The 72,089-nt window shown below is 41.6% G+C and overlaps 3 protein-coding genes across 4 annotated transcripts; 1 reads left to right on the top strand and 2 right to left on the bottom strand.

Moving 5' to 3' along the window:
• The first annotated feature begins 34,900 nt into the window (after positions 1–34,900).
• Positions 34,901–38,372, top strand: LOC147868937 (uncharacterized). Its single transcript, XM_087324927.1, has 2 exons — positions 34,901–36,051; positions 37,486–38,372. Exons 1-2 carry the CDS (start codon positions 34,945–34,947, stop codon positions 37,999–38,001), a joined length of 1,623 nt encoding a protein of 540 aa, XP_087181053.1. The 5' UTR covers positions 34,901–34,944; the 3' UTR covers positions 38,002–38,372.
• A 2,994-nt stretch (positions 38,373–41,366) lies between these two features.
• On the bottom strand, positions 41,367–45,797 carry MBAC1 (Mitochondrial substrate carrier family protein). 2 transcript variants are annotated; one of them, XM_087324907.1, is made up of 8 exons: positions 45,659–45,797; positions 45,041–45,130; positions 44,398–44,499; positions 42,826–42,927; positions 42,606–42,713; positions 42,293–42,529; positions 42,050–42,148; positions 41,367–41,910 (listed from the first exon to the last, which is right to left on the bottom strand). In XM_087324907.1, the coding sequence occupies exons 1-8, from the start codon at positions 45,743–45,745 to the stop codon at positions 41,764–41,766; spliced, it is 972 nt and encodes a 323-aa protein (XP_087181033.1). In that variant the 5' UTR covers positions 45,746–45,797; the 3' UTR covers positions 41,367–41,763. The 2 variants fall into 2 exon arrangements, with proteins under 2 accessions (XP_087181033.1, XP_087181042.1); XM_087324916.1 differs by lacking the exons at positions 45,041–45,130; positions 45,659–45,797 and adding an exon at positions 44,829–44,933.
• A 6,728-nt stretch (positions 45,798–52,525) lies between these two features.
• LOC147868935 (uncharacterized) lies at positions 52,526–54,479 on the bottom strand. The gene has a single exon (XM_087324893.1). The coding sequence runs from the start codon at positions 54,331–54,333 to the stop codon at positions 52,735–52,737; it is 1,599 nt and encodes a 532-aa protein (XP_087181019.1). The 5' UTR covers positions 54,334–54,479; the 3' UTR covers positions 52,526–52,734.
• Between the last annotated feature and the right edge of the window lie 17,610 nt (positions 54,480–72,089).

Here is a 72,089-nt window from a genome sequence, read left to right as displayed (position 1 = left end):
TTCGGCGGATGCCGATATTACGTGCTCTTCATCGACGACTTCTCTAGGCACACTTGGATCTACCCGATGCGGCAAAAGAGCGAAGTGTTCGGACACTTCCAAAATTTCAAGAATGAAGTCGAGAAAGCCATGGGCCGACATGTACGATGCCTTTGATCGGATGACGGCAAGGAGTACTTCTCGGACGATTTCATGGCGTATCTCCGAAAGGAAGGAATTCAGCAAGAATTCACTTGCCAACACACTCCGCAACAAAACGGAGTAGCCGAGCGCAAAAATCGGCACATCCTCGAAGTAGCGCGGTCCATGATGAACGAGAAGCATATGCCCAAGTCATATTGGACCAAAGCTGCAAATACAGTCGTCTACCTAATGAACCGGTGCACAACATCCGGTGTGCACGAGGTCACTCCGTTCGAAAAATACTTCGGAAAGAAGCCGGACTTATCACACATTCGGATATTCGGCGCGATAGCGTATGTGCACATCCCCGACGAGAAGCGTCAAAAGCTTGACCCGAAGTCGGAGAAATGTATCCTCGTAGGATACTCATTGGAGCAAAAGGGGTACAAGTGCTACAACCCCTCAACACGAAAATCTCGAGTAAGTCGAGTTGTTGTTTTTTATGAGTTCGCATCCTGGTACGCACCAGAGACAACTCCAACTCTGACTCCGCTCGACCCGGAATTCGCCGAACAAGAGATCGAGGATGAGGATCGCCTTATGCGCATATTCGAAGAAAGTCCGATCACGACCCGATTGAGTGGACCACAAGAGCCTTTGAGCGATCAAAGCACATCACGGCCTAGCCCAAAGATGGACAAAGGCAAGGCGAAAATGTCGGAATACGAAGACGATCGCTTCAACGACGATGAGTCGATTCACTCACTCGAGAGTGAGTTTGGCGGTTTCGAGGTACCAATCGGAGCTAAGAAAGCCCTCATCTCTGCAAATGAAAAGCTCCGCCGATCCACTCGTGAAAAGAACCCTGTAAGCCGATTCGGCTACAACGATTATATGGCGTACCATTACGCCTTTATGATGAAGGTAGCGACAATACAGGAGCCGGAAACTTTTTCGGAAGCCGCGATGGATCGCAGCAATGAACGAGGAGATGCAGGCACTATGGAAGAACAAGACGTGGGATCTCGTTCCCACCTCACCACACAAAAAGGCAATCGGATGCAGATGGATCTACAAGGTGAAGTATAACCCCGATGGCTTTGTAAACCACTACAAAGCTCGACTCGTAGCGAAAGGATATGCTCAGACGCATGGCGTCGACTACAAAGAGACCTTTGCCCCGGTGGCAAAGATGACGACGGTGCGGACCATAATTGCGATTGCCGCGGCGAAAGGGTGGCACCTCCATCAAATGGACGTCAAGAACGCCTTTCTACAAGGCAAATTAGAAGAGGAGGTGTACATGATCCAACCACCCGGCTTCAACTCGAGCACCCATCCAAAAGTGGTTTGCCAACTCAAGAAGCCACTCTACGGCCTCAAGCAAGCACCGCGTGCTTGGCATTCAAAGATAACGCAATATCTTCATCAAATCGGCTTCCGTATGTCAAAATCAGACAAGTCCCTCTACATACGAAGCGATTCCGCAAGTCCGATCGTCATCATTTTATATGTGGATGACCTAGTCATTGGTGGTGAGCATCTCGTCGAAATCAATAAAGTCAAATCCCTCCTTTCCGACAAGTTCGAGATGACGGACATGAAGGAGCTCCACTACTTCCTCGGCATCGAGGTAATTCGGACTCTAGCCGGAATCATTATCTCTCAACGGCACTACATCCTCAACTTTTATACAAGTTCGGGATGGTTGAGTGCAAATCCGCGGCAACCTCGCTTGATCGCAATCTCAAACTAGATGCAAACTCCAGAACCAAAGCATGTGAACCGACTCAGTATCGGCAACTCATCGGGAGTCTCATCTACCTCACGATCCCACGACCCGATCTCAGTTATCCGGTCGGTCTCCTTAGCCAATTCATGCAAACACCGCGTGATACTCACTTGGATTGCGCTAAGTGAGTTCTATGCTACGTGAGCGGCACAATGGATTGTGGCATCCTCTACAAGACCGCGATGCCAATACGACTCGAGGGGTACACAAACGCCGATTGGGCCGGCTTCAAAGCTGATAGAAGATTAACCTCCGGATTTGTTTTCTCCCTTGGCAGCGGAGCAATATCCTAGAGTAGCAAGAAGCAGCCTACCGTCGCTCTTTCGAGTACGGAGGCGGAATACAGGGGTGCAGCCGTAGCTGTGTGTGAAGCCGTATGGCTCAAGAGGATTTTGAAGGATCTGGGCGTACCCATGAAGGATCCGACTTCCCTTTACTACGACAACATGAGCAGTATCTATCTGGCTCGGAACCCAGTGTTCCACGCGCGGACAAAGCACATCGAAGTGCACTATCACTTCATCCGAGAGCGCGTTCTGGCTGGCGATGTTGACCTAAAGCACATTAGCACCAATCTTCAAACGGCCGACATCTTCACTAAAGCCTTAGGAGCAATATCCTGGAGTAGCAAGAAGCAGCCTACCGTCGCTCTTTCGAGTACGGAGGCGGAATACAGGGGTGCAGTCGTAGCTGCGTGTGAAGTCGTATGGCTCAAGAGGAATTTGAAGGATCTGGCGTACCCATCAAGGATCCGACTTCCCTTTACTGTGACAACATGAGCAGTATCTATCTGGCTCGGAACTTGGTGTTCCACGCGCGGACAAAGCATATCGAAGTGCACTATCACTTCATCCAAGAGCGCGTTCTGGCTGGCAATGTCGACCTACAGCACATTAGCACCAATCTTCAAACGGCCGACATCTTCACTAAATCCTTAGGAGCCGACAAGCTATGGCAATTCATGACCGATCTCAAATTGACAATCCCTGACCTGCCAAGCTTGAGGGGGAGTACTGAAGAAACTACGCACGCAAGCCGAAGCACAGACTTCGCACAACGCAAGTTGGAGCACGGATTCCGCAACTCTGCATAAAGCGAGCCGACGCGAGTCGACGCGGACTCCGGAACACGAGTTGAAGCGGATTTCGGATACCGTATGAAACCGACCCAACTTGAGCTTGAGGGGGCGTGTTGAGAATCAAGCTCAACTTGGTCTAGTGTGTGAACTCACCTTGAGAGTGAAGAGACACTCCAACGGTCAAGAGTCACCATTATGTCACCACTTTGTATTCTAGCATTTAGTATGAGTCATAGAATCATATTCTATGACACATAACTTATGAGCTTTCACATTCCTCATGCTCCATGAGGCTTGTAGTTAATGAAGAGAGAGGGTGACTACATAAAGCACCCTCCTCCCACCTTGTACAATGTTGAGTCTTTCTCCTTTATCAATATACTTTTACCCTGCGTATTCTCTGTGTTTCTCTCTCTCTCTCTCTCTCTCTCTCTCTCTCTCTCTCTCTCTCTCTTTGTTGGGTGACTACATAGATCACCGGGTGCGAGGAAGTCTCCTATACGAAAAAGTGTTGATCGATTTCGACATCGCCGATCTTCACGCGTACATTTGGGCACGCCCCGTGCAGCTCCTCCATAGCGCGCATAGCCACACATATTTTCCACTCGGGCTTGGTTTTGATCGGCCACTTCCCCTTTTTGTAGAAATCCATGGACATCGGTTTGATTTCAGATCCATGGTCTATCAGGGCCACCATCGGCTCTTGAACGTTCCCGATCCGGACGGGAGTTTCCGTCGTTGCCCTCACCTAGTGTGGCTTCGAGTAGTGGCTCTCCGCCAATTCGTGTTATACGGTCGCGTCTTCCAAGTACGCCGTCTGTACTTCTACGGGCCTTTCTAGTTTTGGCTCTGTCGTGAGCCTCTTACACTTCACCAAGTCTACGATGGAGTTGTGGAACTCCTTCTTGACGATTCCTAGCACCTCCCTTAGCATCAACCCCACCCTATTGTCTAGGACTTTCCGCAAGTTTGTAGCCCTCTCTATTTCTGTGCCTAGCCGGTAACCGGCCTACTTTGTTCTATCCTGTACGCCAGAATTACTAGCGTCATTCTTCTTCTGTACACTGTGCGTCTCATATTGGCTAGAGGGTCCGGCTCCTCCGCCCTTACCCGCCCGCTTGTCTTCTACCATAACTTCGTAGTTATGGCACGCCGCTTTGACGGGAACTGGTCGTTCCTTATGCGCAAGTCTCGGCCACAACCGAGCTTAGAATGGTACACAGAAAAACGGGAAATTGAACACGACACAAAAGAAAAGGAAGATACACAGGAGGTTTACGTGGAAAACTGTTGGGATTACGGTCCCTTTCGGATGGGATGGTCGGATATCGGAGATGAATGCCGACAAGCCCGGTTTCGGTTTCGGAACCGGATGATGAAGACCCCGGCTTCGGAGCCGGATGACGAATGTACCCGGAGCGAGATCCGGATGCGGGGACATATCTGTGAATATGTTTGCCAAGGGCCCTTGAGGCTATAGTTGTAAATAGCCCCAAAGTCATGTTGGGATTACGGTCCCTTTCGGATGGGATGGTCGGATATCGGAGATGAATGCCGACAAGCCCGGTTTCGGTTTCGGATCCGGATGACGAAGACCCCGGCTTCGGTGCCGGATGACGAATGTACCCGAAGAGCGATCCGGATGCAGGGACATATCCGTGAATATGTTCGCTACGAGCCCCCTGAGGCTATAGTTGTAAATAGCCCAAAGTCATATAAGTATAAATATGACTTAGGGCAAATAGTTTTTCTGTTGCTTCTTATTTTTCTGTTTTTCCACTCAAGAGGAGTGAAGAGGGAGCAGCCGTGAGAGAGAGAGAGAGAGATAGAGCGCGAGAGAGGAAGAGGTAGACGCCTCTGTGTATTTCCGCCGCCTGTGGCGAGGACAGCGAGCTCAAGGTCGTTGCCTTGCAGCTCGTCATTGTATATTTCTCTGTGCATAGTTTGGTTCGGAGTCTCGCACTCCCGTGGTTTTTCCCGTATAGGGTTTTCCACGTTAATCCCTGTGTATCGCGTCTTTCTCTGTATTTCCTATTTTCTGCTACATTGATCCGCGATTAATCGGTTGTGGCCGAGTGGTGAAGGTGAATCCAAGCGTTGATTCCCAACAAACTGGTATCAGAGCGACTGTTGCAGAAAATGGAAGGCGGCGGCAGCGGGCAGCCGACGATGATGGTGCTGAATGCACAGAATTACGCCGACTGGAAGATCAAGATGGAGGATCTTCTGATTGTTCGGGACCTGTACGAACCGATTGACAGGTCGGAAATACCGAAAGGGGTACTTGAGTCGGAGTGGAAGCTCCTGAACCGGAAAGCCGTAGCGACGATCCGACAATACGTCGATGTAAGCGTCCTACAACATGTGGCGAACGACACCAACGCATACGAGATGTGGAAGAAGTTGTCGGGCCTCTATGAGAGGAAGAATGCGTTGAACCGGACCTCCCTGATGAGGAAGATAGTGAATCTCAAGTACCGGGACGGCGAGAGTATGGTGGAACACGTAAGCACGTTCATGGGATTCGTGAATCAGCTTGCGGCGATCAAGTTCCCGTTGGAGGATGCAATGCAAGCCATCATCCTGATGTGTACATTGCCGGAAAGCTGGGAGAACTTGGTGGTGACTCTCAGCACCTCGTGCACCGAAGATAACTTGTCCTTACAAACGGTAAAGACAAGTATTCTGAATGAAGAAGCGCGTCGGAGAGATAAGGAACCGGCCTCCGACCCGAAGATGCTGTTTACCGAATCGGATCGGGGAAGACAATGGAACCGGAGTCCGCAAAGACGGGAGAAGTCTGGGACCCGGTCGCAGTCAAGAGGAAGACCCACATGCTTCCACTGTGGGAAGCCGGGGCACTTCCGAAAGAATTGTCGGCATTACCGAAAAGACAACGGAGCCGACGACACCGACTCGAAGAAGTCACCGGAGAGAAACGGTGCATACCGGGGAGCCACGGACCGGAGAGGTTCGGATCGGCGAGGGCAGGACCGGAAAGGAACAACGGCACTCGCGGCAAGTGAGGAAGAAATCATGCTCATCACCGAAGAAGGTGAGCTAAACGTTGCCGGCGATGAGACGACCTGGGTGGTCGATTCCGGAGCATCGTTCCACCTGACCCCGGAGAGAAGATACTTCTCATCCTACACAGCCGGTGAGCATGGCTGTGTTCGGATGGGAAATGAAGGTACGTGCCGGATTGCCGGCATAGGAGACGTGTGGTTGACAACCCCGACCGGATGCAAAATGCTGCTGAAGGATGTCCGACACGTTCCGGAGGTTCGACTGAACCTGATTTCGGCCGGGAGGCTAGACGATGAAGGCTACACAGGTAGCATCCGGAACGGTGTCATGAAGTTCAGCAAAGGGAGCTTGATAGTGGCTCGGGCCCGGAAGGTCAACACACTGTACCTGATGAATGCCCGGTTATGTCCGGAAGAGCTGAATGTGGCAGCCGACACTGCCGGTGAGCTGTGGCACAAAAGACTGTGCCACATGAGTGAGAAGGGGATGAAGAGGCTTGCAGAAGACAACCTCATCCCAGTGAAGCACGTGCACCTGGAGAAGTGCACCGATTGCCTGGCCGGTAAGCAGAACCGAACCTCCTTCCACTCAAGGCCACCGACGAGACGTAGCGCACCATTGGAGTTGGTGCACACTGACGTGTGTCAGGTAGAGACGAAGTCACATGGCGGAGCCCAGTACTTCGTAACATTCATCGATGATCATAGCCGAAAACTGTGGACGGCACCGCTGAAGACAAAGGACCAAGTATTGTCCGTCTTCAAAGAACTCCACGCGAGAGTGGAAAGAGAATCCGGCAAGAAGCTGAAAGCGATACGAGCGGATAACGGAGGGGAATACCGAGGGCAGTTCCAGGAGTACTGTCGCTCGAAGGGAATCCGGCTCGAGTTTACTGTGCCGAAGACGCCGGAACTGAACGGGCTGGCCGAGAGGATGAACCGGACCATAATGGAGCGGGTCCGGAGTATGCTGGCGCATGCGAAATTACCCAAGGGGTTTTGGGCTGAGGCAATGTCGACGGCGACATATGTGATAAACAGATCACCCTCAGTTCCTTTGGACGGAGACACGCCGCAGAGAGTGTGGACCGGTAAGGAAGTGTCCTACCGGCATCTGAAGGTGTTCGGGTGTCTCGCATACGTGCATGTGGCAAAGGACCGGAGAGGAAAGCTAGATCCAAAGACCCGGCCATGCATATTCCTCGGTTACGGCGACGACGAGTTCGGCTACCGAGTATGGGACCCGGTCGACAAGAAGATATTCCGGAGTCGTGATATCATCTTCATGGAGAACAAGACGCTCGCCGACTGGGAGTCGGAGAAGAAGATGAAGAGCTCCAAGTCGACCGGTGAGGATCAACTCTACGAGGAGCAGTCCCGACCGGCAAGGGACCGGTTAGCACTCGAGGATCCGGCCGAAGACGGTGAAGAAACAGAACCGGCCGAAGAAGATGAAAACGATACCGGAACCGGCCCCGATCCCGAAATGGATTCGGATGAAGAAGAAGAATCGGAAGAACCGGTTACCGAAGCTCCGGAACGGAGATACCCTCTAAGAGAGAGAAGGGCCCCCCGGAGATTTCCGGAACCAGAGCACGTGTTGCTAACCGACGAGGGGGAGCCGGAGAGCTTTGAAGAAGCAAAGCATGACACCCAGAGCCGCAGGTGGTTGAGTGCCATGCAGGACGAGATGGATTCCCTGCATGAGAACCACACATATGAACTTGTGGAGTTGCCGAAAGGAAAGCGGGCACTGCGAAACAAGTGGGTGTTCAAGCTGAAACCGGGAGATGCCGGAAACCCCCCGAGATACAAAGCCAGGATCGTGGTGAAGGGGTTTCAGCAGAAGAAGGGCGTCGACTTCGACGAGATATTTGCCCCGGTAGTGAAGATGACCTCCATCCGGACGGTGCTGAGCATAGCGGCAAGCATGGACCTCGAGGTAGAACAGATGGACGTGAAGACGGCATTCCTTCACGGTGACCTCGAAGAAGAGATCTACATGCAGCAACCGGAAGGATTCGAGAAGAAAGGGAAGGAGCACCTGGTATGCCGGTTGAAGAAGAGCCTTTACGGACTGAAGCAGGCTCCCCGGCAATGGTACCGGAAGTTCGACTCCTTCATGACCGACGAAGGGTACCTCAAAACGCAGTCCGACCACTGCGTGTTTGTGAAGAAGTTCGAAGGAGGAGACTCCCTAATACTCCTCCTGTACGTGGACGACATGTTGATCGTCGGACGGGACCAGGTCAAGATACGGATGCTGAAGAAGGCTCTTCACCGAACCTTCTCAATGAAGGACCTGGGTCCGGCGAGGCAAATACTAGGGATGCACATCATCCGGGACCGGAGCAAGAAGCAGTTGTGGCTGTCACAAGAGAAGTACGTGACAAAGGTGCTTCAACGGTTCAACATGTCGGAAGCAAGACCGGTCGGATCAACCCTACCGGCAAACTGCAAGTTGTCCAGCAAGCAAAGTCCCAAGACAAAGGCTGAAAAGGAGGATATGATGAAAGTGCCGTATGCCTCAGCTGTCGGGAGCTTGATGTACGCCATGGTGTGTACGAGACCGGACATCGGATATGCAGTCGGAGTGGTGAGCCGGTACATGAGCAATCCCGGCAAAGAGCATTGGAACGCGGCCAAGTGGATACTCCGATACCTGAAGGGCACGGCAAACGTGTGCCTCCGATTCGGCTCCGGTAAGCCCGAACTCGAAGGCTTTACTGATTCTGATATGTCGGCTGATGCAGATACCAGCCGGTCCACATCAGGGTATGTGATGACGTATGCAGGGGGAGCTGTTTCGTGGCAGTCGAGGCTGCAGAAGACGGTTGCGTTGTCAACCACGGAGGCGGAGTACATGGCGGCTGTTGAAGCCGGCAAGGAAATAATATGGATGAAGGACTTCATTAGAGAGCTCGTATCCGGCAAGAGGAGTACCGACTCTACTGCGATAGTCAGAGTGCCATCCACCTTGCGAAGAACGCGGCCTACCATTCCCGGACGAAACACATCCAGCGTAGATACCACTGGATCCGGGAAAGGATAGAGGACAAGGAGTTCGTGCTGACGAAGATCCACACGGACGAGAACGGGTCGGATATGCTGACCAAGGTCCTCACACCCGACAAGCTGGAAGCATGCCGGAAGAGGGTCGGATTGGAGAGACATCCCATGCCGAAGTGAAGGGGGAGTTTGTTGGGATTACGGTCCCTTTCGGATGGGATGGTCGGATATCGGAGATGAATGCCGACAAGCCCGGTTTCGGTTTCGGATCCGGATGACGAAGACCCCGGCTTCGGTGCCGGATGACGAATGTACCCGAAGAGCGATCCGGATGCAGGGACATATCCGTGAATATGTTCGCTACGAGCCCCCTGAGGCTATAGTTGTAAATAGCCCAAAGTCATATAAGTATAAATATGACTTAGGGCAAATAGTTTTTCTGTTGCTTCTTATTTTTCTGTTTTTCCACTCAAGAGGAGTGAAGAGGGAGCAGCCGTGAGAGAGAGAGAGAGAGATAGAGCGCGAGAGAGGAAGAGGTAGACGCCTCTGTGTATTTCCGCCGCCTGTGGCGAGGACAGCGAGCTCAAGGTCGTTGCCTTGCAGCTCGTCATTGTATATTTCTCTGTGCATAGTTTGGTTCGGAGTCTCGCACTCCCGTGGTTTTTCCCGTATAGGGTTTTCCACGTTAATCCCTGTGTATCGCGTCTTTCTCTGTATTTCCTATTTTCTGCTACATTGATCCGCGATTAATCGGTTGTGGCCGAGTGGTGAAGGTGAATCCAAGCGTTGATTCCCAACAAGTCATATGTGTACACTCTATTTTTCGCACTTCCCATTTTCTGCAACAACGATTCGTGTGTTTCCTTGGTTGTGGCCGAGAGGTGAAGCTTGGAAAGTGTCGATTTATTTCCATCAATTTGGTATCAGAGCGAGCTGCTGCAGAAAATGGAAGGCGGCGGCAGCGGGCAACCGGGGATGATGGTGCTGAATGCGCAGAATTACGCCGACTGGAAGATCAAGATGGAGGATCTTTTGATTGTTCGGGACCTGTACGAACCGATTGACAGGTCGGAAATACCGAAGGGAGTACTTGAGTCGGAATGGAGGCTTCTGAACCGGAAAGCCGTTGCAACCATTCGGCAATACGTAGACGTGAGCGTTCTACAACATGTGGCGAACGACACCAACGCATATGAGATGTGGCGGAAGCTGTCGGGCCTCTATGAGAGGAAGAATGCGTTGAACCGGACCTCCCTGATGAGGAAGATAGTGAACCTCAAGTACCGGGACGGCGAGAGTATGGTGGAACACGTAAGCACGTTCATGGGATTCGTGAACCAGCTTGCGGCGATCAAGTTCCCGTTGGAGGATGCAATGCAAGCCATCATCCTGATGTGTACATTGCCGGAAAGCTGGGAGAACTTGGTGGTGACTCTCAGCACCTCCTGCACCGAAGATAACTTGTCCCTACAAACGGTAAAGACAAGTATTTTGAACGAAGAAGCGCGTCGGAGAGATAAAGAACCGGCCTCCGACTCGAAGGCGCTGCTTACCGAATCGGAACGGGGAAGACAATGGAACCGGAGTCTGCAAAGACGGGAGAAGTCGGGGACCCGGTCGCAGTCAAGAGGAAGACCCACATGCTTCCACTGTGGGAAGCCGGGGCACTTCCGGAAGAATTGTCGGCATTACCGAAAGGACAACGGAGCCGACGACACCGATTCGAAGAAGTCACCGGAGAGAAACGATGCATACCGGGGAGCCACGGACCGGAGAGGTCCGGATCGGCGAGGGCAGGACCGGAAAGGAACGACGGCACTCGCGGCAAGTGAGGAAGAAATCATGCTCATCACCGAAGAAGGTGAACTAAACATTGCCGGCGATGAGACGACCTGGGTGGTCGATTCCGGAGCATCGTTCCACCTGACCCCGGAGAGAAGATACTTCTCATCCTACACAGCCGGTGAACATGGCTGTGTTCGGATGGGAAATGAAGGTACGTGCCGGATTTCCGACATAGGAGACGTGTGGTTGACAACCCCGACCGGATGCAAAATGCTGCTGAAGGATGTCCGACACGTTCCGGAGGTTCGATTGAACCTGATTTCGGCCGGGAGGCTAGACGATGAAGGCTACACAGGTAGCATCCGGAACGGCGTAATGAAGTTCAGCAAAGGGAGCCTGATAGTGGCTCGGGCCCGGAAGATCAACACACTGTACCTGATGAATGCCCGGTTATGTCCGGAAGAGCTGAATGTGGCAGCCGACACTGCCGGTGAGCTGTGGCACAAAAGACTGTGCCACATGAGTGAGAAGGGGATGAAGAGGCTTGCAGAAGACAACCTTATTCCAGTGAAGCATGTGCACCTGGAGAAGTGCACCGATTGCCTGGCCGGTAAGCAGAACCGAACCTCCTTCCACTCAAGGCCACCGACGAGACGTAGCGCACCATTGGAGTTGGTGCACACCGATGTGTGTCAGGTAGAAAGAAGTCACATGGCGGAGCCCAGTACTTCATAACATTCATAGATGATCATAGCCGAAAACTGTGGACGGCACCGATGAAGACAAAGGACCAAGTGTTGTGCGTCTTCAAAGAACTCCACGTGAGAGTGGAAAGGGAATCCGGCAAGAAGCTGAAAGCGATACGAGCGGATAACGGAGGGGAATACCGGGGGCAGTTCGCGGAGTACTGTCGCTCGAAGGGAATCCGGCTCGAGTTTACTGTGCCGAAGACGCCGGAACTGAATGGGCTGGCCGAGAGGATGAACCGGACCATAATGGAGAGGGTCCGGAGTATGCTGGCGCATGCGAAATTACCCAAGGGGTTTTGGGCTGAGGCAATGTCGACAGCGACATATGTGATAAACCGATCACCCTCAGTACCTTTGGACGGAGACACGCCGCAGAGAGTGTGGACCGGTAGGGAAGTATCTTACCGGCATCTGAAGGTGTTCGGGTGTCTCGCATACGTGCATGTGGCAAAGGACCGGAGAGGAAAGCTAGATCCAAAGACCCGGCCATGCATATTCCTCGGTTACGGCGACGACGAGTTCGGCTACCGAGTATGGGACCCGGTCGACAAGAAGATATTCAGGAGTCGAGATATCATCTTCATGGAGAACAAGACACTCGCCGACTGGGAGTCGGAGAAGAAGATGAAGAGCTCCAAGTCGACCGGTGAGGATCAACTCTACGAGGAGCAGTCCCGACCGGCAAGCGACCGGTTAGCACTCGAGGATCCGGCCGAAGACGGTGAAGAAACAGAACCAGCCGAAGAAGATGAAAATGATACCGGAACCGGCCCCGATCCCGAAATGGATTCGGATGAAGAAGAATCGGAAGAACCGGTTACCGAAGCTCCGGAACGGAGATATCCTCTAAGAGAGAGAAGGTCCCCTCGGAGATTTCCGGAACCAGAGCACGTGCTGCTAACCGACGAGGGGGAGCCGGAGAGCTTTGAAGAAGCAAAGCATGACACCCAGAGCCGCAGGTGGTTGAGTGCCATGCAGGACGAGATGGATTCCCTGCATGAGAACCACACATATGAACTTGTGGAGTTGCCGAAAGAAAAGCGGGCACTTCGAAACAAGTGGGTGTTCAAGCTGAAACCGGGAGATGCCGGAAACCCCCCGAGATACAAAGCCAGGATCGTGGTGAAGGGGTTTCAGCAGAAGAAGGGCGTCGATTTCGACGAGATATTTGCCCCGGTAGTGAAGATGACCTCCATCCGAACGGTGCTGAGCATAGCGGCAAGCATGGACCTCGAGGTAGAACAGATGGACGTGAAGACGGCATTCCTTCACGGTGACCTCGAAGAAGAGATCTACATGCAGCAACCGGAAGGACTCGAGAAGAAAGGGAAGGAGCACCTGGTATGCCGGTTGAAGAAGAGCCTCTACGGACTGAAGCAGGCTCCCCGGCAATGGTACCGGAAGTTCGACTCCTTCATGACCGACGAAGGGTACCTCAAAACGCAGTCCGACCACTGCGTGTTTGTGAAGAAGTTCGAAGGAGGAGACTTTCTAATACTCCTCCTGTACGTGGACGACATGTTGATCGTCGGACGGGACCAGGTCAAGATACGGATGCTGAAGAAGGCTCTTAACCGAACCTTCTCAATGAAGGACTTGGGTCCGGCGAGACAAATACTAGGGATGCACATCATCCGGGACCGGAGCAAGAAGCAGTTGTGGCTGTCACAGGAGAAGTACGTGACAAAGGTGCTTAAACGGTTCAACATGTCGGAAGCAAGGCCGGTCGGATCGACCCTCCCGGCAAACTGCAAGCTGTCCAACAAGCAAAGTCCCAAGACAAAGGCTGAAAAGGAGGATATGATGAAAGTGCCGTATGCCTCAGCCGTCGGGAGCTTGATGTACGCCATGGTGTGTACGAGACCGGACATAGGATATGCAGTCGGAGTGGTGAGCCGGTACATGAGCAATCCCGGCAAAGAGCATTGGAACGCGGCCAAGTGGATACTCCGATACCTGAAGGGCACGGCAAACGTGTGCCTCCGATTCGGCTCCGGTAAGCCCGAACTCGACGGCTTCACCGATTCGGATCTGTCGGCTGATGCAGATACCAGCCGGTCCACATCAGGGCCTGTGATGACGTATGCAGGGGGAGCTGTTTCATGGCAGTCGAGGCTGCAGAAGACGGTTGCGTTGTCAACCACGGAGGCGGAGTACATGGCGGCTGTTGAAGCCGGCAAGGAAATAATATGGATGAAGGACTTCATTAGAGAGCTCGGTATCCGACAGGAGGAGTACCGACTCTACTGCGACAGTCAGAGTGCAATCCACCTTGCGAAGAACGCGGCCTATCACTCCCGGACGAAGCACATCCAGCGAAGATATCACTGGATCCGGGAAAGGATGGAAGACAAGGAGTTCGTGCTGACGAAGGTCCACACGGACGAGAACGGGTCGGATATACTGACCAAGGTGCTCACACCCGACAACCTGGAAGCATGCCGGAAGAGGATCGGATTGGAGAGACATCCCATGCCGAAGTGAAGGGGGAGTTTGTTGGGATTACCGTCCCTTTCGGATGGGATGGTCGGATATCGGAGATGAATGCCGACAAGCCCGGTTTCGGTTTCGGAACCGGATGATGAAGACCCCGGCTTCGGAGCCGGATGACGAATGTACCCGGAGCGAGATCCGGATGCGGGGACATATCTGTGAATATGTTTGCCAAGGGCCCTTGAGGCTATAGTTGTAAATAGCCCCAAAGTCATATGTATATAAATATGACTTAGGGCAAACAGTTTTGACGTTGCTTCTCATTTTTCTGTTTTTCCACTCAAGAGGAGTGAAGAGAGAGAGCAGCCGCGAGAGAGATAGAGCGTGAGAGAGGAAGAGGTCGACGCCTCTGTGTATTTCCGCCGCCTGTGGCGAGGACAGCGAGCTCAAGGTCGTCGCCTTGCAGCTCGCCATTGTATACTTCTCTGTGCATAGTTTTGGTTCGGAGTCTTGTACTCCCGTGGTTTTTCCCGTACAGGGTTTTCCACGTTAAATCGTGTGTCCACTCTATTTTTCGCACTTCCCATTTTCTGCAACAACGATTCGTGTGTTTCCTTGGTTGTGGCCGAGAGGTGAAGCTTGGAAAGTGTCGATTTATTTCCATCAAAAACCCCAAACTAGGAGAAAAACCACGGTAGCCCACAGGCTGCAAACTGTCACTATGTAAGAATGTACAAAACAGTGAGTTCACGGAGGCAACGACCTTGGACTCACGATCTTCACCACAAGCGGCGGTTACAACAGAGGCAACGACCTCGTTCTCTCTCTCTCTCTGTACAGTGTTACGTGCTCTCTCTTCTTCTTGCACCAACAAGAATGACAACAACTACTACTAGTTTGCCCTAAGTCATATTTATACTAATATGACTTTTCGGCTATTTACAAATATAGTCTCGATGGACTCTCAGAAACATATTTACGAATATGTCTCTTCATCCAGTTCATACCGGGTCTGCACCATCCGACTCTCCGTAGCCGAGTACTTCTCATCCGATTCATACCGGGTCTGCACCATCCGGCTCTCCGTAGCCGGGTACTCCTCATCCGGTTTTGCTTCCCATCCGGAGGGACCTGTCTCCCAACAAACTCCCCCTTCACTCCGGCATGGGGTGTCTTATCAGTCCAATCCGCTTCCATCATGCATCCAGCTTGTCGGGTATCAGAACTTTGGTCAGCATATCTGACCCGTTCTCGGCCGTGTGGATCTTCGTCAGCGCGAACTCCTGGTCATCTACTCTTTCCCGGATCCAGTGATATCTTCGCTGGATATGCTTCGTCCGAGAATGGTAGGCCGCATTCTTAGCAAGGTGGATGGCACTTTGACTGTCGCAATAGAGTTGGTATTCCTCTTACCAGATACCGAGCTCTCCGATGAAGTCCTTCATCCATAATATTTCCTTGCCGGCTTCCACAGCCGCCATGTACTCCACCTCTGTGGTTGACAATGCAACCGTCTTCTGCAGCCTCGACTACCACGAAACAGCTCCCCCTACATAAGTCATTACATACCCAGATGTAGACCGACTGGTATCCACGTCAGCCGACATGTCCGAGTCGGTGAAACCGTCAAGTTGAGGTCTTCCGGAGCCGAATCGGAGACACATATTTGAAGTGCCCTTCAAATACCAGAGTATCCATTTGACCGCGTTCCAGTGCTCCTTGCCGGGATTGTTCATAAACCGGCTCACCACTCCGACTGTGTATCCTATATCCGGTCGGGTACACACCATTGCGTACATCAAGCTCCCGACGGCAGAGGCATATGGGATCTTCATCATATCCGCCTTCTCTGCTTTCATCTTCGGGCTTTGCTTGCTAGATAGCTTGCAGTTTGCCGGAAGTGTCGATCCGACCGGTTTCGCATCTGACATGTTGAACCGGTGAAGCACCTTTGTCACGTACTTCTCCTGTGACAGCCATAATTGCTTCTTTAACCGGTCCCGAATGATGTGCATCCCCAGCATTTGTCTTGCTGGACCCAAGTCTTTCATTGAGAAGGTCCGGTTGAGAGTCTTCTTCAGCATCTGTATTTTGACTTGGTCCCGTCCAACGATCAACATGTCATCCACGTATAGAAGGAGTATTAGGAAGTCGCCTCCTTCAAACCTCTTCACAAACATGTAGTGATCGGCCTGCGTCTTGTGGTACCCTTGATCGGTCATGAAGGAGTCGAACTTCCGGTACCATTGTCGGGGAGCCTGCTTCAGTCCGTACAGGCTCTTCTTCAACCGGCATACCAGTTGCTCCTTCCCTTTCTCCATGAATCCTTCCGGTTGCTGCATGTAGATCTCCTCTTCGAGGTCGTCGTGTAGGAATGTCGTCTTCACATCTAGCTGCTCTACCTCGAGGTCCGTGCTTGTTGCTATACTCAGCACCGTCCGGATGGAGGTCATCTTTACTACCGGGGCAAATATCTCGTCGAAGTCCCCGCCCTTCTTCTGTTGGAACCCCTTCACCACGATCCTAGCTTTGTATCTCGGGGGGTTGCCAGCATCTGCCGGTTTCAACTTGTACACCCACTTGTTTCGGAGTGCCCGCTTTCCTTTCGGCAACTCCACCAATTCGTACGTATGGTTCTCATGCAGGGAATCCATCTCGTCCTGCATGGCACTTAACCATTTTCGGTTGTGGGTGTCATCCTCCGCTTCTTTAAAGCTTTCCGGCTCCCCCTCATTGGTTAGCAGAACATGCTCTGCATCCGGAAATCTCCGGGGGGGCCTTCTCTCTTTGAGGGGATATCTCCGTCTTTGGGCTTCGGTAGTCGGCTCCTCCATCTGCTCTTCATCTGAATCCGATTCGGGGTCTTGGCCGGTTCCGGTCTCAGCTTCCTCTACTTCTTCTTCTGCCGGTTCGGTATCCTCACCGTAACCGGCTGGTTCCTCGAGTGCTAACCGGTCTCTTGCCGGTTGGGTCTACTCATCGTAGAGTCTATCCTTACCGGTCGACTCGGAGTTCATTATCTTTTTCTCCGACTCCCAGTCGGCGAGCGTCTTGTCCTCCATGAAGATAATATCTCGACTCCGGAATACCTTCTTGTCGACCGGGTCCCACACTCGGTAGCCGAACTCATCGTCACCGTAACCGAGGAATATGCATGGCCGGGTCTTTGGATCTAACTTTCCTCTCCGGTCCTTTGCTACATGCACGTACGCGAGACACCCGAACACCTTCAGATGCCGGTAGGAAACTTCCTTACCGGTCCATACTCTCTGTGGTGTGTCTCCGTCCAAGGGTACTGAGGGTGATCTGTTTATCACGTATGTCGTCGTCGACAATGCCTCAGCCCAAAACTTCTTGGGTAGTTTTGCATGCGCTAGCATACTCCGGACCCTCTCCATTATGGTCCGGTTCATCCTCTTGGCCAGTCCGTTTAGTTCCGGCGTCTTCGGCACGGTAAATTCGAGCGGCAATACTCGTCGAGCTGCCCCCGGTATTCTCCTCCGTTATCTGCTCGAACCGCCTTCAGCTTCCAGCCGGTTTCTCTTTCCACTCTCGCGTGGAGCTCTTTGAAGACGGATAGCACCTGATCCTTCATCTTCAACGGTGTAGCCCATAGCTTCCGGTTGTGGTCATCTATGAATGTCACGAAGTACTGCGCTCCGGCATGTGACTTTGTGTCTACTTGACACACGTCCGTATGCACCAACTCCAATGGTGCATTACGTCTCATCGGTGGCCTTGGTCGGAAGGAGGTCTGGTTCTGCTTACCGGCCAGACAATCAGTGCACTTCTCCAAGTGCACGTTCTTCACTGGAATGAGGTTGTCTTCTGCAAGCCTCTTCATCCCCTTCTCGCTCATGTGACACAGCCTCTTGTGCCACAGCTCACCAGCAGTGTCGGATGCCACGTTTACTTCCTCCGGACATAACCGGGCATTCATCAGGTATAGAGTGTTGACCTTCCGGGCCCGAGCCACAATCAGGCTCCCTTTGCTGAACTTCATGACACCGTTCCGAATGCTACCCATGTAGCCTTCATCATCTAGCCGATCGGCTGATATCAGGTTCAGACGAACCTCCGGAACGTGTCGGACATCCCTCAGCAGCAGCTTGCATCCGGTTGGTGTCAACAGCCACACGTCTCCTATGCCGACAATTCGGCATGTTCCTTCATTCCCCATCCGGACACAGCCGTGATCACCAACTGAGTAGGATGAGAAGCACTTCCGGTCCGGGGTAAGGTGGAACGACGCTCCGGAGTCTACCACCCAGGTCATCTCATCGCCGGCAAGGTTTATCTCACTCTCCTCGGTGATGAGCATCAACTCTTCTTCACTTGCCGCGATTGCCGTCGTTCCCTTCTGGTCCGGCCCCCTCCGGTCTTTACCGTTCCGGTCCGGGGTCCGCTTCGAATCGGCACCGTCGGTTTCCTTGTCTTTACGGAAGTGTCGACAGTTCTTCTGGAAGTGTCCCGGCTTGTTGCAATAGAAGCAAGTGGGCCTCCCCCTTGACTTTGATCGTGTCCCCCGACTTCTCCCGGTTCTGGGGACTATGGTTTCTATGTCTTCCGCGTTCCGATTCGGTAAGGAGCGCTTTGGAGTCGGAGCTCGTATCCTTATCTTTCCGACGCGCCTCCTCATCTAGCAAGCTCGACTTTACTCTTGCTAGGGATAACCGCTTTCCTTCCGGCCCGGCGTTGCCCAATGTGACAACCAACGTCTCCCAGCTATCCGGGAGGGAACCGAGCAGGAGTAGCGCTAGTACCTCATCGGCGAGAGGTACTTCCAATGAAGTTGCCTGGTGGATCAGCCCCTGGAAGGCATTCATGTGCTCCGCCATGCTGGAGCCATCTTGGTACCGGAGTCTTACTAGCTTCCGAAATACCGACACCTGATTGACAGCATTTTTGTTCTGAAACATTATGCCGATCTTCTCCCATAGCTCATGAGCCTTGCTCTCTTCATTGAAGTTGTTGTATAGGCTCATGTCGATGAAGCACCGTATGTACGCCGTTGTCTTCATGTGCATCACCTCCCATATTGTGGCGTCGATCTTGTCCGGTCTCTTGTCCCCGAACTGAACCGGTAGCCAAAGATCTTTAACCACGAGCATGTCTCTCATCTTCGACTTCCACACTGAATAGTTGGAGCCGGTGAGCTTGAACATGCCGCCAAACGATTCGTCCATTTTCTGTGTCGCTTTGCTCTAATACCACTTGACGGGAACTAGTCGTTCCTTATGCGCAAGTCTCGGCCACAACCGAGCTTAGAATGATACACAGAAAAACGGGAAATAGAACACGACACAAAAGAAAAGGAAGATACACAGGAGGTTTACGTGGAAAACCCCAAACTAGGGGAAAAACCACGACAGCCCACAGGCTGCAAACTGTCACTATGTAAGAATGTACAAAACAGTGAGTTCATGGAGGCAACGACCTCGGACTCACGATCTTCGCCACAGGCGGCGGTTACAACAAAGGCAACGACCTCGTTCTCTCTCTCTCTCTCTGTACAGTGTTACGTGCTCTCTCTTCTTCTTGCACCAACAAGAATGACAACAACTACTACTAGTTTGCCCTAAGTCATATTTATACTAATATGACTTTTCGGCTATTTACAAATATAGTCTCGATGGACTCTCAGAAACATATTTACGAATATGTCTCTTCATCCGGTTCATACCGGGTTTGCACCATCCGGCTCTCCGTAGCCGGGTACTTCTCATCCGGTTCATATCGGGTCTGCACCATCCGGCTCTCCGTAGCCGGGTACTCCTCATCCGGTTCATACCGGGTCTGCACCATCCGGCTCTCCGTAGCCAGGTACTTCTCATCCGGTTCATACCGGGTCTGCACCATCCGGCTCTCCGTAGCCAGGTACTCCTCATCCAGTTTCGCTTCCCATCCGGAGGGACCTGTCTCCCAACACGCTTCCACGAAACCGGTCATCTCCTCGACGGATCGGTTCACCCCGTAACTTTCCGGACCCGCTTCTCCGCGCAATCCGCTTCCTCCTTCCTTAGTCGCACTCCAAGAGGCCTTCTAGCACCAATGGCCAGAATCTAGAGTCCTTCATCTTCTGGCCGCCATCACTTCCGAACCGGATGAATAGTGGATGGCTTCGACGTGTCAAGACGTGGCTTCTTCCATCAACCGCTTCATTCCGCCCCAGCCGGTGTTCAACTCCAGGGCTTTCCGAGTCTCCCTCATGTGCACCCATCCATTCCATAGGTACACCATGTTGCTCCTAAGCGCCTCCGTAAAATCTGCACAATCTCTTCGGGCGTGGCCGACTGCATCGCACCACATGCAACGCTGGTCGACATGAGGCCTCTGGTCACGCAGTTGTCCCCCACTATCTCTCCGGGCCTGCCCGATTTGGAGGTCCCGTACCATCTTAGTGAGCTCTTCTAGGGCCATGCCTCCGGACGGACCCTTGACCACGTCAGTCGAGACCGTGCCGGACTCAATCTACCTTCGCGTCTCTTCTATTTGAGTCGGAATCGGTTCTTCAAGTTGTCTCCCCGCTGCCGGTCTTGAGTCCTGCTGCCGACGGGCCCTCTTCACTCCACTCACATCGTGTGTCGAATCGGCTATAGACCCTTTTTACCATGGCCCAGTCGGCCGATAGCCCATCGTCCATCTCCAATAGGGAACCCACCTTCTCCCGATCCTGCACGTCCACGAACTTGATGAACAGCAGGACACGGCTTGTGTTGAGCACGATCATGTCCAACGCCGAGATCTGAGCAAACCGTTTCTTGAACTCCTGGAGTAGCACCGACGTGTTCCTCCCCTTTCCAAGGCTTTCGACCCATTCCATAAACTCCCGCTTCAACAGCTAGATCGAGTCATTGAACCCGTACCTCTCGAGAAGCCGTCCTTCGAACTCCTCCCAAGTTTGGCAACCGGCCTGCACCTCGAGCACCTCAACGTGGATGCTCGGCGTCACCACCCGAGGAATCCAGACAGTCACCTGTCCTCCGGGATGTCCCGCATTATCATCTCCGCCTGGTAGGCCTCCAGATAACTCATCACATTCTTCCCACCAAATCGGTTGATCGTGCCAACAATCGATTCAATGGCCCTGTCAAGGGACGGGCGCTCACTACCCAGTCAACGGCTACCGCCATGGCTTTTGCAAGCTCGCTTCCCCTCATTCTTCAGACTCCTCTACCGCCTTGTTGACGTCAGGTTCACCAAATAATGTCCCGTATTTACACATGTGCGTGCGAAACAAAGGTGCCACAAAGGCCTCGGACCAAGGAGCACAAGAAGGGAAAGAAGGGAAACGACACACGATTATCAACAAGACACATACCAATGATTAATTAGGGAAATAGAGTAATTACAACTAGCTCAGTCGGGGCTGAGCTAAGAGCTCAGCGAACAACGCACACACTCACACACCAAGATACAACAGGGAGCCTCTTATGGGAGCACACGGGCTTCCTACGCGAGCAGAGGTGTCCGTGCTAACAAAACGAAGCAGAAGGCAGAGAGCGGTGTCATGAAAAAAATCCGTCACTACGCGCGGATCGTGAGGCGGAACCGCCAAGGTTCTAGATCGAATGGACTCAAAGTTTGCACTAACTTAAGCGAGAAAGGATTTAAGATAGATTGAGAGAGAGAGATTGAAATTAAGATTCCAATTTTGAAACAGATTAAGAAAGATTGAAATGGAGAGATAGCTTAAGATTGAACCTTTGACTTTAGATTTGAGGGACAAGATATATCATCAATTGGATAACGAATTTTCTTCTTCTTTTTATTAAATTCTTGGTGAATACATTGCTCCCTTTGATCTTTTTCATCCACTCTTTTATAGATGCCCCCATGCATATGATACATGTGAGGGTACAAGACATGCATACAATGCATGGAATGCATGTGATGTATGTTTGCCATTTGGTGCTCATGCATTACATGTGATGCATGATAACCATGTCACTCATTCAAGCTCTTATATGAGAATTTACATGTGAAAGTATAATGATAAAAAAAAAAAATTTAGAGAAATGACTTGGCTTAGTGGTAAGTTTACTACCTCCTACCTTGGAGGTGCAAGGTTCAAGCCTTGCTTGTATCCCTTTGTATACAAATTTTTAGTAGGTTTTTCAGTCTAGATGATTTTGTTCGTTTCACACCGAAATTGTCGCGATCAACCTATCCGATCGATCCATCTATCCGGTCTGCATCCAACCCGGTGATTTGGTCTATCCGGTTCGGTGATCCGATCCGGTCCGGTTTTGGTTCCGGTGCCGGTGCCGGTTCGGTCGTCGTCCCCGTCCGGTTTCGGTTCCAGTTCGGCGCCATTCGCCGATCTGGTTCCAGCTCTGTCGCCGTCCATCGGGTTCGGTCCACCAAAACCATTACGAGTAGTTAAGCCACAATTTAGCCCAAGAACATTCTGTGCTCTACACATAGACAAAAAGTAATAAGTTCTAGCTTTACTTATATATTGTGGGATCCTGATTTGTCCTATCTATATGGGATATCTCATAGTTTTTTTTTTCTCTTCTTCTTCTCAAACTTCACATTCACATAACTTGACATTTAGTTGTTCGTTTCAAATGTAGTAAAGTACATTCAGAAACTCTTGAAGACATCTATCTTTTCATACCAAGATATTAAACTAATCTAAAATAGTATCTTTACTATTATTGTTTCATATCGTGTGTGAAGAACCACACTTGATTTTGTATGTTCCTCGCAATTTTCACACCATTGCTGAAAATCTTCACGACATCGGATGCTCGGTTCCTAGTCCGACAACACTTCGTTCTCCCTAAACGTGCATTCCCCCCTCCCTGTCGCTCTTCCTCCTTTTATAGGTCAAAGAAGGAGGGTCGTCACATAATGTATTTACATCATACTTTATTCTTTGCCGCTTCGGACAGAGATTCGTTTTGATTTAATCACGTATTTAATTTGCCTATATTAAAGTTCTGCCATCATGCCGACCTATCCTAGTCTTAGATTATGTACAAGTTTATTTATAATGCACGCGCATCCGTGCACACGGTTGTACACACGCCCACGTCCCTGTTTCACCTCGTAGTTGGTTTTCCTCACAACACCGGTTACCACCAACTTCCTATACATCACAAATTGGAAGGCGATCCAATACATTATACGGTCAACTCAAAAAATATGCTTCCTCTTTCCACATCAACCATCTCGTCGGTTACCACCAACTTCCTATACATCACAAATTGGAAGGCGATCCAATACATTATACGGTCAACTCAAAAAATATGCTTCCTCTTTCCACATCAACCATCTCATCGGTTACCACCAACTTCCTATACATCACAAATTGGAAGGCGATCCAATACATTATACCGTCAACTCAACAAATATGCTTCCTCTTTCCACATCAACCATCTCACCAGTTACCACCAACTTCCTATACATCACAAATTGGAAGGTGATCCAATACATTATATTGTCAACTCAACAAATATGCTTCCTCTTTCCACATCAACCATCTCGTCAGTTACCACCAACTTCCTGTCATACAACAACACATTAAGTCAATTTTCTCCTCTCCTCATGAGCTTATGCTTCGCCCCCCCACACCATCATCACTCATCCTTATCAAAAACATACAAATTGCTTCGTGAAGTCCACATCAACCATCTTGCAGATTACCACCAAATTCCTGCACAGAGACAATAAAATGAGTTTAAATTCCTCTTCTTCTCATGAGAATATGTTTCGGCCTCCACACCATCATCACTCATCCTTATCCAAACCATGAAATTTGCTTCGTTAAGTCCACATCAATCATCTCGCCGAATACCACCAAAAAATCTTGTACATACAACAATACAATGAGTCTTGTTTCCTCATCTCCTCATGAGAATATGCTTCGCCCCCCATAGCCTTATCACTCATCCTTATCAAAAACATACATTCTTCTTCATCAATTCCACATCAAACATCTCGCTGATTATCACCAAAATCCTGTACATACAAATATTTATTGAGTCTAGTCTTCTCAAGAGACTATGCTTCAACCCCCACACCACAATCACTCATCCTTATAAAAAATGAATTGTGCTTCATAAATTGACATCAACAATCTCACTCACATTGATTTACCACCAAAATTGTGTACCTACAAAAACAAAGTGACACCACTCTCCTCACCTGCTCATCAAATCTGTTATAGCCCTCAACACCCTCATCACTCATCCTTATCCAAAATTAGACGATGCTTCATTTTCCACATCTAACATCTCACCCATGTCACTCCACATGACTACCCCTATCACATCAGCCTCTTTTATGACCTTCCTTATGTTCAAATACTTACATATGTCTGCAATTTGTAATCTCTCTTCACCTCTTTGTCTTATGTACACTAATATTTATCACTTTGGCAATACATTTACAGATAAAAGGTAATGGATCACATTGTGCCTTGTACATAATGTCTTGTTAAATTCGGTGTGTTTATTATGAATAGGAATCGGCAATGGTTCGGTTTCGGCTTAACTGGTTTGGCCTTGTCCAAACCAAACTAATTAAGCCTAAATCAGTTTGGGAGTTTCCAAACCTGAACCGAACCAATTTCTAAACTAGCTAAACTAGTTTAGGCTAACCGATTGGCCAACCCGGTTTAGCCAACCCAATTAAGCCTTACAACGGCTTGGTAACCGGTTTGGCCCAAATTAGTTCGGTTCGACTTGAGCCAGCCCAAACCGAGCTCAAGCCTAAACGAAACCACCAAACAGTTTAACGGTTGTAATAAACAAAATCAAAATGTAATAAAATTTGAAGGATGATTTTGTAGTCTTCAAAGTTTATTATACAACTTGAAACCTTCAATAAATAGTATATAGTCCACATTTTGTACCGAAACCTTTGGCACTATAATTGTCCCTATCCTTTGGGCTATATCCCATCCACTCCCCTCATAAATACAAGTATAGGTATAGGAAGATACCAAGCCCCCTTAGTCCTATTGTATTGTCTTAATGTGTCAAATTCTTCGAAAATACTGCTAATATTGTACACCCCCATGGTACTTTATTGTAAAATGGTATGACCCGTTACCCCACAAAGAGGATATTTCTTGAACCTTTGCTTCACAAGGGGCCTACCTTGAACATGAAGAAAAGTTAAGCATATTGCTTATCTCTTGATACACTCCTTTTGTATAAACTTTTCTCTTTGGCGGTGATATTGTGCTTGTTTCTATCATTGTTAGAAATACATGTCATTTCAAATTTTTCTAATATCTCAAATGAAGAATGTTTTCCTTCTTCCTCGATGCCCTTATCTATATTCTCATTTTGCATGTTCAGGATTCATTATTACAACTAGATGATACCCAACCCCGTTTGCAAACAATGTTTTAAATATTTCGAGAAAATTTGTAGACTACAAATCGGGACTGTATGTAGACAAAATGAGTGCAAAGCAACACATAATAAAGTGTAAGAAAGACAAGACAACATAAACAAAGGCACATGGGAGATTAACTAGTTTTGTCATGTTTTCCCCACTTTCATTTTTCTCCACCATCCATTATGAACGATGGTTTACTCAAAACTTTAGACAAGTACATTACTTCTAGGTTGATCATGGAGACTAGTTCTTCATTAGTTTTGAAAATCAAATTACAATATACTTTATATATATAAAAGAAAATTGGAGTTCAAATGCAATAAGTTGGATTTCCAAAAGAATAATTATAAGGTTTCCCATACAAGAACATCTAGTATACAAAAAATGAAAAGGTGGTGAATGTATTTCTATGAGACCATGCCTCAAATACAGAGTTACCGTTTCTTTTATGAAAATACATTGTAGACTTAGTTTGAATTGTTGACTAACAAAAAAAACTATCCACATGATGCATCGAAGAAAACACTACTACAAAATGCAAGTTCAATGTATGGAAGTTAAGAGAGAGAAAAACATTGTGCGATATGAATTCAAAGATTGCATGCAAAGGATGTTCATCGTTTTGAATTCCTCAAACTCAAGAAAAATATATTTTGTAAAGTGATACAATATAGCAAATTGAAACCTATGGCCATATATGTGTGTGTGAAAGCATTCAATAGTCTATTATCTCAAGTTATCAAAAGATAGACACCTATTTTGTGTTAAATTAATGTTTTCTATATGTTTATTGGTCGTGAGGCAATGCATAGATGCTCGCATCCAAGTGTAACAATGCCTAACTTGATAAACCAAATATGGATTATTTTTTCACAATAAGAGGTCTTAATCTGAATGAAAAGGAAGCGGAATGAGTGAAGAAAACACCAAACTTTCAATGAAGTTATATTTTGATATAATGTTTTCGTAACATCTTCCTACTATCATAACAATCATGGAATTTAGTGATTACACATGAATAAACTCAATGAAGTCACAATGTTAAAAGGATTGCCATAAGTATGTGTCTTGAAATCAAGGCGTAAATAAGAAGAATATAATCGCCAAAGAATTGTCCAGAAACATTGATCAATAAAGTGTATTCTTTCTTAACAAAGGTTACTGACTTTTTTTCTTCATTATTGCTTTGTAAAATCACATGAAAGAAAATCTTAATGTTTATTGGGTTTTGGAAGACCGAAACTAGGCCGAGAATTTGTAAATCCAATTGGGTGAGATGTATCATTGACATGGCTCCATCACAACAAACAAACTTGCCAATAATTTTTAGTTATTTCATGCAATCTGAGTGGAGTAAATTGTAATCATCCCAAAATCTATGGTGGATACATACATATATGGACATGAAGTACCACAAGTTATACATAAATTACAAAGTACATAAAGTTGATAATGATAGACCCATCACCCATGCCTTCACATCATTTATTACTTTGAACCTCTCATTAAAGGATTGAAAAAGCATTCACAATGATGGGATATTTTGGGTTTGGGTCTATGTGATATCATCTTTCATATATGAGACAACCATAAAAGAGACAAGTACAATATTTAGTGCATGTTAGATATTATGTTGACAAACTAAAGAATAAAGCTCATTGTACGTGATTTCCTTAATGAGGTCTTTGTTTCTCTAATACATATGTTACACTGCCTTTTTTTCAAACATTCTGGTGTGCACCTACACAACTAGTGAGATGGTTCAATGCTAGCAATAACCGAAGGAAATTTAACTCTCGTCTAGTGAATAGACCACTTTTACAATGCAATCAGATCAAGATGGAAGTAATTTCCCCTTGTTTGGCCGAGATCACGTGCATAACATTTTGAATACTATGTGGAAGTAGTTACATACATGCACAATTTGTCAATCTTTGTGTCACATAAATACTTGTTATATGTATTAATTTTCATATTATATACAGGAGGGTAAATACTTTGTTCTTCCCCTTGAGTAAAGTACCCAATAAGCGATGCAACTTGCACTCGAATCAATCATTTAAAAGAAAGACATTGATGTGATATAAACCTTTTTATTTTTTATCGTAGCCCCTTGAGACTATTTGATCCATCAAAATGATTAGATTACAATGCAATATTTACAAGAAAGTTAAGCGTGTGCTTAGGGGAAATGAAATCGTTGCTTTCACACAATAATTGATTGAATTACTTTCGTCATTATGCTTGGAAATATGCAAAAGTATGACATCGACTATATATATATATATTATGATAACATGTTTCGAGAGCTAGTAATTTTAATATATTGAATTGAAGTCAACATGATGAAAGGTCTAGCAATATAAAACTTTGAAGTTACATTGTTGTGCAACACAATGCAATGCACCATATAATAAATAAAATATATGTGATTCTTAGGTTTCGTTCACTAGGGGTATGTGACTTAATATAATATCACAAATGTCTCTTTATAATGGGTTTTCAAACCAATTAAGCTCGATGAAAGTATTGTATATATGCTATTGAAAACTCATTAATAATCACTTAATTGCCATGGGAAAGTATTGTATATATGCTATTGAAAACTGGTTAATAATCCCTTAATTGCCATGGGATTCTTGTGTATATGTAACTTATTTTTTGGATGGTCATGTTGGGCTTATAGTCCATTTACCCTTAAAATCCAATAATCCATGTATAATGAATATCCTATGAGAAAGATCTTCATGACTCGCATTTCTCTTAGGCGAGGCTTTTGAACAATCGTCCAACTTATGGTAACACGTTTCATTATATCTTAACTTTCAACATATTTTTTACTTTATATTTCATTGGGAAAAATTTATAACTATTTAGTATTGACAATATATTTGGTAAGAGCTCGCTTATCGACTATGAGCAATTAAGTTAAATACATGCAACCAATGCTCAATCGGGTGGCATTTAAAGAATATTATGTTAGGTCACATGCATCCTCAATGATTACTTAATGCAATTTGTTCTAATACCAATTATAATATTGTACTCCTGAAATGGAATTAATAGGATCATATGAGCACCATTTGAATTTTGAACTGCTAACTAAAATGGTGGATGGATCTTGGTGGAGAAACAAAACATGACAATATTGTTAATGTTTATTTGTCGGTAGTCCACTGTGAATAGCCTCATAGTCTCACATACACCAAATTTACATTTTCAATGGCTTACAAAAGAAATCACAAGCTAATTTAGGGAACCTTCCCCATGAAGAAGAGTGAACATGTAAAATTTTCCCGAAATTCAATAAACTACATGCTTTATGAAACAGAGACCCTGATACTCATGGTTCTATTTGAATGTCATTATTCTATTTAGAAAATAAAATCGAACCCAAGAAAATTCAAGAAGAGTCTATGAATTTCCAAGTAAAAAATTGTAGCAAACTTGCACATCAAAACCTCATTTTTGTTTGACCCGAATAAACCGTGTTTATAGATATTACAAATGATCGAAAATAGTTTTCTAGTTTAGTTTTTACTTTTCAACTATATTAAAAAGGTGGACCGGGGATAGTTGTGAAATACATTGTGCCAGTTCCTCGAGCTAATCATCCATTGACAACAACATATTAACCAGAATGTATAAGCCCGCGTTGTATTGTTGGGCTTTTCTTTTTCGGTTTAGGTTGCTTCTCGAATTTGAATTTTTTTTATAATTTTCTTTCGATTTCCATGTTCTTTGAGGTTCCAACTACAAAGGCTTGCTCTACAATATTTGGCGACAATAAAATAAAAATGAAAACAAAATATTGTTCGCTCAAACAACCACCTCATACAATGCATGCAAGAGTGTTGATCCTCTTAGGAAGTGAAGTTGTACCTATTCACATTAGTATATAGGTTATTGGCTTCTATCAAGGTAATCCATAAATTTCAAGGCCATCGTATTTTTACTTACATATATTAAGCTACAAGTTACAATTCATTTAACAATGTTTTTTTATCATTTTTGCGAGAACGAGTATGCATGTGTTACACAAAGTTGTTAAAGTTACTAACCATTGAAGAATTCCTAGTTTGAGGTAAACTGCATGAGTGCATACTAACAACTTTATATGAAATACACTATGGGAATCTAGTTTGTCCACCAAACTTGTCAAACATTTTCATATCCATAGAATTCAAATCTTGGGAAGGGTTCTGGCAGTGAACATGAGAAGGGCCATACCCTTCCCACAATCCATAGTTAGTTGCGAAAGTTATGTCAATAGTTTGTGCTCAATGCACACATTAGTATTGTGGGCATTATAAGATGTGTTTCGTGGTGATGTCACATTTTTACACTGCCTCTTCTTCATGTCAATATCAATAACATTTTTCCACTTTAAGTAAAGTTGAACATTCAACAAAGCAAAAATTTGTATTAGCATATGAAGAGACGAAGGTATCCTCAAGGTTCTCGTAAATCAGCTTATGTATGTGATCTTGCTATAAATTAGGTTGAGAAACCTTTGTTTAAGTTTGTGTATACTACATGCAATCGTGGATAACATCATGTCCTTATTCATAATTGTTCTAATTTCGTTTTCATGCTTGACATACTAGCAAACTTTTTTACATCAATTTCAACTAAGCACTTATTCGAATTTCAAGTGTGAACATCGAATTTTCAAAGTCGTTCTTTTATCAACGAGGGCATTATGCTCCCAAATCCATCATGCTTGTGTTCGTAATCAACAAATCACCATATTGTTCAAGGCCTACATTAACAACCATTGTTCGTAAAATTTTCATGAACTAAATTGCACTTTCCCTGAATGCTTAAATAACAACGTTATATGGTATGTAAAACATGGATGCAAACTTCAAAGGGATTAAAAATACATTATGTTAAACTCAAATAAAAGTGTTAAATTCTATTGAGCTCTTAAAATCGTCTATGAGCATTGCCAATATGTGAAGCCTTTATAGCATGTGCATTTGATACCTAGTTTATTGTGAATTTCCATGATTTAAGCATACTCTTGTTCTATTCAATATATACATGGATAAAAAGAGGTTTAAACATACCTCTTGTTGAGCTCACATGATATGTTGCATGAGAGAGAGAGAGAGGTTTGAAAAAAATGTGACAAGGTTATTAGACTGGCAAGATGTGGTTGGTTCCATGTTTCAAAGGTGTTGCTTTGACAAGGTGCATTGATAAGACGTTAGCCTATGCGAGAAGGTCATAGCCAATATTGATACACACCATTGAGTGACTGGCTCAAACTTTATACTATGGACATCAATGATCTTCCCCCTTCTAATACACCTTGACTACCCCTTTTTAGATCTCAACTAACAGAATTGGCTTATGTAATCAACATTGGCTTCTTTGATTCGAGATTTCACCCGGCTTATCTTCTTTCTCTAATAAGTCCTCCACTCATCGTTTTTATCTTCTACGCTAGGCACATGTGCTTTCATCACGGGCAATTGTATTATCGTCAGGTCCCGATTCTTGTGAAATACACACATATTTCCTTACATTACCTGGTTGATTTCATTGTTATTCATCTATATGCATGGCTTGATATCGCAAACCTTGAAATCTTGTAAAATAAGCTCTATTGGTTGGTCAACAATCTTCATAAAACAACATTGACCTCATTCTAATGAAATGAGTACGACTGGGAAGTTCCCTTTCAAACAATGATATGGATTATGATAGATTGTTACCTTAACAATGATCTCAAACATATCAAACCATGAGGTGGCAATTCTACATTTCCAAATTGCACACATGATATGATGCAACAATGGTGGGTTTGTACACATGAGAAAGTTGCAAGCACTCCAATTGACTATTTGGTTAGTGACACCATCGTTAAGAAATATAAATGTTACGGTAGCAATGATCTTAAGACATACCAAACCATGACTTAGAAATTATGCATTTCCAAACAACTTGCATAATATACTACAATGGTAGCCTTGCACACAGGAGTATGTTACAAGCACTCCAATTGACTATTTGGTTAGTGATGCCATCACTAAGAAATATGAAAAGGAATTATTTACAAGGCAAGTGTCTCGTGCCTATGGGATTGAAGTTACGGTTTTCTATTCTACTTGTTCGTATTTGAAGTGGAAGGAGCATTAATGTGTTTGGTAACACATAATGACTGTTAAGGTTAGTTTATGTATGTATATCCGTTGTATAAGCAACCTTGCTTGTTAGAGCATGTATATGCAATCTTAATCTTATTGACAAGTGGGTAGCACTATATGTCAATTGATTGTAGTTGGTCATAACATGAGCCATACAATCCTTCTATGGTGTTTAAGGACCATATCTTAAAAGCATTAATTCTGGTATTTGTGCATGATGCCTCTTATATGTGCCATTTATGATTGATATTTGCGCATTTTGTTTTAGCTAATACGACATATGCGGTAAACATGATTAAGTAATTATATTTCTCTAGCATTAAGAGGTCCACATAAGTGCATTAGTTAGTGTGAGGCTTTAAGGTGGATTTCGAACCATTTTGCGGTGGTACATTTGCGAACGTTTGGGGTGAGGCTCCTCAGGATTTCTCATTGTTAATTGTCATATGACGATAGATGGACCATTTTTAAAGTAATTAATCTCTCCAACCGAAATAGTTATATTAAAGATTAAGGTAGAAATGATATGAACGATGGAGTTTAATGATAGGTTAAAAAAGAAAAACATTTATCATGGTTGTCGTGTGTGGACACAAAACAATGTTGGAATTGTCAATTCTATCCTGATAGTAAATGCATGAATGCAAAAAATGTCAAACATAAAGGAGAATTCATTGAATATGCATAGTTTGGCAGCGTAAAAAACCAATATGATATTGCTTTCTTTTAATAGAATTTTAAGAACATGGATGCATGTTTCCACCTCATTGTTATAGTGAGTGGCATACATGAATCATGCAATCACCAATCACTTTTCGACCAAGGCACAAACATTTCCACAAGCAAAATCGTGGGTTACTTAACGATCTTATTAAACATGTGTATTTTGCATGTACACACGAATGGACATGTCTAGAAATTTGTACTTGCACAATTAACATTTGAATCCTTGATCATTTACTACAATTGTCCTGCCCTCGAAACAAACATCTTCCTTGTCATCCTTGATGTATTTGTAAAAAAATCATGAAATTGTTTTTTTTTTTAAGAAAACCTCTCGTACTCATTGAATGAACAAATCTTAAAACAGAAATTCCAATTATTACATGGGCCTCAATATTGAAGTCAAGAAAACATTTCACATTGTTTTCTTAGGAAGTTGAGATTTGGAGTCTTTGAACACAAAAATTGATTGTCAAAGTTGAAGATCGAAGTGTTTGTGAATTACATTCATGGAAATCTTCACATACTTATGAGCAATATGGGATGCCCCATTATTATGGATTTGATATAAGGGAAACAAAGGTATGCAACGAACTTCACTATACAATCTTGCATAATCCATGATAATGTTTTTATGCATATTTGTATCAACTTACTTAGTGTACATATATGAAAACAAATTAACAAAGTGTACAAAGAGTCAAACAAACACAAACAACTTTCGATGCTCACATCTCCTTCATGACGAACTTGACTTTTGGCATCGTTGCAATGCAAATCTCTTGATGTACGAGCACATCTTTTCTTCTCTAAGCTTTAGGTCAATAAAAAGTGTTGCTTTGCTAAGGCTTTTTGCATATCCTTTTGGCGTATGCACGTTACTGTGGGTTGTGTGTACTATGTAATGGGATGTTGTATTGAATGCACAAAGAAATTGGTTGAGGTAAAGGCATACATGTTACAGGTTGTGTCATAAAAATGCTAGAAGTTACTCCACAAAAGCACTCTACAGTAAATGTAAGGTCCATGTTGCCAAGGAAAACTTTTCTTTTTAATGATTAGAAACGGGAGGGGACATGTAAGTTCTCTCAAAGATCGCATTGACATGCAATAGGAGAAGATATCAATTGTTAGTAAGATGTCACAGTAAGATGTCATTATTAGATGTCCTTGCTCTTTTAGTGATACGGTTGAAGATATGTATACATTTGCTAGAATGTTTACAAAGAATTAAATACTAATCAACGCTTAAAGGTAATGTTCCATTGATTTCAAAGCATAAATGAGACTATGAAAGCACAAAGACGCCTTTGAATACTATTTCTGATACTTATGGAAACTTTAGTATTAAATTATTGAAAACGTTGGGGCTTGGGATGTGGCACACTTATATGGAACAAGATCATGCATTCAATTGTTTCATTTGTTTGCATGACAATCATAATTGCATGCAATCTAACACGATCCAATGATGTATTGGCTTAAAAGATAAGTGGCCGTCGGAAACGCGAAACATGGCATTGAAGAATGAGGTGAAATTATGTCGTTTTGCTAAAAGCTTATGGAAACTTTGATCATAGAATTTGGTAGGGCATGTATACATTCATTGAATAGGGTATTAGGATGTTAGTTGACCTAGGAAGTGGTAGGTCCAAACCATAGAATGTTTTATTAGGAAATAGAGTATGTCATATTATTTGTTGATATACAAGAGTGAGCATGGGAATGGGCATGTTGAAGGGGAGAACATTGAAGACGGATAAGGGAGTTTGGTTAGAAGGAACCTAAACAATTGAAAACCATGGAAGGCTATGAACGATGAGTCCAGGAAAGGAGGGAATGGATAAAGGCAAATGAGGTAATGAGTCGGACTCCACATGACAAGTGTCTTGAAGGATCATGGGCATCAGAGTGGAATTGAGATCCACTTTCGAGTGATGGGGTCAAGATCGGCCAAGAGACGTGTGTAGAGTGTAGTCGTTGGGAGCTTCATGAATTTAAGAAGGCATACATAGTAACATTGAATCGAATAGGTGCCAAAAAATGCATCATTGAATGAGACAAGGAAGATGGGGGAGGTTTGTGTCGAGGATTTGGACGACCAAGAAGTGTACAACTAGTAGGGAAGGACGGAATGTGACGAGGCAGAAATGGATAAGAGAGAACCGAGAGATGTGTGTAGAAATGAAGGCAGACACATACGTTTTCGGTACCCTAGTCATGTGTGTGTCCCACCGATTCCCACGACGCCGAAAAGCATGGAAGAGAACATAACAGGGAAACATGAGCCTATTGTCCCTAGGCTGCCTAAAAAAGCACATGCTATATGAAATACAACGAGCAAATTCATTACCCCGCGGACACCACCAAATTCATTACCCCCGCAGACACCACCGGGGGTCCGGGAGAGCCAAATCACAACAAAGGAATTTGATTATAATAATAATTATTATTATTATTTACACAAAATATATTAATGATGAGTATGGTGATGAATCATGATGATGGTGATGGTGATGGTGATGATGAGCCCCATCATTCATGCCATGCCATCCCATCCCATCCCATCTCATCTCTTTCTCTCTCTACACACACACACAAACACATTCATATATAAATAGAGAGAGAGAGAGAGAGAGAGAGAGAGAGAGAGAGAGAGCAATCAAACTTTATATTTGGTCTCATTTAACCATTCATTGTTCACTAGTTTTCCATGATGCAACTCAAAGAGCATATGAAGAAGAAGGACCCTGCCTCCTCAATCACCCCTCCTAACCACTCTCCCACTAATGCTCCCCCTAACTATAGTAGCACCTCCCCTAATTATAGTGCTCCTTCTAATCATTATAACTCCTCCCATCATCACCATTCTCCACCACACCCTAACCCTAACCCTAACCCTAACCCTAATCTAAGCCCCAATTCAATCCTCAACCTTAATCTGTCTATGGACCTCTCCCTCTCTCCTCCTCACCCTAACCCAACATTTGGTGTGATTCATGCTTACCCTACCCAGTTAGACCTCCAGCTCCCATTAATCCATCCACATGATGACACGTCTCATGTCGATCCTTCCAAACTTACCAATAATATGGCTATGATCCACCCCAATCTTGTAAGGCCCTGCAGCAATATTAAGAATCAACGTAATACTAATCATGCCTATCATAATCAGTATAGTCCTCCCCAGCTGCACCACCATCATAGTCATAACAATTATGCTCTTCTTAATCACAATCGTCATAATGTGCTAGATATAGATGTGAACCAAATCCCAGCCAATTCTAGCCCAAGTCATGGAGGGGACAGTATGTTAGCTACCAGCAGTGGTGATGAACTGGAAGAAGAGGAACAAGAAGGAGGAGGCGGAGGATCAGATCAGAATAATAATGGTTATGATGATGCTGATGATGGTGACAAGATGGTTAATGATGATGAATCACTGATTAGGGTTAATTATGGGAATGGCTATACTACTACAACTACAACATTTGATGGCTATAACAACAACAATCAGAATAGCAGTAACAATAAAGAAGATGATGATGGAAGAAGCAGTAATCGATCGATATTACTGATGCATCTTATGATGCCAGCCTCTGATTCCAGCCCTACAATAAGGGGCATGGACAACAGTAAGAACTACAGTGACAAAATTAAAATCAGGGAGAACGATGAGGTTCTTGATGATGATTTGGAAGGAAAATCAAACGACAAGAAGAAGAGCAAGAATAACAACAGCAGGAAGAAGCTGAGGCTGTCCAAGAAGCAGTCAGCCCTGCTGGAGGAGAGCTTCAAGCAGCACAGCACTCTTAATCCGGTAATTAGTCCATCAATTAATCACCCATCAGTCACATTTTAACTGTTAATCATCCAGCTTCAAATGCATCTCTCCAAAGAAGCCCACAGATGCAACATCATGTCCCATGCATGCATGTATGTATGTATGTATGTATGTATGTATGTATGTATGTATGTATGTATGTATGTATGTATGTATGTATGTATGTATGTATGTATGTATGTATGTATGTGTGTGTGTATGTATGTATGTGTATGTGTGTATGCATGCATGCATGTACGTATGTATGTATGTATGTATGTGTGCGTGCGTGTGTGTATAGCAGCAAATTCATGCTGGAGCCTGGACCTAGCAACAAAGCCTCTACCAACGTTTTATGCTTTAGGTGAATGGAGCCCGGTCGGCTCCAGGATGCCTCAACAAGGTTGCCTAATTAGCCATGTCTCGTGCTTCGGTTGGGTCTTGGGCCTAGGCCCCTCCCATTGTCCTGGCAAGCTAGGACATCTGACATGGGAGTGTCGCCCCCCTTGGGAGAACTAGAAGCTCATAATGCCGAGCATTGTTAGGGATTTGAGTAAGTATGGGGAAATCATCCACTTGTGTTTCCACCAAACTTGTAAGCCATTTATACTTTCACGGTTAGACGAAGTTAGTATCACCTTATACCTAGATAGCTTGAGCCCTAACATTCACAACCCATTGTCCGGACATAGATGTTTGGGATTATCTCTCTCAATTAGGATGTGGATCGTGATCACTTGGGTGTCTCTACACTATCGAGTCTTGGAGGTTTGGGCATGGGAAAGTTGTATATTTACCTACAAGTAAAGTAATGATCTTACCCATATCCTTGTACATATGGCATGCTCAACCACCACATGACCTCCTTAAAAGCCTATGGAGAAGTTGATAATGGTGAACGCGATTGCTAGGAAACATTATTTTGAAAGAATATTGGATATGTCACTTGGCACATGGAAACGTGCTTCCCACTACATTTGGCTAAGTATGTGGAGTCTTGCAAAAGTTCATTATTAATGTTGTTCACTACTATTAACATTAAGAATTAAGGAATGCTCCCATTACATGAACAAATGTACATTATACTCTTTAGGTTGTTACATGGTCCACACTTTCCGAGTGCACCAAAATTTCTAGTTAGGTATCATGTTGACCAACATTGCTTCATCAACGACCTTGTGTGTGTGTGTGTGTTAGATTAATGTGTAGACAAGGGAAACACAAGGTGAAAATGGACTTTAGCCTTAGACCTAGAACCCTAAACGACTACGTAGCTTAATGTGTCTAAGAATTGGTGATGATATGCTTGACGCTTTTTGACATATTGCATTGCCAAACATTGTAAATGTTTGTATTAGATAGTTAGTGTCAATAGTTCTATGCATATTTGAGAATTCCCTATAAATTGAAAACATCTCTTGTATTTGATAGAAGCAAAAGAATGAACTATCAAAGCAACTAAACTTGAGGCCAAGGCAAGTGGAAGTATGGTTCCAGAATAGGAGGGCTAGGACAAAGCTTAAACAAACAGAGGTGGATTGTGAACTCTTGAAGAGATGTTGCGAGTCTCTAACTGAGGAGAATCGACGTCTACAACAAGAGCTCCATGAACTTCGGCGTGGCACAACATCTTTCGGACATGCAGCACCATTGCCAACATCATCAAGCCTGAGCCCCAATTATCATTACCCAAGTTTTAAAAACAATGCCATTCTACCGCAACTTATTCATCATATTTCTCATGACCATAATAATAATAATATCTATAGTCATGGTAACCTTACCACTTGTCACTCGTGTGAACACATTGGTGCTACTCCTAGCACGAAGTCGATTCCAATCCAAAGTTCAATTCCAATTCAAATTCCACATCGGCTCGGCATGAAACCTCTTTTAGTTCCTGGTGCTCAAAAAGTAGTACAACAACTTGCACTAGCAAATTATTAACCATCAATGGTCCCACATTTTATCATAGTAAAGATCCAATCAATCATCTATTTACCCTCACTAGTGCTTAACAAAGTTTGGACAATAAAATTATGTCATAGTCCAAATTGGTTATTTTAACCAATTATGTTTCACACAAAGACATTACATGAGGAAAACTAACAACCTCTTGCTATTATTTAATTGCTAAGTCGCCTATAAAATGTATCTCTCTCTAGCTCTAGCTCTAGTCCCTCCCTCTATACCCTCTTCTTATTGGGGAATCAACTAGATTAAAATATATGAATCCATGACATGTCAACCTCACTCCCATGTAATTATTTAGTTTATGATTTTCAATCAATATTTATGATTGAATTCACCTTATTATATATATAACACACTTTTTAAGCTATCTATAAGCTATCTAACTTGGGTGTCCATGGATATGTATGTATACCTTTGTGGATGTGTTTGAATATGCTTTGTTGTATAAGAAGTTGGTTTGTATGTATGGTTGTAAACTTGTATGCACATGTCTATGTATCTGAGTGCATGTGCATGTGCACTTTTTTTTAATTTTTAAAGAAGATATCATGTCATTAGTGTAAACATTTTACAAGATTTTAAAACTCGATGTGATCGGCGGGGGGAACAACCATTTCGGAGGCTGAAAATGCCAATAAGGAGTGCCGTAATTGGATGTCATGAATGTAATAGCTGTCCAGACGATAAGAAACTCATGCTGTTGAGCAATTTTAGCATCAAAATCTCCAACCATACCATCCCATTGACCCTTCAGAATATGAACTATGTCTAACCAAATATTTGAAACCAATACAACTTATATGGCGCTCATTTACTACTTAGTCATGATTGGAAAGCATAATATATTTATTGTTTGGTAAATTGGATGCCACATCCATCATTGTGTGTCGATATCCATGATGCCAAATTTACCCCACTATATCAGTGTCCACCATTGATCGATAGTCAATGTTCCATTGCCCCATTCTACACACCCATCGATCATAAATGGGAACGTATTATTCCATTAAAGTCATAATTCATGTCGATATAGAGAAGTCAAGATCCATGTACAAAAACCTCAAGATTTGACAAAACCTTGATTAGATCTTCCTTTTAGCATATCCTAAAAACATTGAGGATTAAGAGCATTTTGTATAGAATATCCATGTGCAATATCCAAAAGCGCTTGATCATAAAGGAAACCTTGTATAGAGTTGAGAACCACATTTTATATTGATTAATCTTACATTGGCTAGAGAAATTTTGGTAGGTTAAGATAAAATAAGAGAAACATTTTGGTTTTGCTTAATCCAATGATGTGTCAAATATGCATAATTTAATGGAAACATGGCCACTCCTCCGTTGTTAAAAAACACGTATTTTATAGATAGAGTACGTTTTAGAATACCCACACGTATTCTAAACGTATTCAACCTTTTGGAATTGTCAACTTTTCTAAGCCTAAATTTGTAAATAATTTAAAAATTAATTTCCTAGGGTTTTTTTCAGTAGAGAAAAGAAAATAATTTATGTAAATATTGAAACATAGATAACCATTTATCCATGGGCAATAAAGATAATTGGTATTTACTATATAGTATTCAACTTCCAAGTATCTTTGCATTCAACATCAGTGGTGTTCAAGTATTCGATGTATTCAACGTATTCAAAACGTACTCAACGTATTTTACCTTTAAATACGTATTCTAAGAACTTATTATTATTTTTAGAATACTTATGAAATACGTAGTATAGGTATTGTATGTGTACGGTATGCTACGTATGTTACAATCATGCACTCCTCTATCATCAAGGATTTCTTTGGAAAGGACAAAACCTCCTCAACCTAATGTTATGAAACTCTTTAAGTTTATACAATTGTACCCAAATTTCATGTGGAGTTTGAATCATATGACATACCCATCTCATGTTTCTTAGTAAAACTCAAATTATAGAATGGAATTTAAAGTGTTGCCCATGTGCTTGAGATATATTTTATTGTCTTATGGCTGTAAATATAGCACTTGGTCACCGCTTTCCCTAACAAAAGAAAAAAACAACATAAACTCTCGCATGTCTCCAATGGAAACAAATTGGTAAAAATGTTAGTTATGTTTCAATGTTGTATCAACCATCTAGGATATGATGCCCCTTTGTTGGGTTGAAGCATGAATGATATATCTCTCGTCATACAAGTATATTGAAGAGTCCACACATGTAGGATGGTTGATTCCACATCCTCATTGTACCATATAGTTGTCCTTGCCAAATAGTATATATCTAAGATATCATGTTGGGATCAAGCAAGGGCATTGTTTAATATTATAGTCTATAGATGTGTGTGTAGGGAATCTCACCAAAGGATGAGTCATGCGGTGTTCAAGCAAGAACTATGTATGTTATCGACAATCTCCATGAACATGGAGGTGGTGAACATCGAAGATATCACACATGGATCTTCCACCCAAAGATGAGAGATTGCTCAACATTCAAGCTTGCCAAACCTTTTGTTTAATGAGATTCTTTTAGGATCTCAAACATACAACTCAATCATGACATTTATGTCATGAAATGATCCTATGCATCTTCTTGTGTGAAATAACTCAAAACATGATATTGTCCACTAATGCATTTACATTGGCTCCATGCCGACATCTTTTTCTATAGTCAAATTTGATCTTTTGATTGTATACATTGGATGAGCAGGTTTTGTTCATTTGTATATAAATTTGTTTATGGAGACAAACCTCAGAATATAGACCAAGTTTACAATTCTTTTGAGGTACCTCTTGAGGGATATCCGAAAATGCATGTGATTGAATAACATTTGTACTGAACTATAATTGTCAGAAAAAAATATTAATTATAATGAATCTCTCTTTACCTACTCGATCAATAGAGATATGCTTTGCCTCGTAACCTTCCTAGTTTGATAGTATGAGCAAACAATGCATGTAAGGCTTGTAAATTTCCATTCACAAGGTTTGATAACTTTTTCCACCACCCTGAAGCTTTGAGGATGGAACCCAAGAAAACTTATCTAACTGGGGTGCATTGGAACCTGGTCATGCAAAGTATTCAGCCAATAAGAGAATCTTGTTAAGGATCACCATGATTCATATGGATCCTCCACAACATTGGATCATCTAGGTTTTCTTACATAATTGTGAGTTTAGTGCCTCCAAGGAGGAAAAGTATGAACCAAGGAAATTGTAGGAGTGTACCTCTCATAATAGAAAGGTCACTCATGCAAAAATTAATGTATTAAACCTCGACTGCAGTTGAAAATTTCAAATTATGCTCACACAACGTGAACATATATATAGGAAACCAATCTTCAATATTCCGGATTCTAATAAAAAAAACTGTGAACATCTAACATCTTCCCTTTAATCCCTCACAAAATTTCACAAGTTAGGAACATAATGCTGATTACGATAAATCAAAACTGTGTTGAGAATGCATAATGCATAACATAGCTGAAATTTCATGCCATAGCCTCTCAAACCTTTTGAGTTAGGCTGATTCTACTTCTATAAAATTCCAACTAATAGCCTCTTCCAAATCCTCATGAGTTAAGAATCATTGCTATCAAAGAATCACTGTTTCCTTTTATTTGAGCTTATCAGTTTCTGTTAGTAGCAAAAATAGAAAGACTAAGTGTGCCTGATGTGGAGAAGTAATTATAATATCGAGAATCCTACAGGTTCTAGCTTTGTTGACAATATCTAACATATATTAATAAGTAAAAATCTATACTTGTAACTCATGTCTACGAACTCCAAGTAATCTTGCCGTGAGCTCCCATGTCACCATTGCAGCTGCATTTGCTGGAAATGCTCTTGCAAGAGTTGGACCTAATCCAGCATACAGACCTCGGAATCCAAGTTCTTTATAAATCTATAAATAGAAACATAAGCTTTAATGTGTCAGTGTAATTCAAATTTCACTCGCATTAAAAACCATAGAAAATTCAACAAGTCAACAATGTGGCTCAGTAACATCAATGGTAACAAAAAAATAGATCTCTTTCAAGTACCAGTTTCATGTTATAGATAGGACTTCTGCTTAATTTAGGATTGACTGATGTTTGAATTCGTGTTTTCGCAACATCAAATGGTAAGACAATAGCCCAAAACTGCATTGATTATGACACAAACTCAGTAAATTAAGATAAATAATAATGGCTACTTTTCGACAAACTCATCTTATAATGAATGAAGATATAGATGTATGTCATTTTATTACCATAAAAAGGTATGCACGTATCCCATTTCCTTACCATCATGCCAGCTAAGCCACCACTTATGACATCAACTACTCCTTCAACAATCATTTTTGAATAGCTTTTTCCATAAAAATGTTTCTGCCATGGTTCAGCTAACAGTTTCGGAGCTTCATGATATTTTAGAGCTGATAGAAGCCGGTATCTTGTGAATTCATACGTCACAAAGAAGACAGAATTTCCAGTGCATTCTCTCAATAGAGTTGAAAATCCACCTTTGAACAATCCTTGGAGCTGCAAGAAATGACCATATATATGAACTAACTAGAATATAGGTACCCTAATATTAGGGTGCAAATACAATGCCTACCCCATCATTCTTTATTGTTTTTTGTACACAATCCAGAGGCCCATCATATCTCATCAACCCTAAAGTGTTTGATCCAATCGCATTATTCGCTTGTATCTGCAATCTACACTGAGAGCCAGACATAGTATAAGATACAGTCTACATGAGACATAAAATTTCACTTTCAAACTTGTGATGAGTAAAGAGCTACTATAATTATCAGCCTTTGAAAGTAGTTTACCTTTACGAGCTCGGTAGGGCACAATATCACACTGATGCAAGCTCCACTAACCGCAGCTGCAGGTAAAATGGAAGAAAATTTCGGTTCACTGATTTCTCGTCCCTTCCAAGAATCACCCACCATGCCAAATAATACAGCATCAGGGCCTGCATGGATTGCTTATTCAACCACAATCACAAGTAAAGACGTCAAATGGCATACGCTCACAATTACCAGTGCCCCAACCTAAACCTAAGTGAAATATGAGAATGCAATTCCTGATGATGGTCAATGACACGGAGTAAATTTTACGCAAGTCCAATAATAAAATATTTTGATCTATAATTGATCCACAGTATCAGTGCCTCCATAGATTGCTTATTCAACCACCAAATCACAAGGACGTAAAATGACAAATGCTCCCATTTACTAGGTCCACAACCTAATCCTAAGGGAAATATGTGAATGTAATTCTTGACGATATGGACTAAATTTTACACAAACCCTAATGATCATACTTTATCTACAGCATCAGTGCCTGCATGGATTTCTTATTCAACCACAAAATTACAAGTAATGATGTCAAATGACAAACACTCATATTTAATAGGGCCGCGACCTAACCCTAAGTGAAATATCCGAATACAATTCCAGATGATGTGGACTAAATTTTCTCACAATCTCCGTCATTAAATATTTTGACCTACACTGTCAAAGATGAAAATTTTCACACAAGTTACATCAAATGACAAAATCCCAGATTTTGTCAAAATTATGTGACAGCAAGTCCTGATGTAATAAATACTTAACCCCCCCGAGACATATACAATACAATTCTGTTGATAATCAGTGATATGGAAAAGAATCTCACAAGTCCCACAATCAAATATTTCTAATTGCACTATCTTTAAGACAAGAGATAGGTATACCATTAAGTGTTCAATCATGCAGAAATGTGCATGTCTACACGCATACACATGCATAAATCAGAATATTCTAGGGTAGTCACACAATTATGGGCATATCTGTGCATTAATGGGCTGGGAACGACCCATAAGTAAAATATGTGAATACATCCCACCAATAATCAGATGTTTGACGGGAATCCAGCAATATCTGCCCTAAAAATTCGGAAGCCCGTGTCTCAAACTATATCTAAACTTAAGAGCATTGTAAAGTTACAAAATCTGTGGGAATATTTGAACAGAGTAGTGAGCACATCCACCATTTTGTGGCCCAGTAACCTACCCCAAGATAAATTATGTGAAAGCATTTACCATTGATGATTAAATCAAATAGGCGCTCAATTCTAGATACACTAGCTTACACAAAGAAAATGGAAGTGCTGCTACTTCTCTTAAACAAGATATATGTTACTGGTATAGTTAGTAATATGAAGTGCATTTCCCAATGACAATTAAATCATCCTGGTTGTCTATTACATCAACTTAAATTTTATACAATTCTTCCTGTTGCTGCTCAGGCCAAGTAAAAGAAAATTGAAGTTCTACTACTTCATAACATGGCCGGTCAAACATTGAAAGATGGATGACCGAAGAAAACATGTTAAACCTAGAATGCATTAATCAGTACCTGCAAAGCAATTTTCATCTGAGAATATGCACCAAAAAGTGCCGAGCTCTCTGTAGCAACACCAACAAATGAGGCGGTAGCACCCTTATAGAAGCCCTTCATCTAAGCAAAAATTACTTGTGATCACTGTGCATTATATGGCTATATAAAACTAAAAACATATTGAAAAACGATCAGAATATCTGAACATTATAAACATACTGAAAATTTATGAGCATTGGAAGCATATAAAACCGACATAACAATATAATAACATCCTTCCATAGCTGACATAAACATACCCAATTATGCGAAGCATCTTGACGACATCGTCACATACACAACATCACAAATACACTGCTGACTTTATGAACATAACGAACGTCACAAACAAATTTAAAAACTAGCAAGCAAATTGGGAGATATGTAGAGAAGTGGAGTCATAAGCCTACCCCTCCAGTCTTTAGGATATCACGGATACAATGGAATGCACTGTGATCGTCACAGTGATACAATGGAATGCACTGTGATCTTGACGACATCGTCACATACACAACATCACAAATACACTGCTGACTTTATGAACATAACGAACGTCACAAACAAATTTAAAAACTAGCAAGCAAATTGGGAGATATGTAGAGAAGTGGAGTCATAAGCCTACCCCTCCAGTCTTTAGGATATCAAGGATACAATGGAATGCACTGTGATATTTAGCGGTGTTCACTTGTGTATTCTGGGTCTGCAATTTGACCTGAAATTTTGAAGCGTTCAACAAGAAACCATTACGTTTTTGCATGATGTTGTTTTGAATTGTTGAGAATGCAAGCATAAACGGTTGGTCATGTAAAGGATAAGTGGAGATCGCAGGATTGAAATATAATCAAAACCCCAAAAACAAAGCGTAAGAAAAATCTTCATAGTAAGCTATAAGGTCGCGGATTTCAAACAAAGCGCTTTCAAAGAATCGTGGGAATAGAAAGAACTTTCGCATAGCAGATTCACAAAGAAAAAGAGAGAGATAGATATATATGAGAGAGAGATATTTGGCAAAGATCACAGACATGGGGAGAAGTAATTTAGCATGAAAGGTTCGCATAAAAAGGAACAGGGAGATTTACCACATAGCACATGAACGAAATCCCCCATTAGCAAAAGAGATTTGACGAAATAAACGAATGAATATATATATATATTCACAGAAAGAAAAGAACTTGAGAAGATTTCACAAAAAGAAAGAGACGAAGTGAGGTTGAGAGAAACAAAGAGAAGAGGGGAGAACCTTGACAGTGTCGAAGGGGTGTCCGATGAGAACAGTTGCAAGCCCAGCAGCGAAACCCGCTGCGTAATCCTTGGCTGCATCCGCCATAGCTGGAGAGCTCCAAAAGATTCCTTCCTTTTTGAGGGGGGAGAGAGACCCTAAAAACGCAGACGATGAAGAAGGAAATGATCTTTCTAGGTCTCTCTCTCTCTCTCTCTCTCTCTCTCTCTCTCTCTCTGCCTCACAGTGTTTTCCTTCAGATCAACAAACAGTGAAGAAAAATTGATTGATTGATCTCTCTCTTCTTCACAAACCCTTCACTACCATGGTGGCTAGCTATAGCTATGGCTATATGACTTTATGTTTGTGGCTATGTATAGAGGAGGTAGAGCTAGATTTGGAGGTAACTCAAAATCTATGTACATACATACAAATTTACAATACATGCATGCATACATACATGATACATACATACATACATACATGGGAAGCTTTTTCCCTTTCCTAAAACTTTTGGAGAAGTTATGTGATCCCCAAATTGCCACCACCGGCTCCTTTACGTCTCTGATTCGGACTAGGGTCTCTGTTGTTGCTCTTGCCCAATGCGGCCGCATGTAGTGGTTGTCGGCATATTCTTCCTCTATCACCACTTCGTCATATATGCGCCGCCTTGACCTTGACCGGCTTTTCCGCCTCCGCCTCTGTCGAGAGACACTTCCTCTTCACTAAGTTGGCAATGCTATTGTGGAACTCCTTCTTTGATATCCCCAATATTTCTCACAACGAGAGTTCTACTTGACTATCGAGGATTTGCTCCTCTAAGACCTTTCATAGGTTTGTTGACTTATCTATTTCCGAGCTCAATCGGAAGCTCGGAAACGTTCCCCTTTCCTTCTCTTGTCAGCCAACCGAACCAACATCCTCCGTCCTTGGCCCATTCCGGGTCTCATACTGGTTGTCGATGCTTCCGACCTTCCTAGAACCTCGTAGTTCTGGCATGTAGCTTCCATGAAGATGGTTTTCTCTTCTATTGGATTGTCCCATCTGGTGACCTCTTGGACCCACGCTATCCGCTTCCTCCTTCACCAACTTCTTCCTAGAGAACCCTTTTAATACTATCGGCTAGAATACGGTGTCCTTCTCCGTCTTTCCGTTCTCCCCTCTGACCCAAATATTGGCCGATCTCGAGTAATGGACGATCTCTACGTGTCGTGCTGCAGCCTCCTCCATCAACCTTTTCATCCCACCCCGGCTAGTGTTTATTTATTGGGGCCTCCGTTTCTCACTCGCATGTACCTGGTCCTTCCAAAGGTACACCATGTTGTTCTTAAGTGCATTGGCAAAATTAGTGCACTCTCTCTAGATGTGGCCGACAACATCGCACCACATGCACCTCTAGTCATTCAAAGAGTGTCAGTCATGTGATTTGACCCTTGCCTTCCCTTCGAGCTTGAGCGATCTGGATATCGCGCACCATCTTCGTCAGCTCCTCCAGAGCCGAGCCACTAGATGTTCCCTCAACCACGGGTCAAAATCGGGCCCAACTCGAGCCGCCTTCTTGCCTCGTTCAATCAAGTCAGAATCTTCTCTGACCTCTTCCCGACAATCAGGCCGGTTGTCTTTGACCCCGCATCGTTCCATTTGTGCCGTTTGTTGAAATGGCTACAAACCCTTTTTACCACGACCCAATCGACCGTAAGTCCTTCATCCGTCTCGATTAGGAGACCTACCTTTTCCCGATCATGCGGGTCGACCGACTTGATGAATAACAGAACTTTGCTCGTATCAAGCACGGTCTGGTCCAACGTTGAAAGGCGCGCAAATCACTTCTCAAACTCCTAGAGAAGCACTGATGTGTTCCGACCTTTGTCGAGGAGCTCAACCCACTCTATGAACTCCCTCTTCGACAACTGGAGCGAGTCGTCGAATTTGTACCTCTCGGGGAGCCGACTCTCGAACTTTGACCAGTTTTGGCAATCAGCCCAAACCTCAAGTACCTCCACGTGGATGCTCAGTGTGACGACTCACGGGAATCTGGACAACCATCCGTTCTCCGGTATGTCCCTCATTAGCATTTAGGCCATGTAGGCCTCCAAGTAGCTCGTGACGCCTTTTCCATTGAATCGGCCTATCGTGTTGACTATCGTTTCTATGGCCCTGTCGAGGCTACCGCACTCTCCCGAGCATTCATTAGGCGGTCGATAGCCACCACCATTGCTTTTGCAAGCTCACTTCCCCTCTTTCTGAGCTCCTTTGTCGCCCCTTTCACGTCGGGTTCACCAAAGATGTCGCAAAAGTCCGCGAGTATGTGTTGAAACAAGGCAGGACCATCAGGGCCTCAGACTAAGGAGTTGGTAAGGGAAGCGAGAAAGAGGTTATCCGGATCGTTTCCGGGTAACTTTGCCGGAGCGCAGCATGGACGTGTATCCGATCCGGACCAGTCTTCGGATGCCGAATGATGAGCACACAAGATCGGACGCGTACACTGTTCCAGAACTGTCGCCAGATAACAAACAATGAGCCCATGGCTAGCACACTCGGGTATGCAAACACAAATGAGAGAGAGCAAAGACAAGACTACAGGTAGAACCTGAAAGACATAGGAAAATCCGAAAAGGAACAAAGTAGTCGTTTAACTTATAATAGAAGTACAACCAGGTTGGGCCAACAATAGAGCTTTGACCTCTACACACACACACACACACAAAGAATCTAGTGAGCCTCTGATCAAGAGCACACGGGCTTCCAACGCAAAACAGAGACCTCACAACACGACATTCGATAGACAGAAAACAAGAAATGAGTAGCCGACAGAGCTTCTGCCTCCTAAACGATGGATGGCAAAATAGATCCGTTCCTCCCCTTTTATAGCACAAGGGGAGGACGATTACATCAGTATTAAATGTAGTTGTTTGGTCAGAGATCCGCTCCATGATTCTCTGCCCAATGCACTATCATTCCCCCTCAACATTCGATGCATTTAAAGTACCCACAAACAGTTTTTGTCTCGTACTTTATTATTCTTGTTTTTCACAAAGTTTCATTTATATATATATATATATATTTATGTACACATCGTGTGTATATATATACATAAGCCCTTGTTCGTGTGCATCCTTGCACACCCCCGTTCACGGGCATCCTTCATAACCGTAATTCTTCACGACAACGTCCATTTGATCCTCCTACTTAGTTGTACTTTGGTCACTGCCGAAAATGCATGGGCTGGCCCCGGCCGCCTTGCTAGGAAGTTGTCCGCTTGGGTGGCCAAAAGAAGTCCGGACGAGAAGATGTTGGCCTGCCCGGCCATTCCATTCCATTCGGATTTTAATCAAAATCTCAAAGTTTTCCACACGTTTTATTCATTCATTTTTTCGGGAATTCACATTATTCCCCAGGTTTGTACATTCCTTTGTGTAAAAAATTCAGCGTTTTCTTGAGGTTTCTTTGTTCCTGCTCGGGTAATCTCAGAGTTTCCTGAGGTTTTTTATTCCCTGATATAAATGTCGGAGTTTTACTGAGTTTTTTTTGACTATTTTTGAATGAAACTTCAAAGTTTTCTTGCAACTTCCTTTTGGAAATGCTAAGACTTTTCCTGAAATTCTCGTTCCGTTTCGCCTAGGTTTTTCTCCCTCGTTTTGTTGAAATCTCTCAGAGTTCTCTGATGTTTCTTCATCCCTTTTTGTAAAATATATGTGTTTTCTTTGTTTTTTTTCATTCCTCGTGTGAATTCAGGGTGAAATATCTGTTATGATCTATGCTGCTGCAAAGCTTTCATGGTGCAGACAAGTATTCATGCAATTCAGCCACGTTTTGAAATCAACAAAACTGTGATCGCTGCAAGATGTGCTTCATTATGAATCATCTCGCGCACAACCAAAATTCCAAATTTGGGATACGTACACAAATGCATATGTCTTACATATTTATATCTATATAGGAAAACCACCCCCTTGAGTTTCCTTATTTGTCCTTTTGTTAATTTCCTCAAATGCCCTTGATAAATCCAATTACATGTGCTATTTGATAAATTACATGGTAAATTCATCCCCTTTTTCTCTTCTTTGGAGTTAATCGAGTTAATCAGCAGTGTTTCCACAAAAATAATGAAGACTTGATTGCATTTGGGGAAATAAAGGAAACCTTGGTGGTATTTGTGTGTGTGTTGAATATATACATATATATATATTGATGCTACAGTACCTTTAAAAGGGGACAGAAGTTTTTTAATGTATTATGTGTGCTTTGAGACGATCTTTTTTCTGGATTTTAGCTTCTATAGTGGATTCGAGTTTTAATGCTTGCAGCAGCATAGGATAGTTATATATGGTGATCAGGAATTATTAATATATACATACATACAAAGATATATATATATATATATATATATATAGTTTCAACTCTATATGATGGTCTTAATATTATACACAAACCTCAAGGTTTAGAGTTTGCAGATCGATGAATTCAGGAATTGGTTATGATACTCTTGCCGGTTCTAAAGGTATATGTAGTCTGATATTTTCTGATTTGGAAAATAAACTGTATATATAGTGATGAAACTAATTAATTAATATAAATGCCATACTGGAATGTTTTGATTTGAGATTGATATGGACCGCTAATATCATTATTTTTACTATCCACTATATATTTTCTGCAGAGCATTAGAAAAGATATTCTCTGAAGAAAGAGCTGGATATATGTTGATGAAGATATGCCTGAAGTTGACCATCGGGGAAAGAGTTGTTTAGTTTATGTTGAAAGATGTACACAGCATTAGGATCTCAAGAAAGAGTTGTGCATATGTTGAAGGCTATGCACATCAAGGTAATCTGAAGAAAGAGTTTGTATAGTTTATGCTGAAGAATATACACATCAAGATGGTCTGAAGAAACATTTGTATGCCAAAGAATAAATATGTATAGATGATCTGAAGAAAGAGTTGTATATATGCCAAAGTTTACATGTTAAGATGATATAACAAAAGAGTGACAGATATGTTGAAGAATACAAATCATATGGTCTGAAAAAACTTTATATATATGTATGTTGAAAGAGTAAACACATCGAGATGATCTGAAGACAGAGTTGTATGTATTTGTATATGGCCATGATGAAAAAGTGCAATGTTGCTGGCTTTTTTGAGATGCCTACAGCCTGATGGGAAATATATGAAGGCGCCAGAAGTTTCCTCTCCTGATCATGGTGGAAAATGACATGTTTTCCATTGGTTCAACGTGATTCCAGCGTGCGTTTAACTACAATTATTCGGCAGCTCGAAGGCCCCTTGGAATAATTGTGGATTCCCTTGAATTTGGGAGTTGGTCTTTTTTCAGTTTTCACTAGCATGAAGAGTGTTACATATGCTTACTAAGAGAAGTGAGTGGTTACTGTGGTTTAAAGTCCTCCCTTAGTCTCTCACATGACATAAGTTACAAATGCTTGGCACTTTGCATCGTATCTGATATAGACAACCTCATCTTTGTGTTCATGAACCCTAAACCCCTTAGCCTATGTACAGCACTGGCACCGGACAGATAATGATGATAATTGGTCGGCTATATGCAATGTCATAGAGCGTAGGAAGGCCAAGTGGAAAGGAATTAATGCATTTCCCAACTTAAAAATTGAAGAGACAATTGGGAAGTGTAGACAGGACATAAGTTAGAAATGCTTGGCACTTTGCGTTGCATGCGCATCTGATATAGACAACATCATTTTTGTGTTCATGATCATTGATACTTTATGTACAGCATTGCCGCAGGACAGATAATGATGATAATTGGTCGGCTGTGTGCAATGTCATAGAGCGTAGCAAGGTCAAGTGGAAAGGATTTAATGCATAGTCCAACTTCAGAATTGAAGAGACAATTGGGAAGTCCAGACATGACATAAGTTAGAAATGCTTAGCACTTTGCATCTGATAATAGACAACATCGTTTTTGTATTCATGAACATATGTATTGTTGATGGTTTATGTATAGCATTCGCACAAGATAGATAATGATGATAAGTTATGTGCAATGTCATAGAGTGTAGCAAGGCCAAGTGGAAAGGATTTAATGCATAGTCCAACTTAGGAATTGAAGACACAATTGGGAAGCCTAGATACAATGTTGTCCTATATTGCTCTTTATGGCATTGTAAGATACCTTGGATATCAACATCATTAGCTCCCTTTCCTAAGTCTAAAACAATTGACATATAACCAAGAAATGATTATTGAGACGACCTGTGTATGGTAAGCACATAGCCCTTCCCACTATAAGGAGACCATTTGTTGATCATATTAGGAGTGAAAGTTTGCCATACAGATGAATTGTGCGATATATTGAAAGAAGGAAGGCAATAATGTTCATAGCAAAGCTAGATATTGTGATAGTCGTTGACTACATTTTGTTGAGGTAAAGATAGAAAAATGTCTTACTCTCATATGTTTGAATGGGTGAGTGAGTTCCATCTTCCAAATTTTGGCATTCTTAGAGAAAAGACAGAATATTTTATAGGGAGTATTGCCCATATTCCATTGAAGGGTGTAGAACTTCAATTATGGAACTTCTTTTCCTTAATGAAGATTTGCCAACAATCATCAAAGTGACCTACTTGTGATCAGGAAATGGGTAAAGTTGTGGTAAATTTCAAGCTCACAAGCAAAAGGCATATTTGAAACAACTTTCCTTCCGATCAAACTTACGGATTCAAAATTAAAGTCATCGAAGAATGAAGATTTGCCATATTCCAATGAAGGGTGTAGAACTTCAATTATGGAACTTCTTTTCCTTTATGAAGATTTGCAAACAATCATCAAAGTGACCTACTTGTGATCAGGAAATGGGTAAAGTTGTGGTAAATTTCAAGCTCACAAGCAAAAGGCATATTTGAAACAACTTTCCTTCCGATCAAACTTACGGATTCAAAATTAAAGTCATCGAAGAATGCAAAAACATTTTTTGTTCGAGACTGAGAGACACCATTAGCAAAATCTCAATTTTAAGAAACTAGTTCTTTTTCGGGATTGGGGTGTTAGTAAGTTTGTGACGGACAAGAGGAGTGCGAAATATGTATACATAAGCGAAGTGTGGAGACCAATTGGCCAGTTAGTAGCACGGGAGCAGGTCTTGAAGGGAGAACGCATCATTGTGACTCTCCCATTCTTGTATGATAAGAGGGATCGAGATTGATGATGTTTCGAATGTTCTGTCATTTTGCGTGGCACTGATTGGGGATGTTTCGAATGTTGTGTCATTTTGCGTGGCACCGATTGGGGATGTTTCGAATGTTGTGTCATTTTGCGTGGCACCGATTGGGGATGTTTTGAATGTTGTGTCATTTTGCGTGGCACCGAGGGGGCAATCAGTTAAAGGCAGTGCATCATGTGATTTCGGGTTAACAGAAGGAATGACATGAGAACTAGATGATGATGATGAATTGTGCTCCTTAGATGTGGGTTGAGTGAGAGTATGTTGTGAGTGTGATGCCTTGGACTTCCTTCTGGTTATTTTGGGTGGTAGTTGGCTTTCATGGAGAGAATGGGTGACAGCCTCAAGGGGGAAATTGAGAAGGGCTCTAGCCCCTCTCATCTTTAGAGCTGCCCTGTCATAGGCCATGGCCGCTTCCTCGGCCGTGTTGAATGTCCCGAGCCAAACGCGGGCCCCCTGCTTTGCTGAGTCCCTGATCTCCGCCGCATATTTCCCCCAAGGCCGGCGCCTCACACCTCGAAAGTGTCGGGCCCGGGGCTCTGCCCGTTGGACTGGACCCATTTGTGGGTCCATTCGGGTGGTTGAGCCCTTTGTCTTCTCGACATTATATCCTGTGCTGGCATTGGCTATGGTGGTGGTGCCACCGGAAGTAGTTGTGGACCTAGGTGCAGCCGAAATCTGGCCATGGCCAGTTGGGGTCTTTGGAAGCCATCCCTTGTTGGATGCCTCTTTGAGCATGCTGTACACCACCATATCATCAGAATCGTTCTCATTTAAGGGCATTACGCAAGAAGTGGAGCTGACTAGAGAGGCTCGGAGCGACACTGGGGTTGTGGCACTGGAGGAATTCTGTGATCTCCATGGGCAATTCAGATTGTTTATGTATAGGCTTGAAGAGGAACAAATCTCCATGGATGCTGAAGTGGTGGATGTGGTGGTGGTGGTGGTGGTGGTGGTGTCTAGGGGAGGGAGCTGAATGGGTGGGCGGACACGGCGGCCTCGGGTTTCTCCGAAGAGTTTGCTTTCGAGGATTTCTTGGCCAAAGCCCTCGGAGAAACTATAACCTTCCCAATGGTCATTTGCCCAAGTAAGGCCGGAATGGCGAGGGCTATAAGTCGGCTTGTCTTTGGGGCTTGCGATGAGCGAATGGAGATGGCTACAAAACGAAAGGGCTTCGAGGTTTCCAGCCTTGGCTTCTTCTTGGACGAGTTGGCCCATCTTGTGAAGGACCGAGTCTACTCGGGCCTTCTTTTGCGACTTAAGCTTCCAGAGGAGATCCTGCAGTCCGCGGACTCGTTTGTTAGGAGGAGGAGAAGGAGTGAGGGGAGGAGGAGGAGATGAGGAGAGGATGAAGGAAGGAGGAGGGGAAGAGGTATAATTAGTGGATGGAGGGGAATTTGTTGTAGAAGGAGGAGGGGAATTTGAAGGGGAGAAGTCATCATGGAGGAGTGTATAGTTGTTGAAGGGAGAGGTAGGGGAGGCAGGGGAGATGCCCATATTAAGCTATGGAGAAGAATAGAGTGTGTAAGGGAGAAGGATTGATCCAAAGGAATTCTAAGGATGAGAGGATTGCATTCAAAAGGAAAAACAGAGAGAGGTTCTTGTATGCTATTGTGTTGTGTGTGTTGGATGATGGATGCTTGTTTTTCTTCTGTCTTCCTGGTCCAAAGCTTTCAAGTCTGTTCAGAAGCCACTTCTTTGGGCTTATATAGGCACCACCATACATACCTCCCATTGCCCATCCCTTACTAGACAGACAGACAGACAGACATTTGACCCAGTTTTGCCTTACCCTTTTGGGTAACTTTTTCTCCTACTTCTTCTTCTTCTTAGTGCTTTGCTGCTTACATCATCACAGACCTCACTATGTCTCCCTTCTCCCTTTTCCTTTGTTTGACTTGATTGGTCCCTTTAGGACCTCCAAAAATCCAAACCCCAAAATTAAGAAACCAATAAAGAAAACATAACCCCCCCCCCCCCTTTCCCTTTACCTTTCCCACCCGGAAAAAAATGGTGTTGTATTATTAACTGCCCAAGGACAACAATGGTCCTACCTAGGACAACGAGACATTGTGCACCTACGGAACGATACGTTGTGCACTTACGGCTATGGAATGGATTATGTCATGGATGACATTATCGGAGAATATGGCGTCTTGCGAGAAAGGATAGCGTTGTATCATTAATTGCCAAAGGACCTCGAATGGATTCTCAAGGACAAAAGACCCTCTGGCCCTATGGGACATGCATTATGCCATGGGCTCACACGATCTGCGAATATGACATCTTATTCCTAGAAGACACGTGCGATATCAATCCCGAAGTTCCCAACAGACGGGATTTGGGTTGCCCAACCTTTCAAACTTCGGATACGCCTCTCTGCACCCCAGATTGGGCCTCACAGTCAAATTCATTTTGCATCCTAACTATATATTCAACTCCCTTATCTCAGGTGAATGAAAAAACAATTTGCGCTTTTGATGGTGGCCACTTTGATCCAACCTACTAAAACACCCATAGAAACCCCATTTTTAGAAGTCCATACTATATATATATATATGTATGTATGTATGTATGTATGTACAGACATGTTGTGATTCCAGGCAAGTGACAAACCGATGTGTGGTTGGTTCAATGACATGACACAATACAAAAAAACACATTCCATTGGAATTATTCCTCTTCCTTCATCCCATGGATGGGAGGACAAAATTATTCAGACTATTTTTTTTGCATGGAAACAAGTCTTACGTGGTTTGCTCCGCAATAAAACCAACCCTATGCATTATGATGTGTATCTCAGACAAAGGGTAGTCTAGAACCCGTTGTTTACAACATCAAATGGTTTAGTGATGGGTTCCACACAATGGTTGGCATGGGGGAAAATGACAACAAGTCTTGCTAACTTAGTTAGGACTTGGTAGGTTTTCTTTTATCGCACTCTTGGGAAGAGCAAAAACAAGTACTAGCTTGGATGCATGGAGGAAAATTAATGCATCGTCAAATTCAAGAAGTTGTGAGTAGAGTCACCATACCACCCAATAGCTCTTACCATAAATGGGTTGATGTTTTTTCCAAATCAGAAGTACTCTTGACTGTAAAGAGGTATTTAGAGGATAAGACCTGTTTTTTTAATGTGGATAATGCAAAACATTTGTCCCAATCGTAAGAAATAGTGATTGATTATCCTTATGCTATTGAACACAAGATACGGGTAATAGGATACACTGATCACAAATGGTTTATTGATCCACCGATAGAGGACATAAGGTCACATTGGAAGTTGTGGGTGTTGGCTAAACAACCATTGTTTAGATTAGATTGGAACCAGTTGATTATCAGTGGACAGATCCATTTATTGGTAACAACTTTAATTTTTTCCAAAATTCTGAACAATTGGGAAGACATGTGCTCTCAGATAGACAAGATGTGTTACCAACTGCATTTCAATATTGGAGTCATGAGGGTATTACTCCCAAGTTTCTTGCTAAGTTCTAGGTAAAAACCTATGGGCAAGAAAACTGCCACAACAAATATTGAATGAACAGTGGTTTCTTGTGCATCGAGCTTTGCCTGTCGACACATGGTTGCCTAAGATGGGCGTATCCTCTAGTTGTTCTCATTTACAATCTAAAACTCAGAAACATTGTCCATGGGACTACATTGAGTCTCAACTGGTATGGTAACGCCTCCTTACAATATTTGCTAACTACTTCCCCCATCAATATTCACTTGGGGCATGGTGGTTTGGACGTCACTTGTCCGCTCTATTTTCATTACGATGCCAAATCTATAGAGTCTAGACCATGGTTTTCACACCAAATCTGGAAGTGTTCATGCACTTCCATTAATGTCTATGCAGTTGTTAGGTATAAGAAAGGAAATACAACCATTATGGGAGATACTGAGTAGTACTATTGCATACTACATTTGGAAGGCTCGATGCCCTTTCGTTTTTCACCAAGTTAGAGCCTCACTAATTGAATTGGTAAAAAGTATTCGGTTGGACATGGTTCATACTTTGAAGGGTCAATGGGATTGAATTGTTGGAGATTCTGACGATAAAGCTGCTCAACGACATCAATTTCTTACTTTGTGGACAACTACTCCACTTATGACCTCGAAGAATGGCACTCCTTTTTATCACTTTCAGCCACCAAAATGGTTGTTTCTTCTACCGATCATATAGGAATCAAATCTTTGTAAATTGTTTACATTAATGAATGGATATTTATTTGGACAAAAATCCTCTTCCTTTTTTTTTCTTTTACATTCATTGTGACTTGCAAACTAAATTCTACCTTTCATTTCCCCTCTTTTTCTTCTTTCATCCCCACACATTGCTCTATTGTCGCAAATTGCAATAGAAAAATATCTGTCAAAGAAAAATTCCTTTACTAGTCAGTATTGCCTTGTCACCATGAAATAATAAGAAAATTTTAAGATTAAGATTTAGCATGCATCTCATTGGGACAAATTGTGTATGTATTTACCTATCCCTACTTTGGATTCTCGTTTTCTCTTGAAAACATTTCCATAAGAATTCAGCATTTACACAAGTTCTAGTGAAGCCTCACACTATTTTTACCTAATGAACAATCATTGAAAACACAACACGACACGACACGACAACCAAAAGCTATACAAAAGTAAACGCCATGACCTTGTATTGTAGCGTATCCCTTCACACATATATCATAATTCAATGACATCCTTGTATCTTCAATTTTCAAAACAATCAAGATGATTTCAAAATAATGCAAAGTGCAAATTACACTTAACAACATTTCTTCTTTAGTATGCTTTTCTTTACTAGTTAATATCCTTATGTGAGTGGCGTAAAACCTCAATATGAGACAAAAATAGTCTTAAAGGAAACCTTCTCTATTTTTTTCGTTAAATCAATTCATTAGCTTGGTATTTTCAGGATTCTATTCTAAAATATCAAGCAAGGAGGCACTACGTAACATTTTGGGGCCAATTTTCAAGTAATGCCAATACAAATACATCAAACTCTAGGTGCAAACCATCAAGATAAAGTTGACAATATGGTTCTCACAAAACACTCAAAAGAATAAAAAAAACATGGAAATTTGTGCGGTGGATAAACATCACGATTCACAATGCCATGTCATTCACCCAGAATTCACCTTTCAAGCACAATAAGTTACCTTTGAACATTACTTTTCACCTTTCTGGCATAATTCATTAGCTTTAGATTACATGTTCTTTTGTCCTTGTACAATGTTTTGATGTGGACAGTGGCACTAAAACCATGTAAAGCACATGCTTGTAATAAATTATATGAGTAACTACTCTCTGTATCAATGTGAATCACACACCATCCTTCCCATGTGGCTGTTATTCTTTGCAAATTTTTATCCCCATAGAGGTCTCAGAGAGTTCGAAGACAATACAATTACTCTAGTTTATTGTTTAAATCCATCTCTAATTGAAAGAAAACAAAGTAATACCGTACAACTCATGTGTCCACCACTATTAAGACTTATCATATCATGATAAGTCTAGAGAGATCATTGTTAGGAATTCAAACTTTGATAGAGATATCTCTGATAAAGCTCTTTTGATTGTCCTACAATAATGATGGTCTCGTGCAAAGTTTCAAGAAAATATTATTTGTTAAAGTTTAATTCTTTATGAAGAGCTCAACATTACTATTGTTATACATCTAGAAATCTTTGTTTTGTCGCAAGTTGGCCTTATCTAGAGAGTTGTAGGGATTTAGCCCAATCCTTGTTTGCACATGCACACTTTGCTGCTTCCAAATAGCACATGACAAAAAATTGTCCTCTTCTACCAAAAGTCGGATGAGTTTTCGAAAACGCCAATTGAAAATATTCATAAGGGGACTAAAATCCTATATAGAAATAAATAGATCTATGAAATTTTTTTTTGTACAATCAAAAGATAATTTGATCCTTGCTGTACATACATGTTTTCCAAACTTTGTTCGAGAATGACCCTCTAACATACAGTTCCAAATCGATAGCAATTTTCTTGTCTTGCCTTCTACATGTCTCTGTTGCTCATGTTAATGTGCATCTTATATATATAATGGGCTTTGCACACTCCTCATCTTGTCCATATGTGTGTTGTGAACTCAAGAGTTGACAACATGTACTTCTCTTTGTGTTTGATGTCATGCTATAGGTCATTCCCAACTAGGATAAAGTTAGAAGTGGGTGATTGTGATTTTACTAAGATTTAGTAAAACCTTACAATTATTTCCATTTCATGCTACAATTTAATGTAAACTTTCTCAAATGGTTATCGTCCAAATGTTTGCATTCTTATTGCTTATTGGACTAAATATTCATCTTTGTTTTTTAAATTATATTCAATGTCCCCGAAACTATTTAACAATTAAAAAACAGTTGAATTTGTAGGAATGCATACATATTCGCCTCTACATTTTTTAAAGCAAACCAAGAGATATATCTATGCAATAAATTCAATTCAACTTGTGGATGCATTCAATTGCTACAATGTTTCTTCATCGGATCAAAACTATAATGTTGAGTGTACATTTTGCACTAAATTACTAATTTAAGACTATCACACCTCATGATGTAAAGGATGAAGATATTTTTTATCTTTTTATTTTTTGGGTGAAAATGTGCCACGATAGCATTTTGACAAAGCACAAGTGGACATTGGCATATTGTCTCTCTCATCAAGGCTTAGACTTCTTATGCAATTGTCACATTAAGACATTCTGGAGTTTCTTTTCATACATCACGAGCTTGATTTGTATATAATTTGCAAACCACGCAACACCACATATAAGGCACACATTATATTCAAAACATCCATAAAGGACGAAGATGATTCTCAGATGACTTATAAAAAAGTGATATAGTCTTCTCCATGAAAAAATGGAACAAAAGAGTACATACATCGTGGAATCCACTTGTCTATTAACATTAACAACAAGTAAATACTAAAAGAAAACAGTTGTATGATGTTTGAAAGTAGACAATTCATCTTGTTAATTGTCATATTTAATTATTAATCATTCTTTGACTAGAAAGTGGGAGTCTTGTAAGTAGTCACATAGAAGCGAAATAGCAAATTAGTTAGAACTTAAGGGAGGTAATTAGAAGCCACAACTTTGACCATGGGTTATGTATTTAAATTCAGGAAACAAGCAAGCATACAATGTGAAATCCTTTTATACATTTAAGCTTCTCTAGGGTGTTTCCCTTTCTTTTAGTTATCATTTTTTCCATCAGAAGTTTTGCCTTTTTGTATTAGGATTATATATCTAGTCATACGTCAAAGTTCACAACATTTGTTCGAATCCAACTATATGTACTACTATAATAGATGGTCATAGACTACCGTGGAATGTAGGGGATGAATGCATGAACTACCTTGCCACATGGGCTACAACCATTTGGTCAAGGTAAAACAACATGACAATATAAAAAAAACCTTGTTGTCCTTACTATATAATGTAAATCCTCTATGGTACTTGTAAAATTAGCTAACATAAAGGCCACTCCTTTGAGGACAAGGTGCCCTCAAAGGTTAATTGTGAAAACTACTAAATCAATTTTCCTTGATGTCTATGTACTTGCTATTGTGTTCCAAAGAGACCATGAAAAAAGGACACGTTTCTCATAGTTTATCATAGACCCACCCCAATAACCAAGGTAGTCCAATACTAAATCAATTTTCCTTCCAATCTATGTACTAGTTCTGGTGCTCTAAAGAGACCATCAAACAAGAATCCATCTCTCATACTCCATAGAGATCCCCCAAAAAGGTAGGCCAAAACTATTTGGTTCAAGCTTTGGGAAAGGGTAATTGCATAAATGTTCTAATTAACAATGTCCAAAGTTGTGACAAAACAACTTGGCTTTAGCGACAATATGTGTTTGGAATTCTTTTCACACTATATAGGAAAAATTCATCTTATTTGATATATAATGTGGTTAGCATTTTAAAGCCATTGCCAAAAGCCAACAAGCTAGCCATTGCGAATGAAGGAATATATTTTGCACAAAATGGAAGTTTAGATTGCCATCACGTGTTCAATAGTCAACATTGTTGTGGTGTAGATAAGGTGATGTGTCATGTAGGAAATATCATCACCATTACCCAATACTCTATCATTTTGTCATTCATCACTCTTCTTTGTCTCTCTATACATATACATATACATATAGGAATTCCCTAGGGATACACCCTCCCAAAAGATTTGTTCTCCCTCTCTCAAAAGAATTGACTATTCTTTTCACAAAAATTTGTATCAACATGTATACTCTTTGTGCAGTGATAATGTCTACATCGGCCACACACATTTCTACTTCTTCTTGATTGGCATAATAGGGTTAAAGCAAATGCATAAAATCCATAGATACATGTGAAAAACAATTTCTAAGGTTCTTTGTTTTTTGTAGAGAAGGAGAGAGAGACATAGGATATATATATATAATGAGATCCATGGGAGGTTAATTGCAGTCTACGATACAAGATCAAGCCCATATTAAGGATCAAGATTGGTTCTACCAATTCTATGACTTTGATGCTATGATGTAAACCCCCATGCTAGGAGAGAGAGAAAGAGAGGGATTTATTCATCTCTTCGGAGGTCAAATATGACCTAGGAGGCAAAAAATAATACACTTGCATGTAATACATGTGGAAATGTGTAGTGACTCTTGATGTTTAAGAACTTTACCAATGAATGTCACAACTAGTCATTCATACAGTGATTGCGAGAGAAATTCATTGGAGGAAAATATGCATAGTTTATTAGTCTCCCCACATGTATCCCAAAGTCCCATCTCACATCATAGTTTATTACTCAACCATATGGAAGCAATGGTTTCGATGATTGACTAAGGGATGGGCTTTAACACGTATTGATGCATGTGGTTTCATTGTTTGGAGAGAGGTAGAGATTTTTGAAGCCATTGGAGACCGATTACGATCTATAAGACGGGACCTAGCGCACGACAACTTAAGTTCTCTCAATTTTATGACTTCGAGATGTATGTGTTTGTGTGTGCATAATAAGGGGTTGCATCCCTCGGAATTCCTATATGAACTATTATGGATAAAATGTCTCTACTTTGGGTATGCAAATTACAATCCATTTCTCATAATTTGTACACATTTCCTTCAATTTTACCCTTCAATGTTTAGATAATGAGGCAGGTCATTTATTTGTTTTTTTGTCACAATATACCCTTTTGAGATATCAAGGTGGACATAGTAATTTTGAAGAATATATCAAGACATTAAATGTCAACGCACATTGTATCTTTATAATTTACAAGCCAAAAGAATTCTAGTTTGATTTTGATTCAAATTAATCATCATTTTCATTACAAGTACTCTCTTTATATATAAAAAATATGTGGTGAACAAATTGATTTCACAATTATTGAAATAAGTTTATCTCAATTTTATTGAATTGATAGCGCAAGGATTACAGCATTTATGATGTCATGCAAACAATTAGTATCCGAAGATAAATGACATGCAAATAATGAGGAAGTTTTCCGAAAATGAATGACATGTGAACAATACATATTCAAATATTAATGCCATGTGTCAAAATGAAGATTCATAAATTTTACATATGCGCAATAAGAATTAAAGAATCACATTTCATCAATGTCATGTGTCAAAATGAAGATTCATAAATTTTACATATGTGCAATAAGAATTAAAGAATCACATTTCATTGTGGAATATGTGGCAATGGATAAGGACATCCCTTAAAGACGTGACATATTTTTCACCATGTTCGCATGTCAAATCTTGATGAAAATAGTTCTAAATACCACCATATTGCAAACTTCTAAAGCCCCATCCTCAAGAACACATCAAGTATGGATGAACTCTCTTTATCATTCACAATCATAGGTAAATGTATAACTTAATTTATTTGAACTTGTTAAGATATGAAATCAAAATCATGATATTTTAATTTTGAACTGTTAGAAGCTTTCGAACGATTGCAAGAAAGAACCAAAATGGTCAAGCTTTAAAGGGGACGATTAACATACTTGTAATGGCAAGCTTGTGATAGTAAGATGTGCTTTATATATGCTACATTATGCTCCAAGTTCGCAACAAACTTGAGAAAATGTAAGAAGAGCGCATGTTCTATGTGGACATAAATATAGCAACGTGGATATGGTTACATCCATATCTCCTTGTATTGGATAATTTGATACACAAATCTTTCCATTGGTTAAAAAACTCAATTTACTATAAATACTTGAACATAAAAAGGTAAATTTTGTCCACAATGTCAATATAAAAATATTTCTCGTACTTATTGGAGACATTCTCGTTTTTTATGTAGAACATTATATGCCGGCATCAACGGTCCTTGAGAACAAATAGACGAGAAAAATCATTTGCGGTTAAAAAAAGGTGTTAATACTTCGGATTTATCAATTTTGGGTGACTTTGGAACTATTGTGTGTAGGATATGAATAACTAAACAAGTAATTCTATTTGGAACTTTTAGTAATGCAATGAAGATATTTAAAATATTGAAGCCCATATGGATGTAGCTTAGTTGGTAAGGTTGCCCAATGGAGACTAGGTTGTCATGGGGTCAACCCCTACATTCCATAGTGGCATCTAATAAATTAAGCGATATGTATGGAGTATATAATAGAGAGGTGAGTAAAATTGGGTTTTGAACCCAACACGCTTATAGTGTAACAACTTACCAATAAGGTAAGCTAATTACAACAAAAAAGAGAGAAAGAGAGATAGACCACGAGTCACTTATTGGACCATGTGTGTTGAAGCCCACCGTTGACTTTGTGAATGAGAGATGCCCTTGCGCAATCGATGACTTAGATATCCCACCCACTCTCCCATCATCATTAGATCATTCTTAGTGTCTATTTGTACTTGCATAGAAGGTCTATATAACCATAACCTAACGTCTATTTGTACTTGCATAGAAGTTCTATATAAACATAATTGTCTATTTGTACTTGCATAGAAGGTCTATATAACCATAACCTAATGTCTATTTGTACTTGCATAGAAGTTCTATATAAACATAACTGTCTATTTGTACTTGCATAGAAGGTCTATATAAACATAGCCTAACGTCTATTTGTACTTACATAGAAGGTCTATATAAACATAACCTGGTGTATTGTACAAAGTAAGTATTGATTACTGTAATTTCCCCCCATTCGTTAATACATGTTTTTTTATCTTTGGTATATTCTCTCTCTCTCTCTCACACACACACACACACACACACACACACACACACACACACACACAATGCATAATGCATACCACATACCACATAAGACATAAGACATAAGACAAGACATAAGACATAAGACATAAGACATAAGACATAAGACACAAGGCACAAGACAGAAGACATACCACATGCCATGGAAATGCAAGATGCATTAATATCTTCTAGGACAATGGTATTTGGGATACAACGAAGGTGACCTTGTCACCATGCTTGACATAACACATGTAGATGAAGCTAACGGATAATACATAACAGAAGACATGATGCACATTGAACTCTTTTCGCCACATGAGGAATCTTGAAGACGTTATAAGTTCATTGAAGAGCCTATTCATATGTGTTAATGTGGTCAACCATTGTGATTGTAGTGTGGCCACATAGCTTGTGTGTGCATGGAAGAGTTTTACAACATTTCATGTGTTGTTAAGATCGAAGGAAGACAAAGAGAAGAAGTCATCATCGATGTCAAGATGAATAGAGAAAATGTGTAACTCTCTCACAAGTGAGATGTTTGCCTAAAGTAACTTTGCACAACGAAATACAAGATCCACGAATGTTACGGGCATGACCATATAATATCATGTGGTGAGAATTTACCATAGTATTCTATACAAGTGGATAAGTGTGAGGGTTAAACGAGAGTGTAAAGAAGGGGAGGATTACTTTTAATCCTCGGGATTGAGACAACCCATTAGGCCAAGTGTGAACTTGCCTGGGGGCCTTGGGTATCGCTCTAAATAAGAGGCCTAGCTACCCTCATTTCATGATCTTTTTACTATGCCGAGACTCTGTTTCGTGGTGGTTCAACTCTTGTAGCGAGTGTGCCAGCACCAGGTACGACTCGACACCACAACGGTGGTATGGGACACCGATCGAGGCTCAAGTCCGTCTCGATCCCTTTGCTCGGGGGTGGTCGGGTGGATCGACACCCTTCTTTCTCTCTCTCCTTTCTCTCTCTCTCTCTCTCTCTCTTTCTCTATCATACGCTTACATTAGATCATATCTCTAATAACTAATATCTTCTACGACAGTGGTATTTGGGATACAACGAACATGTAACTTTTTTTTTCCATAAAAAATATCCTCTATTGGTATTAAAATTAAAGTGGTTAGAGGCAATATCCAAAATAGTCCAATATTACAACAAATATTGTATAGTCGTGCCGAATGTTTGTACCTAATCTTTCTAGGTAAAGATAAGTTATCTTTCGAGCCAATCTTGTTCATATTCGGCATATCCAAGAATAATGTTTTTATCCAAGAGCCCCTTTCTTTCAATCTCAGGATGCATCTCACGTCCCCTTTGAATTGGTCTTGTGCTGCTAATAGAAGCTTTCAAGATGACCACAAAATCGAAAGCATTTGGTTGGATGCCTCTATGTTGCATCTCTACAAAGCTCTTACATGTTTCATCACCATTGTTCTACATATCCTGTTATTAGTGATCTCTGCAAGACAACATCTTTGAGCACTTGTGTAGCTTCAACAACCAAGCCACATTTAGCATACATATCAAGCAAGGAATTGCCAATAGCAATGCTGGTTTTAAAAAAACCCCCTCTTTTTATAAGTTGACTATGGATTTCTTGGCCTTTACCACTAGATTCTATGCCATTGCAAGCTTGAAATCCAAAAATAAATGTATCACATCCGGAGGCACTCCCTCAAGCTGCATATTTTCATAGCAATAAAGTGCTTTCTAAGCATGATCATAACCTATACATATCAAGAGAACATCTTTTTCTATCATTGCATGAATTTTAGAACCTCTTTCTAGGTCCACTTGAGAACAAGCTTTGATAAGGGCCACAAAAATATGTGTTGCTCCATGTAACTTTTCTACATTAGTTAATCAATTTAACATGTTTTTTACTTAGAAATTATGTATGTAATTAAGATAGCTTGTGTGTTTCTTGTGTAGCAACTATCTCTTTAATTATGACTAATATATTTCCTAATTATTGTAGCTATTAGGTGTGTGTGAATTTTAGATTAACTTAAGATTCCTTCAAGGCTTCCACGGTTGCATGGAGTGGAGAGGTAAGTGCATATATGTGTTGATATATGATGTAATATATAGGACCACCAACTAGTAGTGCCCAAGAAGAACAAGGAAATGGATGGACTTGAATGACGCTATGAGCCCCTAACAAACTGTTATAAATATCAAGAACAAACCTCGTGTTGGCAAAGAAAGCCAACCCAACTCCCTCTAATGGATGCTAGAGCATTCACACCCCTCATTTGCCATTGATCATGAGGAATGCAACCCTCTAGATATGGTAGTTGAAACTCATGGAAGTGCAAGATTCTAATGTATGAGTTGAATTGGTCACTTCATGAACGCGTGATTTACAAGGCTTGCACAAGCATTGAACGTCGTTATGAAGGGTAACACCAGTCTAATGGAGATCGATGTAACACATCGTCGAGGGCCACTGATTGAAGTTGAAAAGCAACAACATTGAGCAAACGGTGGAAGTCTATATGGTTCAAGACAATATCTATAAATTCTCCTAGTCAAGCTAATTAAGAAAACACTAGTGGTAAATGTGATCTTGATTCATTAATTATAGTAAAAATTCCTAGTAGCTACACATCCAATAGGTTTGGAGTCCTTAGCCAAATAGATAAAATGCTATTTATGGTAAGTGAAGCCAAAATAGGAAACAATGGGACATTTGAAACAGGTAATATGTTGCATTTTGAGAACTGTCCATAAAAAATGAGACAAATTTGGGCGATTCACAAAAAGGGGTGCCGCATGCGTAAAGGATTTTAAAACATAACCCAAAAATATATTGATTTCTAGCATATACGAAAATTTAGGTGTTCAAAAAAATGCCTAAATAATGGACATGGAAAACTTACAAATGAATGTCCAAAATGACTAACACCAATATTTATAGAAATTCATGAATCCAAATCTTGATGTATAATACAAAATTTTCAGTTAACATACCAGAACAATCATTTTCCAAGTTTATGCCATCATCTTCATACCCATCAGATGAACTAGTAGGAGTTTATTAGGTCTCATCCTCATCAATAATGGCAACTAATGCATTGTCTTCATCCAATTGCAATCCAACCTCATCATGGTTATGAGTCATGCTTCTTGTTTGTCTTTGTTGTGTTTGGAGCCACATTCAAGATCTTCTCTTTTAGTATCTTCATTGTGGTCTGTCGCAGATAGCTTGTTTTGGTCAAAGATAAGTCATACACTAGTATATAAACATTATCCAATGTGAGAGTAGATCTTTTTGATCCATTTGTTTATGATATTTAATTATGTACTTTCTATTTACGATATTTGATTATGTGAGAGAAACTTGCAAACTACCGTTTATTCTACCAAAATCATTAGAATATAAAAAATGTCGTAAAGATGTTTTTTCGTTTTTCTTAGATTCTCATAGTAAGCCTTTGATGTCAACAAAAATCTGATGCATTCCATCTAGATCTAATGCACTATGTCAAATTTTACTCTTTACATTGAAACTCCAAGATTTTTCTTTTATTTTTTTCATTTATCATGGATTTTCAACTGAAATCTGATGTAGTGCATCAGATTTCCGTTGAAAATCCAATATTTTTTTATTCTTTCATTGTTTTATGAAAAAAAATGAAAAAACTAAAAGAAATTTGGATTCTCAACTGAAATCCAATGTAGTACATCAAATTTTAGTTGGAAATCCATTTTTTAAAATATTTTTATTTATTTATTGAAAAAATGAAAAACAACTGAAAAGAAAAAGGATTTTCAGCTAAAATCCGATGCACTGCATCAAATTCTAGCTATATAGACTAAAATCCGATGCAGTGCATCAGATTTCAGTTGAAAATCGATTTTTTTTCATTTTATGGAAAAAAGAAAAAACATTGAAAAAAGAAAAAAGAAAAAAGAAAAAAGAAAAACGGAATTTTGACTTTAATCCATTGCAATGCATTGGATTCTAGGTGTATAGACTAAAATACAATGTAGTGCATTGTATTTTAATTGAAAATCAATTATTTATTTTTTTATGAATTTTTAAAAAAAAATGTAAAAATCTTGGATTTTCAACTGAAATCCAGTGCATTGCCTCAGATTCTAGTTGAAAATCCAAGGTTTTTTATTTTTTCAAATTTTATCTAGTTAAAAATTTGATATAGTGCATCGAATCCTTAATGTGGCTCCTAGACACAACACAAAGACAAACAAGAAGCATGACTTAGAACCATGATGCATTGCATTGGATTATACTCTATACATCTAGTATATGATGCGGTGCAATGGATTCTTGTTGTAAGTGTCGGACTTGCAACAAAAATCTGATGCATTGCATTATATTCGAAAATATACAAAATTTCCCCTAGCTTTCTGTGTAGTTAGACCTTCTGTGGTTTTCACCACGTTTTTTTGCTAAGAAATACTCATTTTATGGGAATTATTCAATCTTTCCATGTAACCACAAACTCCACACATAATTTAAAAATGCAAATAAAAAACCAAATATGTGGACTGCCAATAGTCCCCTCTTCCATGGTAATGCATCTTGGTCTGAAACAAAGTTACAACAGGTTGTTTCTGAAATAAAGTTCTTAACATGACAACAAGTTGAGAACAATGGTCTACATTTTGAGACAAATCAACAACAAAGTGGATTGCATTTAATACTAAGGGACACCTTCTATATAAATAGACATAAATTTAGCATTGTAAAATTTGTTCAATGGGGTAGCATTTTCATAATTTGTAAAATCGGGGTTAATACAATTAAGCTTACATGGAATTCCATTCCTTATCTCCAAATTGGATAAAAGAACATGACAGATGGAATATTAAACTGTTGACTTTCTTGTCATGAAAATAATTAGTTGAGAATTTTGGTACGTTTTAAGAAACCATGTATGCATGCGTCATACCATCGTGAAATTGTGCTGAAATGAGCCATTTTTTAACATCTCCCTAGAAGTAAAAAAGAGAACACGACATATTACTTATTTCAAATGTGCTGGTGTTAGGAGTTATTTGTTAGAAAACCTAGAATTTGTAGAGTCAGTCCAAAAGAATGTTTCCATTTTGTCAAATTGAGGTAATAGGGGTTTTGTGGCACAGGCAGACCATAATACTTTTGGGTGTCATGCATTTTTTGCTTCTACTCTTTTAAATTCAAGAGACAACTCTTGTTTCATGGACTAAAAAGTTACCTTGACTAAAAAGTTTCTTTGTCTAACATCTATCATAATAATGTATGGTCATCTTCTTCAAGAGTTTGAGTCAATTCATATATTCTAGGAAAACCCTCTAATCACTCACTTGAGTGTCATAACCTTCTGAGTTCTAAAATTGCAAGTTTTAATGGTCAATTTTTTTCATGCATGTTACCTTCTCAACCATTTTGAATCATTATATTGATTGGAAAACCATGTGAACTCTATAGTTACAAATTCACAAATTTAGTCTCAACTCCCTTGAGATGAGAGGACTCGCATAATCTTGTTAAACAATCAGGGAAGAGAATGCATTAAGGTTGTAGAAGTTGAGGTTTCCATTAGCAAGGAGTTCAACACTGGTTCATTTGAAATAGGTAATATGTCGCAATTTAAGAACAGTCCGTCTAAAAAAGACACAAAGTAGGTCATTTCACAAAAAGGACTATCGCATGCGTAAAGGTTTTTGGAAATTGAATCAAAATATATTGATTTATACCATGTCCAAAAATTTAGAGCTTTCAAAAAATGCCTCTAATAATCGACACGAGAAATTTACAAGAGAACGTACAAAAATTACAAAATGACTAACATGTATATTTATACATATTTGTGAATCACCATATTGATGTAACATACAATATTTTCATTTCATATATGAGATCCATCACTTCCCAGATATACGCCTTCCCCTTCAGACCCACCCGATGAACTAGAAGAGCTTTGTGAGGTTTCATCCTCATCATCACTAGCAACCAATGCATTGTCTTCATCCAATTTCAATCCAACATCACCGTGATTATGAGACATACTCCTTGTTCGTATTTGTAATGCGTCAACAGGCACATCTGGGACCTTCTCTTTTATTATCTTGATTGTAGTCTGTCTTAGCTGGCCTGCTTTGGTCAATGAGAAGTCATACACGAGTATGTCGACATTATCAAGTGTTAGAGTAGATATGCTGGGTAGATTCTTTCTTCTCCGTTTTCTGCTTGTGCCTCCGACATCCTTAACCATCTCTAAAGAGTACTTCCCAATAAATGCATCTTTGGAAGAGGTATGATACCAATGAACCACAATGGATTGAACTTGATTGCCTTCATCATCCTTAATAATTTCAATGATTTTAGCAATCCAAAAGGGATGACCCAACTTATCACCCCCAACTAATGTTGCAACCAACATACCAACTTGCAGCTCATGTAGATTGCCTTACCTTCTCACCTCAGCAACATGCGATTATCTTGGTCCCACGTAAATATCTCTTTGTCGTGGACGAACTAGATTATTCAATTCAAGATTATCTAGTGGTTGTAAACAAGTCATGCTCTCCATTGACGGGCCATCAATATTTCATTCAAATTGATTTTGTAGTGGCCATACTCCCGCAAAGTAGTTAGCTAATATCGTACGTTGATGATTAAAGAAGTTATCCCACCTTTGGTTCTCTCAATATTTTTGTGTTTTCCCTCAAGGCAACGTGTCCAATATATCTTTTGCTCTTGAATTGAACTACTAGTAGCCAATCTTTTGTGGTCGTCATAGGACATTTGTTCTGCACCATAGATTACTGCATCTGGGAAATGCAATAAGAGCCTAGATCCGTCTTGTGGCTCCCATTACGAACTAGATGAATATTGTTTGGCATACAACATCGTTTGGTTGTGACCGACCGCCCTTTTGTGGATGAGGAAGACGTGCTTAAAACTTATATTATTAAGCTTAGCAAGAACCCTACATCGAGTCCCATCACCATTCACACAGAATCGTTTAAAATCATAAACTTCATCTAAATGTTGTACATCTAGCTTTGGGGTATAAGCTTCAGTGATAAACTTTGACAACATAGGAAGTGTGAAAGCATCACATGACGCTAATTTCTTGGAGAACCAACTAAACATTTGATCTATGTGATCATGTGTGTGACCAACTAGTAAGAAGTTGACCTTAATCTTTTTGAAAATACCCATGTCTACTAACATGCTTAAATAACCAAACACAGTCGAGTTCTTTTTTTCTTTCGCCGTATTGTCTAGTTGCACGTATAGTACTGGCGGGAGTAAACCTTGCTAAGTCTGCAAAACTCTTTGCATCATTGTTACTATAAGATTAAGGTTGTTGTGAATATTTGGATAAGTTAGGAACACATGAGGCCTTATTGTCTGACAATATAGAAGACAACCTACTAAGTGCATCTGCACTAGGCATTCATCTCCAATATCCTTGGGCAACCTTCGAAAGTATGGCAAACAAGTTTTCTTCTAATCCATCCCATCTATAATCAAGCGCATATACCTTTCTGGTGATTGAAGTGCTTTTTGATGATGGTGCATAGCTTTAGATTTTTCCAACGCTTGACTTTCTCGATGTTCTTTTAATAAATTCTTCTAATTCTTTATTTCTACATCTGTTGTCCCACTCTTTGCCATGCTTTTAAGCTTGCACATACAGAGCAAACACCCATCCGGACCTTGCGGGGTATGACCACATTGTTTAACTTCAATCTCCATAATCGATTAAAATACCGATATTGTATGTAAGGTTCACTTTCTAATAACATGTCATGCTTATACACTTGGTACACCTCATGACGAGTGAAGTTATCTGACAAATGTAATCTTCCAGTGGTGGGCATAACATCACATTGCTTTGAGAAATATATCTTCATCCATCTCACGACATGTCGCCCAATCAGACCCTTACATGGAGATTCTGTATTGTTGAAATGTACCCACAAGCCCTTATCTAATCGATGTTGAATTCTCTGAAGCCTCAT

Source organism: Azolla caroliniana, unplaced genomic scaffold (genome assembly GCF_043228905.1).
Source record: "Azolla caroliniana isolate FFs.n. ecotype wild unplaced genomic scaffold, voAzoCaro1.0.p SCAF_1, whole genome shotgun sequence".
NCBI lineage: Eukaryota > Viridiplantae > Streptophyta > Polypodiopsida > Salviniales > Salviniaceae > Azolla > Azolla caroliniana.
The sequence above is the reverse complement of the archived record's forward strand: the minus strand, read 5'-3'. Positions and strand labels throughout refer to the sequence as shown.

Coding starts and splice junctions, on each gene's coding strand:
- LOC147868937 (XM_087324927.1), top strand. CDS start 34,945: ATGATGCAACTCAAAGAGCATATGAAGAAGAAGGACCCTGCCTCCTCA. Junction 36,052..37,485: donor AGCACAGCACTCTTAATCCG/GTAATTAGTCCA, acceptor TGTATTTGATAG/AAGCAAAAGAATGAACTATC.
- MBAC1 (XM_087324907.1), bottom strand. CDS start 45,745: ATGGCGGATGCAGCCAAGGATTACGCAGCGGGTTTCGCTGCTGGGCTT. Junction 44,500..45,040: donor ATATCCTAAAGACTGGAGGG/GTAGGCTTATGA, acceptor ATTTTTGCTTAG/ATGAAGGGCTTCTATAAGGG. Junction 41,911..42,049: donor CTATCTATAACATGAAACTG/GTACTTGAAAGA, acceptor TTCTATTTATAG/ATTTATAAAGAACTTGGATT.
- LOC147868935 (XM_087324893.1), bottom strand. CDS start 54,333: ATGGGCATCTCCCCTGCCTCCCCTACCTCTCCCTTCAACAACTATACA.